The sequence below is a fragment of the Rhinoraja longicauda genome, unplaced genomic scaffold (assembly GCF_053455715.1).
Source record: "Rhinoraja longicauda isolate Sanriku21f unplaced genomic scaffold, sRhiLon1.1 Scf000217, whole genome shotgun sequence".
NCBI classification, from domain to species: Eukaryota; Metazoa; Chordata; class Chondrichthyes; order Rajiformes; family Arhynchobatidae; genus Rhinoraja; species Rhinoraja longicauda.
Genome location: NW_027601435.1, coordinates 40,264 through 109,436, shown reverse-complemented (window position 1 = coordinate 109,436; position 69,173 = coordinate 40,264). Strand labels below are relative to the sequence as shown.

General features: G+C 49.4%; 1 protein-coding gene and 1 long non-coding RNA gene across 2 annotated transcripts; both read right to left on the bottom strand.

Moving 5' to 3' along the window:
* Nucleotides 1-16,074: 16,074 nt before the first annotated feature.
* Nucleotides 16,075-24,152, bottom strand: LOC144590578 (uncharacterized). The gene is made up of 3 exons (XR_013546451.1): nucleotides 24,120-24,152; nucleotides 18,830-18,862; nucleotides 16,075-16,568 (listed from the first exon to the last, which is right to left on the bottom strand). It is a non-coding gene; the product is annotated as an uncharacterized LOC144590578 (long non-coding RNA).
* A 3,123-nt stretch (nucleotides 24,153-27,275) lies between these two features.
* On the bottom strand, nucleotides 27,276-58,245 carry LOC144590579 (ribonuclease T2-A-like). Its single transcript, XM_078395098.1, has 7 exons — nucleotides 58,175-58,245; nucleotides 53,593-53,659; nucleotides 39,681-39,739; nucleotides 38,588-38,642; nucleotides 32,068-32,126; nucleotides 29,260-29,346; nucleotides 27,276-27,360 (listed from the first exon to the last, which is right to left on the bottom strand). The coding sequence occupies exons 1-7, from the start codon at nucleotides 58,225-58,227 to the stop codon at nucleotides 27,276-27,278; spliced, it is 465 nt and encodes a 154-aa protein (XP_078251224.1). The 5' UTR covers nucleotides 58,228-58,245.
* Between the last annotated feature and the right edge of the window lie 10,928 nt (nucleotides 58,246-69,173).

The window sequence follows — 69,173 nt, the reverse complement described above, 5'->3', positions numbered from 1 at the left end:
ACACCCGTCTACACTGATCCCACATTCACCCACTTCACTCTCCCCACATTCACACCAACACCCCCCCAGCACACGCACACCCTGAGGGCAATTCAAAACAGCCAATAAACCCACCCACCATCACAACTCAAATTGCAGCAGGATCTTGATCAGTTGGCCATGTGGGCTGAGAAATACTTGATGGAATTTAACACTGAGAAATGTGAGGTGTTGCATTTTGGAAAGTCAAACATGGGCAAGACCTACACAGTGAATGTTAAGGCTCTGGGGAGTGTTGGAAAGCAGACAATCTAGGAGTGCAGATACATAGTTTGTTGAAAGTGACATCACAGGCAGATCGGGCGGTCAAAACGGCTTTTTGGCACATTGGCTTTCATCATTCAGAGTATTGAGTATAAAAGTTGGAAGGTCATGATTTAGTTGTATCAGACGTTGGTGAGGCAGCATTGAGAGGGTTGTGTCCAGTTCTGGGCACCATGACATAGGAAAGATGTCAAGATGGAAAGGGTGCACAGAAGATTTATGAGGATTTTGCCAGGACTCGAGGGCCTGAGCTACAGGGAGAAGTTGAGCAGGCTGGGACTCTATTCCTTGCAGCGCAGGAGGATGAGGGGTGATCATATAGACGTGTACAAAATCATGAGAAGAAACGATAGGGTAGTCGCACAAAGTCTCTTGCCCAGAGTAGGGGAATCACAAACCAGAGAATATAAGTTTAAGGAGAGGGGAAAAGATTTAATAGGAAACTGAGCAGTAACGTTTTCACAGAGAGGGTGGTGGGTGTATGGAACGAGCTGCCGGAGTTGAGGCAGGTACTAGATTCAGGATTCAAGATTCAAGATCCAATTTATTGTCACATGTACAGTGAAATTTGAGTTACCATACAGTCATCTATCTATATACAAAAACTCTTGTTTGTTTGTTTATTTGTGACTGAACTTCAGCCAAAACTGTACTAGATAGCACAACATTTTTAGGCCCACCTATCAGACTGATTAGACCAAGCGGACCAACTGGGCCCAAACTCCTCCCGCATTCGCGCAGCGCCCGATCACCTCTTCCCCCCCCCTCCTTTCCCCCCACCTCTCCTCTCCCCCCTCTCCTTTCCCCCTCTCCTCTGCCCCCCTCTACTCCCCCCTCCTCTCCCACCCTCTCCTCTCCCCTCTCCTCTCCCCCCTCTCTCTCCCGCCCTCTCTCCTCTCCCCTCTCCTCTCCCCCTCTCCTCTCCCCCCCTCTCTCTCCCACCCTCTCTCCCTCTCTCTCCCACCCTCTCTCCTCTCCCCCTCTCCTCTCCCCCTCTCCTCTCCCCTCTCCTCTCCCCCCTCTCTCTCCCGCCCTCTCTCCTCTCCCCTCTCCTCTCCCCCTCTCTCTCCCACCCTCTCTCCTCTCCCCCTCTCCTCTCCCCCTCTCCTCTCCCCTCTCCTCTCCCCCCTCTTCTCCCCCCTCTCCTCTCTTCTCTCCCCCCCTGCTCTCCCCCTCCTCTCCTTGACCCCCACTCCTCCCTCACACCCCTCTCCTCCCTCCCCCTCTCCTCTCTCCCCCCTCTCCTCTCTCCCCCTCTCCTCTCTCCCCCCTCTCCTCTCTCCCCCCCTCTCCTTTCCTCCCTCCCCCCTCCTCCCAAGGAGACAGATTTAAACTTTAAAATGTGAATAACTTAAAAAAATATAACACCTATTTCGATGAAACGTCTTCCAATAAGACCACCGGACGATGGTAAGGTGGGCTTAAAATTGTCGTGCTAACGTGTACCGTTTTGGCTGTAGTCGCGGAACAAACAAACAAGAGTTTTTGTATAAAGATTTTATTTGCTGCTGAGCTGTTAAAGATAACCCCCACTTAAAAGCTCCCCAAAACCCCCCCTACATTAACTGAAATTGAGTTAAGGTTGTTTTAAAGAACCCCAGTCACACACTCCTTCCCCCCTCCATCAACTTTATCCCCCCTCCCCTCACCTGATCAATACCTATCTCTTTTTAATATCATGCCAAGACGTAGGACTTAAAGGGAACGTTTTCGACGGCGCGGGTTGTATTGCATAGAGCGCAGGAGGATGACAGCTGGTGTACAAAATCAGGAGAGAAATAGATAAGTTAGATGGGCAGAGTATTTTTTTGTGTATTTTTTTGAGTAATGGTATCAAGAACAAGGGAGCAGTTGGTAATTGTGCAAAAAGACAAATGATTACGAACCGTACGGACAATGTTTGTACACAGAGGGTGGTCGGTATATTGGGCGACTGTCAGAGTGGTTAGTTCAGGTCGGGACTATAACCACATTGGCAAAGAACATTTGGGCAGGTACATGGATAAGAACGGTTCAGAAGGATATGTGTCGCCCACACTGCTCCCTTAGTACTGCCCCTCCCACAGTGCGGCGCTCCCTTAGTACTGCCCCTCCCACAGTGCGGCACTCCCTTAGTACTGCCCCTCCCACAGTGTGGCGCTCCTAGTACTGCCCCTCCCACAGTGTGGCGCTCCTAGTACTGCCCCTCCCACAGTGTGGTGCTCCTAGTACTGCCCCTCCCACAGTGTGGCGCTCCCTTAGTACTGCCCCTCCCACAGTGTGGCGCTCCCTTAGTACTGCCCCTCCCACAGTGTGGTGCTCCTAGTACTGCCCCTCCCACAGTGTGGCGCTCCCTTAGTACTGCCCCTCCCACAGTGTGGCGCTCCCTTAGTACTGCCCCTCCCACAGTACGGCGCTCCCTTAGTACTGCCCCTCCCACAGTGTGGCGCTCCTAGTACTTCCCCTCCCACAGTGTGGCGCTCCCTTAGTACTGCCCCTCCCACAATGTGGTGCTCCCTTAGTACTGCCCCTCCCACAGTGTGGTGCTCCTAGTACTGCCCCTCCCACAGTACGGCGCTCCCTTAGTACTGCCCCTCCCACAGTGTGGCGCTCCCTTAGTACTGCCCCTCCCACAGTACGGCGCTCCCTTAGTACTGCCCCTCCCACAGTGCGGCGCTCCTAGTACTGCCCCTCCCACAGTGTGGCACTCCCTTAGTACTGCCCCTCCCACAGTGTGGCGCTCCCTTAGTACTGCCCCTCCCACAGTGCGGCGCTCCATCAGTACTGCCCCTCCCACAGTACAGCTCAACATTAATCTCCCATCCGCTATGTCCCCAAGCTGGCTACCACCCAAGTCTTTCTCACCCAAGATGGTACCTCACATTTCCCTTACTCCAAGCTGGCAGCGTCCCAATCCCTAATTCCCCTAAGATGGCTTCCATCCAGTCCCAATAGTCCCCAAAGCTGACATCCTGACATCCCTTACCCCCATAAACTGGCTACCTCCCATTCCCTTTTTACCCACCCTGGCTACATTCCATTCCCCCAACTCAATAGTCAATAGTCAATAGTGGTTTATTTGTTACATACACATAAATGTGTAGTAAAATGAAACATTACCCGCAGTTGAACAATAAGACCAATAAGATTAATCAATAAAAATGCAATAACACATACAATCACAACTAACACCAAACAAAAAGAAACATCCATCACAGTGAGTCTCCTCCAGTCCCTCCTCACTGTGATGGAAGGCCAGAATGTCTTTTCTCTTCCCTGCCGTCTTCTCCCGAGGTCAGGCTGTTGGAGTTGCCACGTCGGGGCGGTCGGGGCTCCCGATATTGAAGCCCCCGCCGGACGGTGAAAGGTCCGCGGGGGGCCGACCCAAGCCCCGCGATTCGGGGCGGGCGAACACGTTGCCTCTGCCGCTGCCGGAGCTCCCGATGTCGGCCCCCACCCAGGGGCCTGCGGGCTACCGACGTCCACGCGGCCCTCGCCGGAGCCTCCGGAGACGAGTCGCAGCCGCTCCCGCAGCATCCGCAGGCAGCCAGCGCCGCAGGTGGTGAGTCCGGGCCGTGGGCTCTGCGAACCAGAGACCCAGGTGGTCCCAGGTGCATGGCCGGTGGTAGGCTGCAACGGGAACGGAGACACGGCACAGAACAAAGGTCACGTCTCCGTTCTGGAGAGAGAATGTTACAGTTACAGTTCCCCCTAGCTGGCTACCTCCCATCCCTTACTCGCCCAATCTGGCTAACTCCCATTACTTTTTTTTTCCCAACCTGGCTGCCTCCCATTCCGCTTACACCCCGAAGCTGGCTGTTTCCCATCCCTTACTCCCCCAAGCTGTCTTCTTCTCATTCCCAATACACCCCCAACATCCCATCACCCTTACTCGCCCAAGCTGGCATCCTCTCACCCCTCCCCCCCCCCCCCCCTCAATCTGTCCACGTCCCAAACGTTACACCCCAAGCTGGCTGCCTCCCATCTATTACTCGCCTAAGTTGGTGACTTCACATTCCGCTTCCTCCCCTAAGCTGTCTACCACCCAACCCATTCATCCCCAAGCTGGTAGCTCCCATTTCCCTAACTCCCCCAAGCTGGCAACCTCCCATACGTCACTTCTCCCATACGTCACTCCCTACCTCCACCACTTACTAACCTAAGCTGTTTTCCTCCCTTTCCACTCAATATCCCAAGCTGTCTATATCCCATCCCTTACTCCCATGAGCGGCCTGCCGGCCATCCCTTACTCCCCCAAGCTGACCACCTCCCATCCCTTACTCCCCCAATCTGGCCACGTCCAATCCCTTACTCCCGCTAGGTTGCTACCACCCATCCTTACCCCCCCCCCCCTAAACTGGCTACCTCTAATCCCCTACTCCCCCAAACTGGTTAACTCCCATTCACCGGACTCCCACAAGCGGGGTTCCTCCTATCCCTTACCCCCACAAGCGGGCTTCCTCCCATCCCTAACTTCTCCAAGCGGTCTTCCTCCCATTCCCAATACTCCCACAAATTCCCAATCCACTTACTCGCCCAAGCAGGCATCCTCACATCCCTTACCCCTCTAAGCTGGCAACCTCCCATTCGTTATTCCCCCAAGCTGGCTACCACCCAACCCTTTCTCCCCAAGCTGGCAGTCTCCCAATCCCTAATTCGCCTAAGCTGGCTTCATTTCAGCCACAGTACTCTCCCAACCTGGCATGCTCACATCCCTTACCCCCGTAAGCTGGCTATCTCCCATCCCTTACTCCCCCAAGCTGGCTACCTCCCATTCCCTTGTTTCCCAACCTGACAACCTCCAATTCACGGCGCTCCCCGAAGCTGGCTTCCTCCCGTTGGGCCCATTCCCACACCCCCCATTCTCTCCTCCCCCAACCCTAATCTTACTCTCCCCACACTCCCCCTTTCCCCACGACCTCCCCTTTTCCCAGTACCCCTATTCCCCCCACCACCAAGCCCTCTCCGGACGACCCCTGTTGTCCCCCTCCCCAGTCCCCATTCTCAGACCCCGCCACCATTCTCTCTCCCCCAGACACACTCTTACTCTCCCCCACCCCCCCTTTCCCCAGCACACCCCTTTCCCCTACTCTCTCTTGCCCCCAGCACCAACAGGTCCGGGGGGGGGGGGGGGGGGGGGGGAGCGCATCAGTGAAAGGTCCGGGGGGGGGGGGGGGCGGGGAGCGCATTAGTGAATGGTCCGGGGGGGGGGGGGGGGGGGCGGGGAGCGCATCAGTGAAAGGTCCGGGGGGGGGGGGGGGGGCGGGGAGCGCATTAGTGAAAGGTCCGGGGGGGGGGGGGGCGGGGAGCGCATTAGTGAATGGTCCGGGGGGGGGGGGGACAGCGGGGTGATGGTCTCCCGGGTGTGGGAGAGAGGAGAGAAGCAAGGGGAGAGAGGAGAGGGGAGCCCATACGCACAGACGCACAGCAGCGTCACGCTGAAAGCCTTCAATAAATCAGTAGGAGGGGGGTTGCACGAACTCTTGTCACATGGGCATTATGACGTCACACGCTGAAGGCAATGGAAAAAACGGCTGATTTATTTATTTTTTTACTAAAACCTCTGTAACTTAAAAAATACACGTCCGAATGAAACAAAAACATCATTTTCCAGCAGCGTTCAGCGTGGTGATTAAGGCGGTGCAAAAATTGTGGCGCTACGGTTTACCGTTTTGCCGCAATCAGCCGGAGTTTCGTGTGCAGTTTTGGTGTAATTTCAGGAAGGCAATCCTAGTATGGAGTGAGGGCAGGGAAGTGACAGAAGGAATATAGTTTGCAAAGTGTGGAGTCACGGAATACAGGCATTGACTATTTTCTAAATGGGGTGAGAATCCAGGAATCAGAGATACAAAGGGATTTGGGAGTGCTGGTGCAGGACTCCCAAAAAGTAAATCTGCAGGTCGAATCGGTGATAAAGAAAGCAAACTCAATGCTCGTATTTATTTCGAGGGCTTGTATACAAAAACAGCGAAGTAATGTTCAGGATCTATAAGGCGCTGGTAAGGTGGCAGATAGAATATATTCAGCAATTTTGGGCACCATGTCTGAGCTGTCTCCAAATGCCAAATTCGCCTAAACTGGCTTACTTCCAGTCCCAAAACTTCCTCCAGCTGGCATCCTCACATTCCCGTACTCCCCAATCTGGCTACCTCCCATTTCCTTGTTTCCTAACCTGGCGACTCCCATCCGCGAACTCCCCGAAGCTGGCTTCCCCCCATCCCTTACTTCCCCAAGCCGGATTCCAACCATTCCCCTTCAACCCTCAACATCCCATTCCCCTTACTCTCCCCAGCTGGCTTCCTCCCATCCCAAGCTCTCCCAAGCTGGATAAGTCCTAACCATTACTCCCCCATGCATGCTACCTCCCATTCTCCATACTCCCCCATGCATGCTACCTCCCATTCTCCATACTCCCACAAGCTGGCTATCTCCCATTCTCCATACTCCCACAAGCTGGCTATCTCCCATTCTCCATACTCCCACAAGCTGGCTACCTCCCATTCTCCATACTCCCACAAGCTGCCTATCTCCCATTCCCCATACTCCCACAAGCTAGCTATCTCCCATTCTCCATACTCCCACAAGCTGGCTATCTCCCATTCTCCATACTCCCACAAGCTGGCTATCTCCCATTCTCCATACTCCCACAAGCTGGCTATCTCCCATTCTCCATACTCCCACAAGCTGGCTACCTCCCATTCTCCATACTCCCACAAGCTGGCTATCTCCCATTCTCCATACTCCCACAAGCTGGCTATCTCCCATTCTCCATACTCCCACAAGCTGGCTATCTCCCATTCTCGTTACTCCCACAAGCTGGCTATCTCCCATTCTCGTTACTCCCACAAGCTGGCTACCTACCAAGGGCATTGGTGAGACCACACCTGGAGTATTGTGTACAGTTTTGGTCTCCTAATCTGAGGAAAGACATTCTTGCCATAGAGGGAGTACAGAGGTTCACCAGATTGATTCCTGGGATGGCAGGACTTTCATATGAAGAAAGACTGGATAGACTCGGCTTGTACTCGCTGGAATTTAGAAGATTGAGGGGGGATCTTATAGAAACTTACAAAATTCTTAAGGGGTTGGACAGGCTAGATGCAGGAAGATTGTTCCCCATGTTGGGGAAGTCCAGAACAAGAGGTCACAGTTTAAGTATAAGGGGGAAGTCTTTTAGGACCGAGATGGGAAAGTTTTTTTTCACACACAGAGTGGTGAATCTGTGGAATTCTCTGCCACAGAAGGTAGTTCATTGGCTATATTTAAGAGGGGGTTAGATGTGGCCCTTGTGGCTAAAGGGATCAGGGGGTATGGAGAGAAGGCAGGTACGGGATATTGAGTTGGATGATCAGCCATGATCATATTGAATGGCGGTGCAGGCTCGAAGGGCCGAATGGCCTACTCCTGCACCTATTTTCTATGTTTCTATGTTTCTAACCCTTACTACCCCAAGCGGGATTCTTCCCATCCCCTAACGCCATTATGCGGGCTCACTCCCATTCCACTTACTCCCCGAATCTGGCTTCCTCCCATTCCCAATACTCTCCCAAGCTGGATTCCTAACATTCCCCTTAATCCAGCAAGCTGTCCAGTTCCCATCCCTTACACACACTAGCCGGCCATGACCCATCCCTTACCCCCCTAAGCTGGCTAACCCACATCCCCTAACTCCCCCAGGATGGCTACCTCCCATTTCATTTTTTCCCCAACATGGCTACCTCCAATTCTCCGAACTCCCCCAAGCTGGCTTCCTCCCATTTGTTACTCCCCCAAGCTGGGCTACCTCCAACCGCTTACTCCCCAAAGCGGACTACCTCCCATCCCTTACTCTCCCAAGCTGGCTACCTGCCGTCCCTTACTCCCCAAAGCTGGCTTTCTCCCATCCACGAACTCCCCCAGATGGTTATCTCCCATTCCTCATAATCCTCCAAGCTGGCTACCTCTCAACCCGTAATTCTCCCAAAGCTAGCTTCGTCCCATTCCTAATACACCCCCAACCTGGCTGCCTCCCATTCTTCTTCCTCTTACTCCACCCAACCTTTTCACCCGCAAGCTGGTACCTCCCATTCCCCTTACTCCAAGCTGGCTGCGTTCCAATCCCTAATTCCCCTAACCTGGCTTCCTTCCAGTCCCAATACTTCCCCAAGCTGACATCCTCACATCCCTTACCCCAGTAAGCTGGCTGCCTCCCATCTGTTACTTCCCCAAGCTGGCTACCTCCCATTCCCTTTATTTCCCAACCTGGCTACATTCCATTCCCTGAACTCCCCCAAGCTGGATAACTCCTATCCCTTACTTGCCGAATCTGGCTTCCTCCAATTCCTTTTTATCCCAAACTGGCTGCCTCCCATTCCGTTTACACCCCGAAGCTGGCTGCTTCCCATCCCTTACTCCCCCAAGCTGTCGTCCTCCCATTCCAAATACACCCCCAGCTTCCCACCACCCTTACTCCCCCTAGCTGGCATCCTCACACCCCTTAACCCCCTTAAGCTGGCTACCTCCCATCTGTTACTCCCCCAAGACGGCTACCTCACATTCCCCTTATTCCCCCAAGCTGTCTACCACCCAACCCATTCATCCCCAAGCCGGTAGCTCCCATGATCCAAACTCCCACAAGCTGGCAACCTCCCATACGTCACTCCCCCAAGCTGGCTACCTCCACCCCTTACTCCCCAAAGCTTGCCCCCTCCCTTTCATTGCAATATCCCAAGCTGTCTATAATCTCATCCCTTACTCCCACTAGCGGGCTACCTGCCATCCCTTACTCCCCCAAGCTAGCTTCCTCCCATCGCATACTGCCCCAAACTGTCGACTTTCGCTTCACATCCTTCTAATCTGGCTAACTCCCATTCCCCGAACTTGCCCTATGCCCCAATCTGGCTATGTCCAATCCCTATTCCTGCTAGCTGGTTACCACCCATCTTTTACCCCCCCCCCCCCCTCCCTAAGCTGGCTACCTCTCCACAAAGATGACTACCTCCCATTCCCTTTTTTCCAACTTGGCTACCTCCCATTCACCGGACTCCCACCAGCTGGCTTCCTCCCATCCCTTACTCCCCCAAGCCGGCCACTTCCCATCCCTAATTCCTTTAAGCGGTCTTCTTCCCATTCCTAATACTCCCCCAACTTCCCAACCCACTTACTCCCTCCCCCAAGCTGACATCCTCAGATCCCTTACCCCTCTAAGCTGGTAACCTCCCATCCATTATTCCCCCACTCAAGCTGGCTTCCTCCCACCGCATACTGCCCCAAACTGACGACTTTCGCTCCACATCCTTCCAACATGGCTAACTCCCATTCCCCTAACATCCCCAAGCTGACTACCTCCCACTCCTTCCTCCCCCAATCTGGCTGCGTCCAATCCCTTACTCCCGCTAGCTGGCTGCCAACCATCCCTTACCCTCCCCCTAAACCAGCTACCTCTCATCCCCTACTCCCCCAAACTGGCTATCTCCCGTTCTCTTTTTTCGTGCAAGGCTACCTCCCATTCACCGGTCTCCCATAAGCTGGCTTCCTCCCATCCCTTACTCCCACAAGCTGGCCACTTCCCATCCCTATCTTCTCCAAGCGGAATTCCTGCCATTCCCAATACTCCCCCAACTCCCCAAACCACTTACCCCCCAAGCTGGCATCCTCATAACCCTTACCCCTCTAAGCTGGTTACCTCCCATTCTCTTGTTTACCAAGCTGACAACCTCCCATTCCCTGAACTCCCCGAAGCTGGCTTCCTCCCAACCCTTACTTCCCCAAGCCTGATTCCACCCATTCCCTGTGTCCCCCAAGCTGATTACCTCCCAACACTTACTCTCCGAAGTTGGTGACCTCCCATCACTTACTCCCCCAAGCGGGCTTCTTCCCATTTCCCTCAATATCGCAAGTTGGCTATATCCCATCCCTTACTCCTACTAGCTGGCTATCTGTCATCCCTTACTCCCCCAAGCTGTCTTTCTCCCATCCCCTATCTCCCCCAAGATGGCTACCTCCCAACCCGGAATTCCCCCAAATCTGGCTTCCTCCCAATACTCCCCCAATATGGCTGACTACCATTCCACTTACTCCCCCAAGCTGGCTGGCCACAAACTGGCGACATTCGCTCCACTTATCCTTCCAACCTGGCTACCACCCATTCCCTTTACTATACCCCAAGATGACTACCTCCAATCCCTTACCCCCCAACCTGGCTACGTTGAATTCCCTACTCCCCCAAGCTGGCTACCTCCCATTCCCTTTTTTCCCAATCTGGCTTCCTCCCATTCCCTTTTTTCCCAACCTGGCTTCCTCCCATCCCTTACTCCCCCAAGCTGGCCACTTCCCATCCCTTACTCCCCCAAGCTGGCCACTTCCCATCTCTTACTCCCCCAAGCTGTTTTCCTCCCATTCCCAATACACACACAACTTCCCACCCCACTTACTCCCCCCAAGCTGACATCCTCACATCCCTTACCCCCCTCCCCCAAGCTAGCCGACCTCCCAGCCATTAATCGCCCAAGCTGGCTACAACCAACCCCTTTCTCCCCCAAGCTGGAACCTCCCTTTCCCCTTACTCCCCCAAGATGGCTGTCTCCCAAAGCCTAATTCGCTTAAGCTGGCTTCCTTCCAGTCCCAATACTCCCCAAGCTTACATCCTCATATCCTTTCCCCCCCGTAAGCTGGCTACATCCCATCCCTTGCATCCCCAAGCTGGCAACCTCCCATTCCCTTGTCTCCCAACCTGGCGACATCCCATTCCACGTACTCCCCGAAGCTGGCTTCCTCCCATCCTTTACTTCGCAAGCCGGATTCCAGCCATTCCCCATACTCCTCCATCGGACTACCTCCCAAGCAATACTCTCCCATCACACTTCGCAACCTGGCTTCCCTCCATTACCCCCCCCCCCCCCCCCCGGCTGGCAACACCCCATTCATTCCCCTTACTCTCCCCAGCTGGCTTACTCCCATCCCCTACTGCCCCAAGCTGGCTACGTCCTAACCATTACTCCCCCGTGCATGCTATCTCCCATTCCCCTTACTCCCACAAGCTGGCTACCTGCCAACCATTACTACCCCAAGCGGGCTTCCTCCCATCCCTTACTACAACTAGGTGGTTACCACCCATCCCTTCCCTAAGCAGGCCAACCTACATCCCGTAACTCCGCCAAGCTGGTTACCTCCCATTCCCTTTAGTTCCCAACATGGCTACCTACAATTCCCCGAACTTCCCCAAGCAGGCTACCTCCCATCGCTTACTCTCCCAAGTTGGCTACCTACCTTTCTCATGTTTCCCAACCTGGTGACCTCACATTGACCCAACTCCCACCCCTTACTTCCCCAAGCCGGATTCCACCCATTCCCCGTACTCCCTCAAGCTGGTGACCTCCCATCCCTTACTCAACCAAGCTGGTGACCTCCCATCCCTTACTCAACCAAGCTGGTGACCTCCCATCCCTTACTCCCCCAAACTGGCTTCCTCCCATCACACTTGGCAACCTGGCTTCCCTCCATACCCCTTCCTCCCCCATCTGGCACATCCCATTCCCCTTAGTCTACCAAGCAGGATTTCTCCTATCCATTACTGCACCAAGCTGCCTTAGTCCTAACCATTACTCCTCCATGCTAGTTAGCTCCCATTCCCCATTACTCCCACAATCTGGCTACCTCCCCTTCCTCCCACAAGCTGTCTACCTCCCAACACTTACTCCGGCAAGTGGACGTGCACCATCCCCCTAACCTACTCATGCTGGCTAACTCCCATTCCCCTTACTCCCCCAAGCTGGCTTTGTCCCATTCCCCTTACTCCCCCAAGCTGGCTTTGTCCCATTCCCCTTACTCCCCCAAGCTGGCTTCCTCCCATTCCCAATACTCACCCAAGCTGTGATGTCACTTTCAACAAACTATGTATCTGCACTCCTAGATTGTCTGCTTTCCAACACTCCCCAGAGCCTTAACATTCACTGTGTAGGTCTTGCCCATGTTTGACTTTCCAAAATGCAACACCTCACATTTCTCAGTGTTAAATTCCATCAAGTATTTCTCAGCCCACATGGCCAACTGATCAAGATCCTGCTGCAATTTGAGTTGTGATGGTGGGTGGGTTTATTGGCTGTTTTGAATTGCCCTCAGGGTGTGCGTGTGCTGGGGGGGTGTTGGTGTGAATGTGGGGAGAGTGAAGTGGGTGAATGTGGGATCAGTGTAGACGGGTGTGTGGGTGGTCACTGCACGGCTGGAGGCACTGCCACTGTGCTGTATGACTGAGAGCATCTCTCCCTCCCACCACCAACATCACAGAATCCAGTCCATTCCCCACTCCGTATCAGTCAGCTACTGCCTTGCTGTGGTTCTCAGCTCTCCCTCAGTGGCAGGCACACCATGGAATCAGAGCCTCCACCTTACCATCCACGGTAATGATACAGCCCTGCAATCTCTCGAACCCCGCTCGACCACCCTCTGATACAGAGGTATCCACTTGGCATGCAGTCTGCTGCTCTTCCTTGGGTGCTTGCTGTTGGGATCAGCCAGCCACTGAGCCGCTATCATGGCTTTGCCCACGTTGATGGAGTCTCCACCCTTCATCCCCTCATTTATCGAATATTGTGCCGAACCTGATGCCAAATTAAACCAATCCCCCCTGCATGCACATAATCCATATCCCTCCATCCCCTGCATATCCATGAGCCTGTCTAAAGCCTTTTAAATCCCACTATCATATCTGCCTCTACCATCACTCCCAACAGCACATTCCAGGCACTCCCCACTTTATGTTGTAAAAACTAAATTTTCCCCTTATATTCAACCTCCCAAAATGCAATTCCGCATATTTGCCCGGGTAAACACTGCCTGCCATTTCTCCGCTCACATCTGTAACTAAGTTATATATACATTTGAGTCTTTTTTTCACTGTCCCTGAGCACCAATTTGTGCATCATCTGCACATTTACTGGCCAACTAATTTTCATCGCTATCATTAATATATATACTGTTAAAATAGGTGCCAGCACTAATCCCTGTGGAACTCCACTGGTTATGGGCCTCCAGTCAGAACAACATCCTTTCGCCACAGCCCTGTGTCTTCCCTGGGTGAGCCAGTCTGAATCAAACTATCACTGGTCATCTATTCTATATATTGTACGTGTTTATAGTATGATGTTCATAATGCATAGGAGCAGAATGAGGCTATTCAGCCCATCGAGTCTACTCTGCCATTCTCCAGCCATAGACCCTGGCTGATCTATCTTTTCCTCTCAACCCCATTCTCCTGCCTTCTCCCCATAACCTTTGTCGGAGCCATGTGTATTTGCTAGCTGTCTTAGCATACTATATTCTTTTGTATCCTATTTTTGGGGCTTACATACATGTGCATATGTGCATATATGGACTGGGAGGAGCCAGGGGAGGGGCCAGAATTATAATTGGGAAGACAGCGATGTTATGCGATAGACACGATTGGAGCTGTGGTGGGATACAATTCTTACCAAGTCAATGACTAGAGATATACTAATCTGTTTGTATAACTACTTCAATAAACGACTAATTAAACTGAAACGTCATGAAGATCTCTGTCGTTGTTTGCGTCAAGAATGTTCACTCCACTCCTTTCGTAAAAGTGGTAAGCTTAAGGACTTTATTGGGAAGGACTAAGTTGCTGCTACAACCTTTGACGCCCGGACTAATCAAGAATCTTGATTAGGTTGAAGGAGCCGAGAGAGGGAAGAAGGTCCAGAAGAGGCTCATGAGAGTTATCCGGGGGGTGATTGGGTTAACCCGTGATGTGTGTTTGAAAGCTGTTTGTCAGAGGGTGGTGAACCTGTGGAATTCTTTGCTGGCTGTGGAGGCCAAGTTATTGGGTATTAGAGAAGAGAGTCTAAAACTAAAGGGCATACGTTGACGCAGAGAGGGAAAAGATTTAAAAGGGATACAAGAGGCAACTGCTTCCCCATACAGAGGGCTGTGTACATATGGAGCTGTCAGATGCGATGGTAGAAGCAGCTACAATTATGACATTTGAAAGCCACTGAGAGCTACATAGAAGGGGTGTTTGAAGGGATAGACACAGAGTGCTGGAGTAACTCAGCATCTGCAGTTCCTTGATAGACACAAAAAGTTGGAGTAACTCAGCGGGACAGGCAGCATCTCTGTAGAGAAGGAATGGGTGACGTTTCAGGTCGAGTCCCTTCTTCAGACTGGTTAGGGATAATGGAAACGAGAGATATAGATAGCGATGTGGAGAGATACAGAAGAATGAATGAATGATTGAATGAAACAATGAATGCAAAAAAGATATGCAGTTCCTTGTTTCAATCAAGGGTTGAGGGGATATGGGCCTGGTACAGGCAAGCTGTGGCTGGATAGTATGCAAAATAAAATATTTCATTGCATCTCGGTACACGTGACAGCAATAACAGAACTAAACTAAACCAATTGTCTCGATCAGGCTGCCATGAGGAACTTTATCAGGATGCATCTCTGCTTGGCTTGGGAACAACTCCATGCAAGACCACGAATTGTGGACGCAACCCAGACCATCACACAAACCAACCTCCCTTGTATTGACTCTATTTATATCTCATGCTGCCTCGGCAAGGCCAGCAGCATAATCAAGGACATCACACCTTAGCCACTACCTCTTCTTTCCTCAGGCAAAAGGTATTAAATGTGAAAACGCACACCTGCAGATTCAGGGACAGTTTCTTCACAGCTGTTATCTGGAAAGTGAACTATCCTATCACAGCCAGAGAGCAGTTCTGAACTATTATCTATCTCTTTGGTAACCCTCAGATTTCACTGACACTAATGTCCATGAAGCCGGAATTAAGAACAGAGTTAGGCCATTTGGCCCATCGAGTCGACTCTGCCATTTATTCATGACCGATCTATCTTTCCCTCACAACCCATTCTTCAGCCTTCTCTCTGTAACCTTTGACCCCCTTACTAATCAAGAACCAGTCAACCTCTGCTTTGAAAATACCCAATGACAGCCTGCACAGCCGTCTATGGCGATGAATTCCACAGATTCACCACCCTCTGGCGAAAGATATTTCACCTCATCTCCATTCTTAAGGTATGTCCTTTCATTCTGAGGCTGTGCCCTCTGGTCCCAGACTCTCCAACTAGTGGAAACATTCTCTCCACATGCACTCTATGTAAGCCATGTCTTCTGGTCACTGCAAACCTCCCATGGTCTCTGCATTGTCCTCCACTACCTTCACCCCCCCCCCCCCCCCACCCCACCCCACCTCACCCCAACCACACACACTGAACTACAAACAATTAACCCCTTCAAAACCTTTACACATTTCTGGATTTCTTTATGAGGAAAGCCCTTTCAGTCCTTCCAGTCTGTGCAATCGTATTGGCCCACAAAGTTTACCTGTGGCCCAGGATGGGCTACCAGAGTGACCGATCACCCCGTGGGGCAGGGGATGTGGGAGGAGTGCCAGGGGAACCCACGGACACAGGAAGAGCATATAAACTGCACACGGATTAGAGCTGGCAGACAGCAGCACTAACTGCTGCTCCACTGTACCCTCTACTTGGTTTTCTTTCTTCCAGCCTGTTTCATCTGCTTTGCAGACTCATTTACTGAAGGCACCCAACGGTCCTGAATCATTGTGGGTTTCCCTTCACCCTGCCAATCCAGCTCTGAGCCTGACCATTCAGTTTGGCTGCCCTGCCCCAGTAATCCAAGTCCTTCCTCTTGCATCAGTTGTGGGTCACACATTCACCTGCACCCCCTCCTGTCTCCATCCATGGCACCAGGAGAGGTCCAGACATACATAACCAATACAAGACAAGTTTTGAAATGATTTTTTATTGCTTAAAAGCCACAAAGCAAAGCATAGCTCGCATTTGCTGAACCCCTGGAGTTTCAATCTGTCTATCACACCACTTCTTTGCCTGTTTGTGTGGTGTCCTTCCTTTGCTTGTACATATGTTTCCTCTAGGTCTCTCCCCATAATAATTTTGAGAACATTGAAAGGTGCATGTCCATGTAGTGACGATGTGTGATGTGAGCACAGGTCACAGCTGAGTCTCCAATAAAGAATATTACCTTCAGGTGATAACTGCAGTGAGAATTTAGCAGCTCGACAGGACTAACACATGAACACCTCCAACTTTCTCTCTTTCCCTCTTTCAACCTGCCTCTTTTTCCTGTTTATCCATCCACCAGAGTGTCTCTGGCAGTCTCTGTTCTTCCATCCCTTTCCATCCCCTGTCCCGCTGAGCATTTGCAGAATCGTAGCGTGCTGTGCAGTTGATTGGCTGTGAGCTCTGTACGGTTACTTGAGATACAAACGTGCTTCAGTAATAATCTGCGGGCAAAAGAAAGTGGTGAAAACCTTTCTGGGAAAGGAGCTGGAGTGAGGGTGACCAACAGTCGGTGAAGGGTCACCCCTCACTCACTCACTGTGGAAACCCCTCATTAACTCAGAAACTATCACCCCAACCCACTAGCAGGCCCTTGTCCTTGTCAACCCAAACCCTACTACCTCCCCCCCCTCCCCCCTCCCCCCCATTCACTGAAGACCACCGCCCCATCCACCCATTCATCCTCTGGGGCTCTGTCACTCCAGGTCTGTCCCTGCCAGAATAGATGGGAAAACCATGCTGCTAGGGGAAGTGAGCAGGTTAGGCAGCATCTGTGGAGGGAAGGCACAGTGGACGGGACTAAACTTGAAAGGCAGATGGGCGGGATTCAATGCGGGACTGAGGCAGGTGACAGGCTGGAAGTCCATATGGGTGGTGATGAAATAAAGTTGGAGGACAGAATAGGCAGGATATATAAATTGGCTGCACGCATATAGCCTCACTGGGCAAACCATCCGTAATGTAATCTCAGGCTAGTGCCGTGACATTCTCCTTAATCAATAAAACAACTCACTCACCTCTTTTACCCTCTATCTCTCCTATACCATGCATACAGAGTCATACAGTGTGGAAACAGGCCCTTCGGCCCAACTTGCCCAAACCGACCAACATGTCCCATCTGCACTCGTCCCATCTGTCTGCTTTGGCCCATATCGCTCCAAACATATCCTATCCATGAATCTGTCTAAATGCTTATTAAACGTTGCGATAGTACCTGCATCAACTACCTCCTCCGGCAGCTCGTTCCATACACCTGTCACCCTTTTTTGTGAATATAATACCCGTCAAATTCCTATTAAATCTTTTCCCCCTCACCTTAAACCTATGTCCTCTGGTTGTCGATTCCCCTATTATGGGCAAGAGACTGTGCATCTACCCAAACTATTCCTCTCATGAGTTTCTACACCTCTATAAGATCACCCCTCATCGTCCTGCGCTCCAAGCTATAGTCATAGCCTATAGCTCAGGCCCTCGCGTCCTGGCAACATCCTCGTAAATCTTCTCTGCACTCTTTCCAGCTTGAGAACATCTTTCCTGTAACCTGGTGCCCAAAACTGAACACAGTACTATAAATACTCCTCGATCCAGCTGCTCTACAACTCTCCCCAGATCCCTACCGTTCACCGTTTCACAACCATCTTTTAAAATAAGGCTGTAACGTAGCAAAATGTGGAAAAGATGATGGGGTCTGAATGCTATCTGAATGCACTGCATGTCATTAAACTGGAAATAATCTAGAAATAATTTACCAGAATTTTTCATGGCTTGATGGCCTGAGTTAGAGAGAGTGATGTGTTTTGGGTGTTTAAAATCATGAGGAGAGTGAATAGAGTCTTTTATCCAGGATAGACAATCAAAAGTCAGAGGTCCTAGATTTAAGGAGAAAGGGGCAAGATGTAATAGGAACCTGAAGACCACTTTTTTCACTCAGAGGATGTTGGGTCATGGAATTAGGTGCCAGTGGAGATCATTCTTGCAGGAACTATAACAGCATTTAAAAGACTCTTGAACAGGCACATGGATACGAAAGGCGTTGAGGGATATGGGCCAAACACAGGCAAATGGAACTTGCTTATATGAGGCATTTTGGTCGGTGTGGACAGGTTAGGCCGAAGCAGCTGTATCCATGCTGTAAGAGATAGATTGTAGGAAATGTTTCCCAATGGTACATGTGTCTAGGGACAGAGGGTGTTGGTCTAAGGAGGATCCGAGGAAGACCTTTATCCATTCAGAGGGTGATTGGAATCTGGAATGATCTCCTTGAGGGGATGGGGAGGCAGAAATTTTCAGTGTTGAAGAAACATTTGCATGAGCTCCTGAATTACCAAGTGAGTAGGGTGCGGACCAAGTGGTTGGAGTTGGATACCTGATGGTCAGCATGGACACGATGGACTGAGGGTTCTGTGTTGCATGATGTGGCCATAACCCTTGCATTTCTCTTTGCCACTCTTTCTTCTCTTCTCTATTTCCCTCTCCTTCCTCCCGGTCTACCTATCTGCCTCCCTCACACTCTCCCCCCAAACTATCTCTCCCCTGTACCCCTCTCACCTCACTCTGCCTTCCAGTTCTCTGTTTCACTTCTCTCACTCACTTCCTGTTCCACCCATTGTCCTGTCACCAACATCACTTCTCCCCACTAGCGCTTAGTTGTGGACTCCTTCTCGGGATCGAGTGTTCGCTTTTATACTCAGGACTTGATACTCACTCGCTGTCCAGATGATTCTTTCCGGATTATTATCTGTGAACAGAGAGCGGAAAGATAAGGTTACCAGGTGCGGACGGACCTAAGTTAGGACATCAGGAGCAGAAATAAGGAGAGATTATCAACTATTGAACCGTGGAGAGGGAGAGCCAGGCACAGGGTGGGAACAAGTCCCACATCCCTCCCCCTCTGGAATTCCAGATTGGATTTGAGAATCGGTGAATGACAGGAGTCCACTCGGCCCATCAGGCTTGTTCCAGCTTGATGGTGGAGCTCCTTGCTGAGTCTCACTCCCCATTCCTCCCCACAGTCCAGACTTTCTCCAGTTCCCTTTGCCCATTGCTGTGAATCTACTGAGCTCCATTCAGGCAGCACATCCCAGATCACTGGAGTTCCTCGCCTGAAACTTCTCTGCTGTTGTCAATCCCCTTCCCCCCCCCCCCCCGTATCTTCTGCTCTCCCTCTCTCCTGCCATCCTCCATCTATTCAATCTCTGAGAGGGCTTTCAGGGGCTTGATGAAGTCCTACCCTCAAGGCAGTGTGAAACTGGGCCAGAGGGGGTTAAAGATTGGGTAGCAGCATGGACCGGCGGCTGAGAGTGGGGGATAATTGTATTTCAGACTGTAGGCAATGGAAATATCAAATTCATATCAAATCCAGTAAAAATTTGTGTTTCAATGAGATCACCTCTCATTCTTGGAACTAGAGTTTAGACCAAGTTTGTTCGTTCTCTCTACAGAGGAGCAGCCAGACCCCATCCCAACCCACCATTCAACCTGCTGAAGCAATGCGGCTCACCTTCCATTGAGGGTAATCTTTCCTCAGGCAGGTACAGCAGATCTGTACATATTCCAGGTGCTGTCTCACCAGTGCCCCATATAATTGGAGCAATCCTCTTAAAATAAAGCCCAACACACAACAAATAGCTCACTACCCTACATGTGAACTTTCAGTGGTTGGTGTGCAAGAACCCCATACTTGGACCTCTCCCAACACCAACACCTTTCAATTTCCCACCATTTAAAATTCTCCAACTTTCTCCACATTATTTTCCATCCGCCATGTTCTGCCCGATGTCTCTGCATAATCCTGGCTTGGTATCGTCAGCTACCTTGGATACATCATGCAGTGAGCTGGTGCAGGATCCTGACCCCAAACAGGCACCATCCCTCTGCCTCCACTGATGCTGAGTTCCTCCAGCAGTTTGTGTTTTGCTTGGACATATCCAACCTGATCTTCTAATACAATTCAGGGATATCAATTGTGAGCAGCTGGACCCAGCATTAATCCAGCATCATTCCTGGTCACAGCCACCCAGCCCAAAAAATGACCCATTTTATCCTACTCCATCTTCTCTCAGTTGACCAAGTCCTGGCTCGTATATTATCCTCATGGCCGAGCATGTAAATTTTGTTTAATAACCTCCTATACTCCACTTTATTAAAGGCCTCTGAGTCCAAATACATATCAACTGGGTCCTCTTTTTCATTCCTGCCTGTTGCAACTTCGAAAGACTTTAAGGTTTCAGGTTGGGACACTTCTTTGGACTGATTTTGGGGGTGGGGGTGGGTGGGGTGGGAAGGAAGTTGGATGAGAGGAGGGGCAGGACAAAGCCTATGAGTCACGGGTGGATTCAGACGAATGTTTTTTGATCAGCGAATGGTCGAACAAAGTCCAGAGGGTGAGTTGAAAATTGTGAAGCTAGAGGAAGGAATGTAGTTGGAAGGAAATGGGTGAGAGAGAAATGGTTATGAGTCCAGGTGTAGCACAGGGAAGAGAGATGGACTGGGGGGAAGGAAGGGGGGAAGAAGGTGGGGGAGTTTGGTAAGTTACCAAAATTGGAGAATTAAATGTCCATATTATTAGGTTGTAAGTGACCCGTGGAATTTGAGGCACTGTTCCTCTAGTTTGTGTCTGGCCTCACTCTGGCAATGGAGGAAGCACAGGACAGAAAAGTCAGTGTTGGAATGGGAAGGGGGGTTAATGTGGTTAGTAACTGGGAAATCCAATCATCTTTGGTGGGTCGAGCTCAAGTGTCCGGCAAAAGAGTCGCTGAATCTATGCTTTGTGTCACCGATATAATGAAGGCCACATCCGGAACACCTGGAACATCTGGAAGGTTAGATCACATGTGATCTAAGGAGAGATAGCTGGATGGATAGAAAATTGGCTTCATGGAAGGAAGCAGAAGCTGATGGTGGAAGGTTTCTTTTCGGACTCGAGGCCTGTGACTGGTGGTGTGCCTCAGGGTTTGGTGGTGGGCCCATTGCTGTTTGTCATCTATATCATTGATTTGGATGAGAATGTACATGATTAGCAAGTTTGCAGATAACACAAAAGTGGGTGGTATTGTAGATAGTTAAGATGGAGCTTAACTACAGCGCCTTCGAGAGCGAGTTGGCAAGCTCGCACCTGTGCCGACGTCCCGACATGGTACATTCCGCCTTTTCATGCCATCGGCCCTCCGGGACTGCACCCATGTGTTCCTGCGCCGTGACGCCCACCGGACGCCGCTCCAGAGGCCTTATGAGGGCCCGTACCGGGTGCTGGAGCACGGACAGACAACCTTTGTCTTGGACATGGGGGGCCGGCCGGAGGCCATGTCAATTGACCGCTTGAAGCCGGCCCACTTGGACATCGACCAACGGGTTGCCCAGCCTCGGTCACGAGGTTGCCCCTCTTTGCGGGTCCCACCACCTGTCCCTCCAACTGTGCCTCCGCCGGCCCCTCTGTTGGCCGATTTCCGTACGCGGTCCGGTCGGGTAGTGCGACCACCAGTGCGTTTCGTGCCTCCGGTTCTAGGGGGGGGGGGTCCTGTGGCGGCTCCCAAGGGTCTGGCCATACCACTACCGACCCTTCGGCACGGGAATGGACCGGTTCAGGGGGGCGGCCCTTTGCTACGGTTATAAAGGACGAGGTTTTGGGCGCGATTTCACTCTGGCAGACTTGACCGGTCTAGCAAACGTAATAAAATCAAACCTCCCGAAATACCCGGCTCCTTGCCTTTATTTCGGGCCTTTCTCGACGCGCCACAGTTGTCAATAATTGCAGCAGGATCTTGATCGGTTGGCCAGGAGGGCTGAGGAATGGTTGATGGAATTCAATACAGAGAAATGTGAGGTGTTGCATTTTGGGAAGACTAAAATGGGCAGGATCTACACAGTCAACGGTAAGTCTCTGGGGAGAGTTGTAGAGAAGGAAGATCTAGGAGTGCAGGTACATAATTTGTTGAAAGTGGCAACACAAGTAGATAAGGTGGTCAAAAAGGTTTTTGGCACACTGGCCTTCATCTGTCAGAGTATTAAGTATAGAAGTTTGGAAGTCCTGTTGCATTTATATCAGACATTGATTAGGTATTAGGCAAGATGGTGTCAAGCTGGAAAGGGTGCAGAGAAGATTTACAAGAATCTTGCCAGGATTCAAGGGCCTGAGATTTATGAGTCGTAATTATATGGAGGTTGAGCAAGCTAGGACTCTATTCATTGGAGCGCAGGAGAATGAGGGGTGATCTTATAGAGGTGTACAAAATCATGAGAGGAATAGATTGGGTAGACATACTGAGCCTCTTGCCCAGTGTAGGGGAATCAAGAACCAGAGGACATAGTTTTAAGGTGAGGGGGGGGAAATTTAATAGGAACCTAGGGGTAACTTTCACACAGGTTGTGGATGTATGGAATGAGCTGCCGGAGGTAGTAGAGGCAGGTAGTATCACAATGTTTAAGAAACATTTGGACAGGTGCATGGATAGGACAGGTTTAGAGAGATATGGGCCAAACATAGGCAGGTGGGGCCAGTGTAGATGGGACATGTTGGTTGGTGTGGGCAAGTTGGGCCGAAGGGCGAGTTTCCGCACGGTATGATTCTCCTCCTGTCGCCCTCAGTTCTCTCTCCAACGCCATTCTTTCGAAGTACATTAATGACTTGGATGAAGGGATTAAAAGTACCATTAGCAAATTTGCAGATGATACAAAGCTGGGTGGCAGTGTGAACTGTGAGGAAGATGCTATGAGGATGCAGGGTGATTTGGACAGGTTGTGTGAGTGGGCGGATGCATGGCAGATGCAGTTTAAGGTGGATAAATGTGAGGTTATCCACTTTGATGGAAAGAACAGGAAGGCAGATTATTGTCTGAATGGTGTCAAGTTAGGAAATGGGGAAGTACAAAGAGATCTGGGTGTCCTTGGTCATCAGTCACTTAAAGTTAGCATGCAGGTACAGCAGGCAGTGAAGAAAGCTAATGGCATGTTGGCCTTTATGACAAGAGGAGTTGAGTATAGGAGCAAAGAGGTCCTTCTGCAGTTGTACAGGGCCCTAGTGAGACCACACCTGGAGTACTGTGTGGAATTTTGGTCTCCAAATTTGAGGAAGGACATTTTTGCTATTGAGGGCGTGCAGCAAAGATTCACTAGGTAAATTCCGAAACGGTGGGACTATCGTATGTTGAAAGACTGGAGCGACTAGGCCTGTATACGCTGGAATTTAGGATGAGAGGCGGTCTTATTGAAACATATATTATTAAAGGATTAGACACATTAGAGGCAGAAAACATGTTCCCAATGTTGGGGGAGTCCAGAACCAGGGGCCACAGTTTAAGAACAAGGGGTAAGCCATTTAGAACGGATATGAGGAAATACTTTTTCATTCAGAGAGTTGTAAATCAGTGGAATTCTCTGCCTCGGAAGGCAGTGGAGGACAATTCTCTTGCTGCTTTCAAGATAGCGGAGTCAGGGGGTATGAGGAGAAGGCAGGAACGGGGTACTGATTGTGAATGATCAGCCATGATCACATTGAATGGCAGTGCTGGCTCAAAGGGCCGAATGGCCTACTCCTGCACCTATTGTCTATTGTCTAAATCTGTTGTAATTTTAAGGGGTTGCAGCTCAGGGTGAACTTGTTGTGGTACATTTGGACCAGAGTGATTTTGTCCTGAGGAGAGATTAAGCAGACTGGGCCTGTCCTCTCGAGTGGAAAATAATGAGTAATAACCTCGTGATGATTTGCATATCCATTATAGGCTTTGGGAGGGGATTTATTGTAATGTTGGTTCCTCTAGTTGAGAAGTGTAGAAGTAGGGGGTTGTTGGGATTGCAAGTTGGGACAGGCTGTTGAGCACTGAGATAAGAAAAAAATCCCCATCCTCATAGGTGGCGATTCTGTAGATTTCATCACACAGGGGTGTGGGAGCTCAGCCACTGAGGGCATTCACAACAGAGATTACTAGATTTCTGGATATCAAGGGGAACATGGATTATGGGCTGGTTGTGAGCTTTTTTCATCAGGACCTGATACTTACGCAATCTTTCACAATTGATAGCTTTCTGAAGCATTTTTCGGCTTTCTGTGAACAAAGGAAAGTGGAGGTTACCAGGAGTGGACTGACCAGCTATGATCCTTCAGACAGAAAAGACGATGACAAACTAATGAAACGCGGAGAGGGAAGTGCTCCGAGCACATTACATCAGCACGTATTACTGGATGACGGATTGGCTGGAAATCTAAATAAAATAGAAAACAATAAATAACCTCAGCAAGTCAGGTAACGTTTATGGGGAAAGAAACAGATTTAACATTTCAGGTTCAACATCCCACTACAGTATCGGCAAAGGAAAGCACAAAAGGTAATTGAAGTTGCAGAAACATCCTGAAAAGGTCAGGAAAAAGGAGGCTTGGATCAGGTCCAGGTGGCTGGGACAAAGCGTATCCCTGGAGAATGTAGCGGACTGGAGGGCATATTTATAGTAATGGAATCACACAGCACAGAAACAGGCCCATAGGCACAACCTGCCCATGCTGACCAATATGCCCCATCTATATTAGACAGTAGATAATAGGTGCAGGAGTAGGCCATTCGGCCCTTCGAGCCAGCACCGCCATTCAATGTGATCATGGCTGATCATTCTCAATCGGTACCCCGTTCCTGCCTTCTCCCCACACCCCCAGACTCCGCTATCCTTAAGAGCTCTATCTAGCTCTCTCTTGAATGCATTCAGAGAATTGGCTTCCACTGCCTTCTGAGGCAGAGAATTCCACAGATTTACAACTCTCTGACTGAAAAAGTTTTTCCTCATCTCCATTCTAAATGGCCTACCCCTTATTCTTAAACTGGCCTCTGGTTCTGGACTACCCCAACATTGGGAACATGTTTCCTGCCTCTAAGGTGTCCAACCCCTTAATAATCTTATATGTTTCGATAAGATCCCCTCTCATCCTTCTGAATTCCGGTGTATACAAGCCTAGCCACTCCAGTCTTTCAACATATGATAGTCCCACCATTCCGGGAATTAACCTAGCAAACCTACGCTGCATGCCCTCAATAACAAGAATATCCTTCCTCAAATTTGGAGACCAAAACTGCACACAGTACTCCAGGTGCGGTCTCACTTGGGCCCTGTACAACTGCAGAAGGACCTCTTTGCTCCTATACTCAACTCCTCTTGTTATGAAGGCCAACATTCCATTGGCTTTCTTCACTGCCTGCTGTACCTGCATGCTTCCTTTCAGTGAATGATGCACTAGGACACCCAGATCTTGTTGTACGTCCCCTTTTCCTAACTTGACACCATTCGGATAATAATCTGCCTTCCTATTCTTGCCACCAAAGTGGATAACCTCACACATATCCACATTAAACTGCATCTGCCATGCATCCGCCCACTCACACAACCTGTCCAAGTCACCTTGCAACCTCATAACATCTTCCTCACAGTTCACACTACCACCCAGCTTTGTATCATCTGCAAATTTGCTAATGGTACTTTTAATCCCTTCATCCAAGTCATTAATGTATATATTAAATAGCTGCGGTCCCAGCACCGAGCCTTGCGGTACCCCACTAGTCACTGCCTGCTATTCTGAAAGGGACCCATTTATCCCCACTCCTTGCTTTCTGTCTGCCAACCAATTTTCCATCCATGTCAGTACCCTACCCCCAAAACCATGTGCTCTAATTTTGCCCACTAATCTCCTATGTGGGACCTTGTCGAACGCTTTCTGAAAGTCACCACATCCACCGGTTCTCCCCTGTCAATTTTCCTAGTTACATCCTCAAAAAATTCCAGAAGATTAGTCAAGCATGATTTCCCCTTCGTAAATCCATGCTGACTCGGAACGATCCTGTTACTGCTATTCAAATGCTCCGCAATTTCATCTTTTATAATTGACTCCAGCATCTTCCCCACCACTGATGTCAGACTAACTGGTTTATAATTTCCTGTTTTCTCTCTCCCTCCTTTCTTAAAAGTGGGATAACATTAGCTACCCTCCAATCCACAGGAACTTATCCTGAATCTATAGAACATTGGAAAAGGATCACCAATGCGTCCACAATTTCAAGAGCCACCTCCTTAAGTATCCTGGGATGCAGACCATCAGGCTCAGGGGATTTATCAGCTTTCAGTCCCATCAGTCTACCCAACACCATTTTCTACCTAATGTTCCTTCAGTTCCTCCGTCACCCTAGGATCTCTGGCCACTAGAACATCTAGGAGATTGTTTGATTGTTATACTAGTCCCACCTACTTGCACTTGGCCCATATCCCTCCTTCATTATCCATGTACCCATCCATATACCCAACATTCCATTTACCCACCACCCTCTGTGTGAAAAAGTTGCCCCTTAGGTTCCTATTAAATCTTTCCCCTATCACCCTAATCCTATGGCTTCTGATTCTTGATTTCCCTACTCTGGGTAAAAGACCTTATCTATTCCACTCATGATCTTATACTCACTCCTCTGTAAGTTCATTCCTCATCCTCCTGCATTCCAGGCAATAAAGTCCTAGACAGCCCAATCACTCCCTGTAGCTCAGGCCCTCAAGTCCTGGCACGGCACGGTAGCGCAGCGGTAGAGTTGCTGCTTTACAGCGAATGCAGCGCCGGAGACTCAGGTTCGATCCTGACTACGGGTGCTGTACTGTAAGGAGTTTGTACGTTCTCCCCGTGACCTGCGTGGGTTTTCTCCGAGATCTTCGGTTTCCTCCCACACTCCAAAGACGTACAGGTATGTAGGTTAATTGGCTGGGTAAATGTAAAAATTGTCCCTAGTGGGTGTAGGATAGTGTTAATGTACGGGGATCGCTGGGCGGCACGGACTTGGAGGCCGAAAAGGCCTGTTTCCGGCTGTATATATATGATATGATATATGATATGATAACATCCTTGTAAATGATGTTCGTAAAGGAAAACTAAAGGGCAAAAAAGAAGGCCTGGCAGACCTCTGGCAGATAAGATGCAAGAGACTCCAATGAGTTTTTGTAACATTTTATGCGTGGGTGGGGGTGGGACACACGACATGGGGGGGAGGAGATATGACACGGGGGGGGGGGGGGGGGGGGGGGGGGGGGGAGATATGACACGGGGGGGGGGGGGGAGATATGACACGGGGGGGGGGTGGAATACGGAAGAGACGGCGCCGAGGACTCCTGTACATTGGTAACATTAGGTCCCTGTCTCACAACACAAACACCTTGCAACAAAGAACCATTAATTGAGCATTACATACCTTTGGTATTACGTTTGCACAACTTTCCACACGTCTGCAACAAAAACAAAGAAGTTTTGTTTCCGCTGCACATCAACATTCATCGCTCATAAGTAAATACAAATTCTTGTATCCCTTCCTCCCCCTCACCAACATACCGTCCCCACATTCCTCACCCTCTCTGCTTAATCCCCATTAACCCATGTGCTCCCTCTCAGTATTCCCACCTCTCCACACACTCTCCCTCTCTGGCACACAATCACATTGGAGAGTAGCAACGATTTGTGAACAAAAACTGATCTGTGTTCCTGTTGCATTGTACAGCTCTCTGCCCATCTACAAGAGTTCACAACCCAATGGTATGAACATTGAATTCACCAATATCAAGTAATACCCCCATGCCCTCTCTCGTTTCCGTTCCCCCCTCCTACACCCGGTGCAGCCCATTTATTTCACTATCTCCCATCTGCCCCTTCACACCCCACCATTTTCCTTCCTCAGTGTGCTCATCTCCCATCTCCAGATCCCTCATTTCTCTTTTATTCCCCCCTCTTCCCCCCCCCCACACAATACTGCACACAATACTCCAAATGTGCCCTGACCATAGTTTATAAAGCTGCAACATGATCACCTGATTCTCAAACCCACATCTGACTGATGAAGGTAAGCAAGCTGTCTGCCTTCTTTACCTCCCTATCCATGTTGTGCTTCCACTTTCAGTAAACTATAGACTTGCTCCTCAAGATTCCTCTGCAGATAATGCTACGGAGGGTTTAATTTATAAGGACCAGACTCGAGCAGAGGGCAAAGCTTTAAAGTGAGAGTGGCAAAGTTTAAAGGAGAGTGGTGGGTGCCTGGAACACACTGCTGAGGGTAGTGGTTGCGGCAGATACAATAGTGACATTTGAGGCCTTTAAATAAGTACATGGATATGCAGGGAATGGAGGGATGTGGATCATGTGCAGGTGGAGGAGATTAGTTTATCTTGGCATCATGAACAGCACTGACATTGTGGGCCAAAGGGCCTGTTCCTGTGCTGCATTGTACTGATAGGCCTGGAACAATGCAGGGTGTAACACAGGGAACTTCGATCATGTGGATGATCACAGTCTTTTCCCAAGGGCGGGAGAGTGTCAAACTAGATTTTCGATGAGAGGGGAAAGATTTAAAAGGGATCTGAGGGTGGTGGGAGTATGAAATGAGCTGCCAGAAGAGGTAGGAGGAGCGAGTACAATAACAATATTTCAAAGTTATACGGACAGGTACATGGATTGGAAAGGTTTAGAGGAGTATGGGCCAAACGCAACCTAATGGGTGTGGCTCGAGGTGAACACTTTGGTTAGCATGGAATAGGTGCTGAAGGCCCTGTTTCCATGCTGCATAGCTCTCTGTCTATATGATCTATATTCTGCCTCTCCCTCTACCCATCCATCTCTTTCTCCCTGCCTGTATAGCTCTCCATCTCTTCACATCTGTCCTCCTCTCCTCTTTTCACACATCTATCTGTAACTATCTATCTATCTTCCTGTGTCTGCCTCTGTTTCACACATCTGTTTGTTTTGTCAGGCATCTGTGCATCTCCCCCTTCTCTCTCTCCCTCGCTGCATCCTTTATCTCCCACTCTCTCTCTGCCACTCACACACTGTTGCTCTCTCCTTCAACTCTCCATCTTTTCCATCCCATCTCTTTGTGCTCTGTCCTCAATCTCCTCTCCTTCTCATTGTCCCCCCTCTGTCACTCTTACTCTCTCCATCACTTCTCCCTCAGACTCTCTCTCTGTCCGTCCTCCTCCTCTCCCTCCTTCCATCTCTCTCTCTCTCCATCTCCCTGCCTCTGTCTATCTTCTTCCATATATTTGTCTCTCTGCCACCCTTCCTCATTTTGTCTCTCTCTCCTCCCGTGGATGGTGGTGGTGGGGCTGTATGTCAGTGAGATACACACATCAGGTCCTCACCTGTAGTAGTTCAGACCTTTCTCAAAGTACTCACGCACTGTTAATGTCTGAGTAGCAGGCTTACCATGTGCCTCCCACTGTTGGGACCTGTGGAAAGAGATTAGGAACAGCAATGTTTCAATATGAAGAGTTTTCAAGAGTGCAGAGCTGAAAGATGGATTGAAGGAGAAACAGAAACTGTCTTTGAATGATATTGGTGGTGAGACCACACTTGGACTATTGTGCAAAGTTCCAGTCACCCAACTACAGGAATTATTCCAACTAAATATATAGGAATAATTTCAACTATGGGAACCCCGTCATTAAGTTGGAAAGGGTACAGAAGAGATTGATGAGGATGTAACAGGGACAGGAGGGATTGAATGATATGGAGGGACTGGACAGGCTGGGGCTGTTTTCACTGGAGCGAAGAAGGCAATAAAGTGACTGCTTTCCCAGGGTTGGGGTGTCTAAAACATGAGGGCATAGGTTTAAGGTGAAAGGGGAAAGATTTAAAGGGGACCTAAGGGGCAATCTTTTCCACACAGACGGTGCTACATTTACGGAATAAGCTGACAGAGGTCATGTAGAGATGGATTTAAAAGACATTTGGACAGGCATATGGATAGAAATGTTTAGAGGAAGTTAAAAACAAGTTGGTGGAGGAACTTAGCAGACCAGACAGTATCTGCAGGGAGAAAATGGACTGATGACTTTTCAGATCAGGACCTTTCTCCAGTCTGAAGACCAGGAACCAAAACATTATTTGTCCAGTTGGAAGGGGAGGGGTAGGGGTAGGGGTGGGGGTGGGGAGAGTGGGTGATGTCCATGGTGGGGGTGGGGGTGGGGAGAGTGGGTGATGAAGGAGAATGTCCATGGGAGGGGAGCGATGATGGGGGAGAATGTCCATAGGAGGGGTAGGGGCAGGGAGGGTGGGTGATGAGGGAGAGTGTCCGTGGGTGGGGAGGGGGTGGAGAGAGTGAGTGTTGGGGAGAGTGTCAGTGGGAGGGGAGGGGTGATGGGGGAGAATGTCCACAGGAGGGGTGGGGTTGGGGAGAGTGGGTGATGAGGCACAGTGTCCATGGATGGGGAGAGTGGGTGATGGGGGAGAGTGTCAGTGGGAGGGGTGTAGAGTGGGTGATGAGAGTGTCCGTGGGAGGGGTGTAGAGAGTGGGTGGTGTGAGTGTCCGTTGAAGGGTGGGAAGGGGGTGGGGAGAGTGGGTGATGGGGCAGAGTGTCCATAGGAGGGGTGGGGATGGGGAGAGTGGGTGATGGGGGAGAGTGGGTGATGGGGGAGAGTGGTGGGGAGAGTGGGTGATGGGGCAGAATGGGTGATGGGGCAGAATGGTGGGGAGAGTGTCCGTGGGAGGGGATCCAGTGGGTTGGAGATTTGACTCATATGAAGGTACAGCACAGCAGTCAGTTATTTGGCTTACTGAGTCTGCACTGACCACCAAGCACCCATTTTATGATCAATTGCCCCATAGATTCTCCCCCTTAATTTATAGCAGCCAATTAACGTAGCCCTCACACATCTTTTGAATGTGGGAAGAATCCAGAGCACCCTTGGGAAGCCCACAGAATAACAGGGAGAATGTACAAACACAGGCAGAGGCAGATATCAGGATTGAACCAGGGGTTACTGGAGCCGTGTGGTGGTAGCTTTACTAGTTGTACCACTGTGCCACCTAAACCATTGAACAGACAAACTTTGGTGTTCAAACCCAAGGATTGCAGGTGTGCAGTACACAAGGTTGCCAGCACAGGTGTGCACAATATTTCCCTTCATTTGTCAGGCACTAAATAAGAACAGTGTTACAACTTTATCTATTGGTCAGGCCACACCTGGAGAACTGTATAATTCTGATCTAGGATTAGGCACCTGAATTATGAGGAACGACTGGATAGACAGCGTTAGCTTTCCCGGGAGTTGAGGAGGCTGAAGGGGACCCGGTGGACATGCACAAAGGTATGAGAGTAAGAGACAGAGCAGATAGTAGGAAACTAGATGGCTCACTTTTAGGAGAAGTGGGAAAAGATTTAGAGATCTGAAAATAACTTTTTCAAGAGAGGGTAGTTGGAATCTGAAACACACTGCTCGAGGCAGTGGAAGCAGTGACTCTCACAACATTTAGAAGTTAGAAGAGGATTGATGAGGGCAGTGTGGCCTGCTAAATTCAGCAAGGCCTTTGACAAGGTATCGCATTGTAAGCTCGGCTGGAAGGTTAGATCACATGGGATCCACGGCAAACTAGCCAATTGGTGAGAAAATTGGTTTGATGGCAAGAGCCAGAGGGTATAGTAAAGAGTTGTTATTCAGATTGGAGATCAGAAACCAGTGGTGTGCCACAGGGATCGATGCTGGGTCACTATTGTGGAATGACCGAATGGCCTAATTCTGCTCCAATCACTTATGACCTTGTCATGGCCCAGCTAATGTCCACATAGACAACGATCTTTAACCTCAATCAATCCTCTTGGTCACCTCTTTAAAAAACTGTCTGCTTTGTGAGATATGATTTCCTATGATTATCCCTGATCAGTCTTTATCTATCAACTGCTGGTAAATGATGTCCCTCAGAATCACCTGCAGTTACGTACCCACTACTGATGCAGGCTCACTCACCAGTGGTGCCCTGGCTTGTCCTTGGTGCCCTTAAATAACTGTACATTAGCCACCCTCCAGTCTACTGGAACTTCACCTGTGCCTAAAGATGATGGTAATATCTGTGCAAGGGCTCCACAATTTCTACCCTAGCTTTTCACAAGGTGCAAGTATACATTTGGTCAACCCCTGGGGATTTATCCACCTTAGGTACAAACCATTACCAAAGTTTTTTATAGACAGACAGATCTGGCCAATATTTGTCCAAAATACGCCGTAAAGTCTGAAAATAAACAAATTAACAGTTTGTGTCAGGACAAGAGTGAAATAAAAACTGAAAATACAAGAAAGAGAACATCACATACCCTACACAGCGATAGCAGCTGGATTGCAATCAAGTTGGTCAGCGATATGAAAACAGATACAGGTATCTGGGAATAGGGTGGGATCTAATCCAGGGATTTGGGGGTTTGTAAATAAACAGATACTCAGGAATTACAGGTTGGAATCCAAGTGAGGATTTCCACATAATCTAACAGAAACCCAAAAGTTATGTGTAGACTTGAATATTGAGTCGTAGATTTATAGTTATAGAGTCATAGAGTGGTACAGTGTGGAAACAAGCTCTTCGGCCCAACTCGCCCATACCGGCCAACAGTGGCCCAGCTACCCTAGTCCCACTTGCTTGGTCCATAATACACCAAAGCTGTCCTATCCATGTACTTGTCCAACTGTTTCTTAAACGATGGGATAGTCCCAGCCTCAACTACCTCCTCTGGCAGCCTGTTCCATACACCCACCACCCTCTGTGTGAAAAAGTTACCAATCGGATTCCGATTTAATCTTTGCCCCTTCACCTTGAACCTATGTCCTCTGGTCCTTGATTCCCCTACTCTGGGTAAAGGACTCTGTGCATCTACCCGATCTCTTCCTCTCATGATTTTATACACCTCTATAAGATCTCCCCTCATCCTCCTACGCTCCATGAAATAGAGACCCAGCCTAGTCAACCTCTCCCTATAGCTCACACCCTCTAGTCGTGGCAACATCCTTGTAAATCTTTTCTAAACCCTTTCAAGCTTGACAATATCTTTCCTATAACATGGTGACCAGAACTGAACACGTCTTATAAAACTGTAACATGACCTTCCAACTTCTATACTCAATACTCTGACTGATGAAGGCCAAAGTGCCAAAAGCCTTTTTGATTACCTTATCTACCTGCGACGTGACCTTCAAGGAACCATGCACTTGTACTCCTAGATCCCTCTGCTCTGCAACACTACACAGAGGCCTACCATTTTACTGTGTAGGTTCTACCCTTGTTCGACGTCCCAAAATACAACACCTCACACTTCTCTGCATTAAATTCCATCACAACTCCTCCGCCCACCTTGCCAATCGATCCAGATCCTGCTGCAATTGTTCACAACCATCTTCACTATCTGCAAAACCACTAACTTTGGTGTCATCAGCAAATTTGATAATCTTGCCCTGTATGTTCTCATCCATTGATGTAGATGGGAAACAGTAATGGGCCCAGCACCAAACCCTGAGGCACACCACTAGTCACAGGCCTCCATTCTGAGAAGCCACCTTCCACCATCACCCTCTGCCTCCTTCCATGGAGCCAATTAGCTATCCTTTCAGCTATCTCTCCTTGGATCCCATGAGATCTAATCTTCCAGAGCAGCCTACCATGTGGAACCTTGTCGAACACCGTACTGAAGTCCATTAACACAACTTCTACAGCTCTGCCCTCATCAACATTTTTGCTCACGTCTTCAAAAAAATCAATCAGAATTCTGAGACATGACCTCCCCACGTACAAAACCATGCTGACTATTCCTAATTAGCCCTTGCCCATCCAAATGCCTGTATATTCTATCCCTCAGAATACTCTCCAGTAACTTCCAACTACAGATGTTAAGCTCACCGGCCTATAGTTCCCAGCATTTTCCCTGCAGCCTTTCTTGAAAAGAGGCACAACATTTGCCACCCTCCAATCTGGCACCTCTCCTGTATTTAAGGATGACTCATAAATTTCAACCAGGGCTCCCGCAATTTCCTCTCTAGTTTCCCGGAATGTCGTCGGATATATCTGATCAGGCCCCGGAGATTTGTCTACCTTCATACACGACAGTACCTTCAGTACTTCCTTGACGGTAACAATGACTCTCATGACACTTCCAGTGAATGCTCCAATTTCCTCTGCCCTACTGTCTTTCTCCACGGTAAATACAAAGGAGAAATACTCATTTGAGGACCTTGCCCATCTCCTGTGGCTCCACACAGAGGTGACAGTTTTTATTCCTGAGATGTCCCACTCTCTCTCTAGTTACCCTTTCTCCCTTAATTATTTATAAAATCTTTTGGAATTGTTCTTGAGGCTACCCGCCAGAGCTATCTCCTGGCCTCTTTTTTGCCCTTCTGTTCTCCTTTTTTTAGTTGCTCCTTAGTTCCCAAAACTCCTCCAGGGGTGCACTTGATCCCAGCTGCCTATACCTGTCCCATGTATCCTTCTTGTTTTTGACTAACATCTCAATTTCCCTCATCAGCCAAGCTGCCTTCTTTGCCTGCTATGCCTTTCACTCTAACGGGGACGTACACATCCTGAGCTCTCTTTAGTACACTTTTAAAAACATCCCACTTGGCCGATGTTCCTTTCCCCATCAAATAACCTGCTCCAGTCAACTTGAAGGTTCTCTCATACCCTCAAAGTTGGCCTTACCCCAGTTGAGCAAGTTAGGAAGAGGGGATGTTCAACGAGATCTGGGTGTCCTAGTGCATCAGTCACTGAAAGGCAGCATGCAGGTACAGCAGGCAGTGAAGAAAACCAATGGAATGTTGGCCTTCGTAACAAGAGGAGTTGAGTATAGGAGCAAAGAGGTCCTTCTACAGTTGTACCGGGCCCTGGTGAGACTGCACCTGGAGTACTGTGTGCAGTTTTGGTCTCCAAATTTGAGGAAGGATACTCTTGCTATTGAGGGCGTGCAGCGTAGGTTCACTAGGTTAATTCCCGGAATGGCGGGACTGTCGTATGTTGAAAGGCTGGAGCAATTAGACTTGTATACACTGGAATTTAGATGGATGAGGGGGGATCTTATTGAAACGTATAAGATAATTAGGGGATTGGACACATTAGAGGCAGGAAACATGTTCCCAATGTTGGGGGAGTCCAGAACAAGGGGCCACAGTTTAAGAATAAGGGGTAGGCCATTTAGAACGGAGATGAGGAAGAACTTTTTCAGTCAGAGAGTGGTGAAGGTATGGAATTCTCTGCCTCAGAGGGCAGTGGAGGCCAGTTCGTTGGATGCTTTCAAGAGAGAGCTGGATAGAGCTTTTAAGGATAGCGGAGTGAGGGGGTATGGGGAGAAGGCAGGAACGGGGTACTGATTGAGAGTGATCAGCCATGATCACATTGAATGGCGGTGCTGGCTCGAAGGGCTGAATGGCCTACTCCTGCACCTATTGTCTATTGTCTATTGTCTAACACATGGTCCCTCTCCATCCCGGTCCATAGCTTTCTTAAACCTCATCTGAACCCTTCATGCTATGATTTTCCCAGTCTATATTAGGAAAGTTAAAATCCCCTACTACAACAACCTTATTTGACCTGCAGCTGTCTGCAATCTCCTGGCACATTTGCTCTTCTAATTCCCGTTGACTATTTGGGCATTTGTAGTACACCCCTTTCCTGATCATCCCTTTCTTGTTCCTCAGCTCCACCTACATAGCTTCACTAGACGAACTGTCCGTAATGTTACCTCTGAACTTAACCTCTGAACCTAGCCGTGCCATCCTCCTTAATAAACAATGCAACTCCCCCTCTGCTTTTTTCCTCACCCATGTCTCTCCTGAAGCTCCTGTACCCCGGATCATTGAGCTGCCAGTCCTGCCCCTCCCTTATCCAGGTTTCAGTCATGGCTATAACGTCCCAGTCGTGCGAACCTAACCACGTCCTAAGCTCATATGCCTTACCCATCAAGCCCTTGCATTAAAATACATGCAGTTTAAACCATCAATCCTTCCTCGCTCTCCGGGTTTTTCCCTCTTCTGTCCATCAACCTTTCCTACACCACCCTCCATTCTAACCTCTCCTGTGCCTCTGTCCTGCACGAGATCCCACCCCACTGCCAATCTAGTTTAAACCCTCCCATGTAGCATTAGCAAACCTTCCCGCTAGGATGTTGTTCCCCTCCAGTTTAGGTGCAACCCGTCCCTTTTATTCAGGTCACCCCTGCCCCGGAAAAGATCCCAAAGATCCTGAAATCCGAATCCCTGCCCCCTGCACCAACTCTTCACGGAGTTGGACAAAAACAATTCACCAGGATGTTGGCTGAAAAGGAGGTTGATAAAGGATAATAAGATCATGAGGGGCATTGACAGCATAGATAGTTGGAGTCCTTTCCCCAGGGTAGGAATGTCCAGATACATGGGTAGGAAAGGAATAGAGAGATGAGATCCCAATGTGGTCAAATGGGGTCATGCAGATGAGGATCATGGTCAGCATAGACAAGGTTACCTGAAGGAAACGTTTCTGTGCTGCATTACTCTACAACTCTATAAGCATCGAATTGAGCTCTTTGGCATACTGGGTTCATGCAATTTACCCAACTACACTAATCCCATTTGCCCACATTAAGACAGTATCCCTCTCTGCCAAGTCCTATTTAAGCATTTGTCTCAAAGCTTTTTAAACATAGGATTCAGATTAACATTTAGTGCGGAAACAGGCCCTTTGGCCCAAGTCCTCGCCAACCAGCGACCCTTGCACTATCCTACACACACTAGAGATGGGGTTTTTAACATTTACCAAGCTTACAACCCAAGAGTATGAACATGGAATCCTCCAATTTTAGGTGACCTCTAACAACCCCCCCTCCCCCCCCACCCCCCCCTTACCTGGCTCACACCTATTTCTCCCTTCCCCCTCCTCTTACATCTCTTCCTATGGCTTCACAATTTGTAATCCCCCTCCTCTCTTCCAGCTTTCTTTTCCCCCACCCCTTACAATCAGTCTGAAGAAGTATCCTGACTTGAAACGTCTCCAATCCACATTCCTCAGAGATGTTGCCAGACCCACTGAGTTACTCCAGCACTTTGTTTCTTTGTTTAACACAGACCAGACTTAGACCCAACCAGTGACCCAACCAACACAATCACTGACTTGTCAGACCCTGGTCATCCTTCTCCCTGTTCCCTTCCAGCAGAAGGTACAGAAGCTTGAAAGCGTGCAACACTAGACTCCAGAACAGCTTCTTCCCCTCTGTTATCAAGCTTCTGAACGGTCCTTCCATTAACTAGGGGACTAAACCAATTCACCTCTACTGCATTGCAGACATTGGACTTTGTTTCTGGAACTAATGCACTACAAAGCTGAGAAACATATTCTTAGTTACTCCAGCACTCTGTATCTTCCCTTTTGTTCTATCTATTGCACTCGAGTTTGGCTTGATTGTATTTATGTATAGTATTTTCTGATCTGATTGGAAAGCATGCAAAAGAAAGCTTTTCACTGTATCTCGGAACATGTGACAACAATAAACTTAAGCCGAACCTAGACCTAATATTGTGTAGGAAAGAACTGCAGATGCTGGTTTAAATCGACGGTAGACACAAAATGCTGGAGTAACTCAGTGGGACAGGCAGCATCTCTGGAGAAAAGGAATGGATAACATTTCGGATAAGACTTCTTCAGACTGAAGGGTCTCGATCTGAAATGTCATCCAGTCCTTCTCTCCAGAGATGCCTCCTGTCCCGCTACACCTAATATTCACAGGTGAAATACTACAAGATTGGAAGGCTTGAGTTATTAGGTGACATTAGATCAGCTGTGGACACAAGAAACTGCAGGCACCGGAATCTTTAGCAAAAACAATGCTGGAGTAAGATGCTGGATTCAGGCAGCATCTGCAGAGGGAATAGACAGGAAACCTTTTGGGTTGGGAACCTTCTTCAGATTGATCAGACTGAACAGACAGGGACTGTTTTCCCTGGAGTGAAGGAGGCCGAGGGGTGATCTTATGGAGGTTTATGAAATCATGGGAAGCATAGAGAAGGCGCATGGTCACAGCCTATACTCCAGCAGAGGGGAGTCTAAAACTAGAGGGCGCAGCTTTAATGTGAGAGGGGAGAGACTTATTCCCACATAGGGTGCTGGGTATAAGGAAGAAGCTGCCACAGAAATTGGTAGAGATGGGTAGAATTATAACGTTTAAAAGACACTTGTACAGGTTTATGCATAGGAAGGGTTTAGAGGGATATGAGCCAAACAGGCAAAGCACACTAGCTTTGGTAGACATCTTGATTGGCATGGGTAAGCTGACAGGTCTCTTTGCATGCTGCATGATTCTAATATCAGATATCTGTGGGGGAGTAACATGCTTGGATCTATGGCAGGAGTTCAGATAGTTTATGTGTGGAAATAACAGATACCAGAGTTACAGAGTGGGAAGTCATTCATTGTCTGTAGGAAGTAATTTACATGTTGAATAACAGATACTAGGAGTGGGTTACAAACTGAAGGTTTTCAATGGGTTTGTGTGTTAATGTACACAATCTCAAATACTGCAGCTGAGGCCAATGTAAAATGCCCAGAGAACAGACCTGAGAACACTTCCTGCTGCTGTGTGATTTGAAAAGCCCACCCACCCTCTAGAGAAATTGACCAAAGGCCTGTGTGCCAGCGTGTCACCCCAGACCCAAAACCCACGATGGTCTTGAACCGTAAGTACTACTGACCTTTATTTTGTTGTAGTTATACGGATCCCTATTCACATTGCGACCCTGGGGGGGCCTGGAAGATAAATGGATGGGATGAGTTACTACCTCCAAGCTGAAGAGTTCCTGCACTTTGCTGACAACTTCTTCACAGGGACAACACTTCCTGTTCTGTCTCAGTGCCAGAGACCAGGGGCTCCGTGGTAACTCCAGCGTTGCAGAATCGGTGCTCCCACACTGCAGCTTGGAGCAATGACAGCAAATATACCCCGTCCCGGGTTTGCCGGGTGTGAAGTGTAATAGTGAGGAGGTGTGGGAATTGTGGGAAGAACTGAACTGCTCTCTGTCTTATGAGCACTTCGTACCGTGGAAATAGAACTTTATTTTAGTGAAGTGTCTCATAGGTTGAACATGTCTGACCTTGTACTTTTGATCTTTAATGTTAAGGCTGATAAGGGAAAGAAGAGAATTCTGGATCACAATAGTTAACCATGTTAACAAATATACGTGACCCACTCCACATTTCTTGCTATTAAATATGATATTAAAAGGTCGCATGCTCTGAGTCAGCAGAGCAGTCTCTGGCTTGACACGTTATTGTGAACAAAGAAGTTAATTGTCACTCACGTCTTGAATATATTATTCCAACAGAGGTCTGGCTTTGTCTCTGCAGACCTTTAGTGACATCACAACAGATTCTTGGTCCCTTTATTTAAAGAGAGGTATAGCTGCCATGGAAGCAGTTGGGTGAATGGTGAAAGGTTGAGTCCTGGGATGGGGTGCTGTATGAGAGATTGAGCAGGTTGGGCCGAAGCTCACTGGAGATTTTGGAATGAGAGGTGATCTTCATGAATTGTCTAAATTGTGAGGGGGACTGACAGGGTTGTGTCAGATTCAGGGGCGGCCATTTGAGGTGGAGCTGAAGACCTTTGCTCAGAATGCAGCCGTGCAGCTGCAGAACCAGCTGTTGTTCTGGTGCTGGTGTCCAGTTCCTGGGCTCAGTGGAGACCACAGACCAGCACCACAGCCCGACACTACCACTGGAGACCCCCCTGTCAGCTCTCCTTGACAACTCCCATCTCTCACTAGAACCCATCTGAGTAACGAGACTTACCACCAGCCATGGATGGTCCACCATTCAAATTCACATCCTTTGCCGGTCCAGTGATTCACCTGGAGAAAGAACAAAGAAAACCCATCACTGAAACAAAATGGATGAAAAAGGTTAAAAAAAAGATAGATCATTGGGGTCATTGTCAGGCAGAGAGTGGGCAGGCAATGGGAGGGTTTGGCAAAAGGACAGAGGGGTGAGTGAACAAAGGGAGGGGTGGAAGAGACAGGTGGATGGGTCAAAGTGACTGTGGGATTGGTTGCTTCTCTCCAGGTGGATGTTTCTCTGCTTCTCAGGATATGAGTGAGAGGGTGCAGAGGAAAGTGGGACCCAGAACAAGTGGTACACATTGGTACCAATGTGGAGAAGGCAGCAATGGAAGTCTGTCAATGTTGCCAGAGGTGGACAGGTGGCAATCTCTGGGCTGCTGGCACGGCCAGGCTTCAGGGAGAACAGAATGTGAAGAGAAGGTGGTGATAGACTGGTAATATCCATGGTGCATGCAGGTACATTCAGATTCAGAGGCAGATGAAACCTGTATGAGATGGACGGGTCACAAGTTAATAGGATTGGGACAATGCCCAAGTCACGACAGTTGAATCAAGATCAGCAGGGTATGGGCATACCAGGCAATAACAGCAAAAATAAATAAGGTGAACAGAGGGTGTGAGTGTTGGATGATGACAGAGAAGGAATTGTTGGATAGGAGCAAATTGAGAGACACAATCTGGTGTCCACAATATACACAGAATGTGATGAGTAAGATTGGTGAGCTGCAGGTACAAAGAGCCATGTGTGATTATGATGTGCTGCTGATCACATGGCTCATTCTCGGCAGAACAGACCTCTTAATATTCAAAGATATGGTGGTCAGAAAAGGTAAGGATGGAAAACAGGAGATGGGAGGCAGAGGAAAATGGTATTATAGACTATCGATTAAACATTCCCTTCTCCAAACAAGACAGCATCAAAGCTTCACCGTCGCCTCTCGCCGATGGACGGATGCCAACTACTATAGACTGAAGAGAGGGGATGTCCTTAAGGCCATGCACAAACTCGCTTGGGCTGGAATTCACTTTGCAAAACTTCCTCTTCTTCCCGACGTCGTTCATGCCCACGTGCACAACCACTTCTGGCTGTTCACCCTTCCTCTTGAGGATGTTCTGAAGTCGGTCTGTGACATATTTAACCCTGGCACCAGGGAGGTAACAGACCATCCTGAAGTCCCGCCTGCCGCTACAGAATCTCCTGCCCACACTTCGGACAATGGAGTCACCCACTACTATGGCTCTGCCTGACGTCGGTCTCCCCAGTCGAGTCTCCTTGCCAGGATTGGAGCCACCGACCTGTTCACCGCTTGGACTGGAAGCGTCTTCTGCTCCGACAACTCCTAAGGGGGCATACCTGTTTTCATTCGGCACAGCCACCGGGGTCGCCTGCTCTCCACGTTTACTCCCTTTTCTCCCAGTCACCCACCTGCTCTCCTCCTGAATCACTGGCTTAACAACTTCACTTGTCCAGGAAACTCTCATTTTCCAGGATGGCCCTAAGGTCATCCAGCTGCTTCCCCAGTTCCCCAACACGTTCACTCAGGAGCTGCACCTGGACACAATTCCTGCAGGTGTAGTCTCCAGAAGCTCCATAGGCATCCTTGACCACCCATAACCTGCAGGAAATACACTGCACCAACCTGCCTGCCATTTCTTCAGTGGACAAAAAATCACAAGTTTCAAAGATCTGGGATACCAAAAAAAATTAGAGATTGCCAAATTTTATTTGGAGAAAAAAATAAATGGACAGAATACTTTTCAACTCTTGTTTCCTTACGCAAACATAGATAATGTGCTTTGTGTTAGTAAATCGCGATATGGACTGCTCTCCCCAGTCCTCATGTATCACAAGTGTTGATATTGTGGCAGCTGGCACTGTCACTGAAGAATGGGGAATGTTTTATGTACAGACGAGGAGTATTCCCACACCAGGGAAAAGTAAAGGAACTCAGGTGCTCCCTGGATCACCCAGGAGGGAGTGAAGGAAGGAGTGAGCATGAGGAAGGTGAGACTTCAATGGAAACCCACCTGAATGTGGTGAGTTGGGAGAGGCAGTGAGTACAAAAGGAGAGAGGCTTTTCAAGGGAAAGTGGAACAAAGAGCCTTCCAAAGGCCTGTAAATGGGATGAGCGGAGTGTGGAGATCAGGGTATAACGGAGTGATCTGCATCAAGGTAGAGGCACAGCTGGAACATGGCTGAGGGCATTGTATCACCCGTTATCAGGAAATGGGAGCTGCCAGAAGCGGAGTGATGCAGATCTGGGAGAGGGGGTGGGGGTAACTGATGAGGAGGAGGAGGTAACACTAACAAGTCACTTGCACCGGAAGGGATAATCCCAGGTTGTTAAAGGATGCAAGGGTCATGGAGCAGGTGGCTGTAATCTATGTTGCCACCACCTTCTGGGTGAAGAAATTGACCCTCAGGTTCCAATCAAATCTTGCCCCACTCACCTTTAACCTAAGTCTTCTTGTTCATGATTCCCCCGCGTTCGGTAAAATACCCTATCTATTCCCCTCAAGACCTTATACTCCTTTATAAGATCATTGCTCATCTTCCTGCACTCCAAAGAATAACGTTCTCGCCTACACAACCTCTCTCTGTAGCACAGGCTCACAAGTCCTGGCAACATCCTCTTCAGCTTCTCTGTGCTCTTTAAGCTTAATGACATCCTTCCTATTGCAGAGTGACCAAAACTGAACACAATACTCCAAATGCAGCCTGAAAGTCTTGTGCAACTGTAACACAATATTGCAACTTCTTTACTCAACACCCTGATTAATGAAGGTACCAAAAGCCTTTACTACCCATTCCTCAAACCTCCCTGAGAGGATGTTAGTCCTTTTCCAGTTTTGATGCACCCTGTCCCTCTTGTACAGGTCACACCTGCCCAGAAGTTATCCCAGTGATCTCATCAGCTAAAGGCCTGCCTTCTGCACCAGTTCTTCAGCCATGCGTTCATCTATTCTATTGTTACCATCGTTGGCATATGGCACTGAGAGGAATTTTGAGATTACACTCTGGAAGTTCTGCTTTGTAAACTTCTACCAAACTCTCTAAGTTCACCCTGTCGGATCTCACCTCTCGTTCTGCCTAGGTTGTCAGTACCATTGTGTACAACAATCTCAGCTGTTTTCCCTCCCCTTTCACAATGTCCCGGATCCAATCCAAGACATCTCTGTCCTTGACACGAGAGAGGCAACAAACCATCCTGGGATCTCGCTCTGAGCCAAGGGGAAGTCCATCTCTTCCCCACACCACAGCTCACTGAGATGTTTCCTTGCCCTGCTGTGCATCACAGCCAACTGTGGTGCCACACCTTGGCTACTGCTGCAACTTTCCTCTGAGAGACCTACTCTGTCTGCGAGGGGAATGACCACAGGGCACTCACTCCTGCACGACCTGCCTGCACTTACTGCTCCTCCTGGTCATCCACCTCCTTCCTTTCTCTACCTGCAGTGTGACTAATTGCTAAATTCAGTCAATAAAGTTCTCCGTAAATCAAATTCTCCACGGCACTACACAGTGGGAAGCTGCAGCTGGACACAGCCTCCTGCAGGTGTAGTCAGACACACCAGAAATGTTCCCAAACTCCCACAGGAAGAGCAGACCACTGGCCTAACCTCCATAACCTTTCCTCTTGTTCTACCCTTATTAGACCTTTGATGTATATGGTCTCACTTCCACCTGACATTGCTCTGCCCATCTTATTAGATCAATATCACCATGTAACCAATCACTCTTCAGACATAAATCCAGATACACACATTCTGTCCCAAATAAACCTCCTCACCATGGGTGGCACAATGGCGCAGTAGTACAGCTGCTGCCTCCCAATGCCAGAGACCCGGGTTTCATCCTGACTACGGGTGCTGTCTATATGGAGTTTGCACGTTCTTGCTGTGACTGCGTGTGTTTCCTCTGGATGCTCTGGTTTCCTCCCACATCCCAAAGACGTGTGGGTTTGTAGGTTAATTGTCCCTAGTGTGTAGGATAGAACTAGTGTACTGGTGATTGCTGTTCAGCACGGACTCAATGGGCCTGTTCCACTCTATATCTCTGAAACTAAAAACATGTACACGTTACTGAAGGAATCACAGATCAGAGGAGCAGGACATGACACAAGAGGGTCTGATGTCAGAAGGCAGCTGTTTTATGGATCGCTGACTGAGGGCAAACGATCAGGTGGTGACAGAACAAGTTTCAGAGATGCTCGTACAGTATTCTTGAAGCCTTTCAACATCGACACACTCCATTGGTGACAACAAACAGTGGATTGTCTTATTTGGCATACCTGCATAAAGTGTGTGCTCGGTCGTAAAGAGTTATCATGGAAACAGCCCCATTGATCGAACTCGTCCATGCTGACCAAGGTGCCTCACCTAAGCTAGTCCCATTTCCTTAGGTATGGCCCATCTATCTATATAATACTAAAACTCTGCGGTCCAACATTCCGTATGTATATACGGAAGATTCCGTATGTATATACGGAAGATTCCGAAGATTTCTGTCCATAACTTACAAACCCTGCTCCTCCCAGACGGTACACCAAAGCGCTACGATTTTTGTACCGCCGTATTCACCATTGACATGGGCAACTATTGTAAGTACTTTCGTTCAAATTGAAGCTACCTTTTTAAAGCTAGAGAGATATTAAAGTTTAAATTTTCATTTCTAACACTTTTCTTGAAGGGTCCAAACCCTACTCCTCCCAGACGGTACACCAAAGCGCTACGATTTTTGTACCGCCGTATTCACCATTAACATGGGCAACTATTGTAAGTACTTTCGTTCAAATTGAAGCTACCTTTTTAAAGCTAGAGAGATATTAAAGTATAAATTTTCATTTCTAACCCTTTTCTTGAAGGGGCTTCAGTGCGTGATGTCACAATGGCACCCGTGCACCAATGAGAGATCAGCTCGGTTTTAAATTTACATCTTCAGCTTGTGACGTCACAATGCTTGTGTGAGATTGTTGCAACATTGTTGCGAAAAGCAACTGCCAGTTTTTTAAAGTTGTGCAAGTCACTTAACATACACAGATCAGCATGGGGCCCCTATTCCCTCCCTCCCCCCCTTCCCCCCTCACCCCTTCCTCCCCACTCCTTCCCACCTCCATCCCCACTCCCTCCCCCCCTCCTCCCCAACTCCCTCCCCACCTCCCTCACCCCTCCTCCGCTAACTCCCCCCCCCTCCCTCCTTCCCTCCATCCTCCCCCCCTCCCTCCACCCTTCCATCCCTCTCCCCCTCCCCCCTCCTTCCACCCTCCCTCCCCCCCTTCTGGTTACAAAGGAAACCCTACGGGGACGGGCCCAACGGGGAAAGAGGGGTACTGGGAAAAGGGGAGGTCCCCCTCCCTCCCCTTCCCCCCTCCCCTCCCCCCTCCCCCTCCCCCCTAACCCTCTCCCTCCCCCTCCCCTCCCCCCCTCCCCTCCTCCCTCCACACCTCCTCCTCCCTCCCTCCCCTCCTCCCGGTTACAAAGGAAACCCTACGAGGACGGGCCCAACGGGGAAAGAGGGGTACTGGGAAAAGGGGAGGTCCCCCTCCCTCCCCCCTTCCCCATCCCATCCCCCCTCCCTCCCCTCTCCCTCCCCCCCGTTCCCCCTCCCCTTCCCCCCTCCCTCCACACCTCTCTCCTCCCTCCCTCCCCTTCCCTCCCTCCCATCCTCCCAATGCTTGTTTGAGATGGGTGCTACATTGTTTCGAAAAGCACCACTAACAGATCGCAGTGAGAAGCACTATGTGACCGTGAATGTTTCAAAACAAGCACTTAAAAAGCACTTATCTTTTTTTAAAGTATTTTTTTTTATTGCAAGTCACTTAACATACACAGATCAGCATTGGGCCCCTATGCTCGTGGGCCACCGGGGCAAGTGTTTCGAAAAAAGCACTGAGAGTGTGTCTGGGGGAGAGAGAGAATGGGGGGGGGGGGGGGTCTGAGAATGGGGACTGGGGAGGGGGACAACAGGGGTCATTGCGGAGGGGGCTTGGTGGTGGGGGAAAGAGGGGTACTGGGAAAAGGGGAGGTCCCACTTCCCCCCTCAACCCCTTCCTCCCCCCTCCTTCCCACCTCCATCCCCACTCCCTCCCCCCTCCCTCCCCCCTCAATCCCAACCTCCTTCACCACTCAGCCCCTAACTCCCCCCCTCCCTCCTTCCCTCCATCCCACCCTCCCCCACTCCCTCCCCCTCCCTCCACCATTCCATCCCTCTCCCCCTCCCCCCTCCTTCCACCCTCCCTCCCCTCCTCCCGGTTGCAATGGAAACCCTACGAGGACGGGCCCAATGGGGAAAGAGGGGTACTGGGAAAATGGGAGGTTCCCCTCCCTCCCCCCTCACTCCCCCCTCCCTCCCTTCTCCCTCCCCCCCTCCCTCCCCCTCCCCTTCCCCCCTCCCTCCCCTTCCCCCCTCCCCCCTCCCTCCCCCTCCCCCCTACCCCCTTCCCTCCCCTCTCCCTCCCCCCCTTCCCCCTCCCCTCCCCCCTCCCTCCCCCTCCCCTCCCCCCTCCACACCTCCCTACTCCCTCCCTCGAAAAGCAACTGACAGAAGCACTAAGTAGCCGCGAATGTTTCAAAACCAGCACTTAACCGCGAATGTTTTTTTAAAAAGCACTTAACCGCGAATGTTTCAAAACAAGCAATTAAAAAGCACTTTTTTTTTAAAAGTATTTTTTTTTATTCCAAGAGATGGGGGGGGTCTGAGAATGGGGACTGGGGAGGGGGACAACAGGGGTCGTTGCGGTGGGGGCTTGGTGGTGGGAGAAAGAGGGGTACTGGGAAAAGGGGAGGTCCCACTTCCCCCTCAACCTCTTCCTTCCCCCTCCTTCCCACCTCCATCCCCACTCTCTCCCCCCTCAATCCCAACCTCCATCACCACTCAGCCCCTAACTCACCCCTCCCTCCTTCCCTCCATCCGACCCTCCCCCACTCCCTCCCCCCCTCCCTCCACCCTTCCACCCCTCTCCCCCTCCTTCCACCCTCCCTCCCCCCCTCCCGGTTACAATGGAAACCCTACGGGGACGGGCCCAACGGGGAAAGAGGGGTACTGGGAAAAGGGGAGTTCCCCTCCCTCCCCTCCTCCCTCCCCTCCCCCCTACCCCTCTTCCCCCCTCCCCCTCCCCTCCCCCCCTCCCTCCCCCTCCCCTCCTCCCTCCACACCTCCCTCCACACCTCCCTCCTCCCTCCCTCCCCCCCTCCCGGTTACAATGGAAACCCTACGAGGACGGGCCCAACGGGGAAAGAGGAGTACTGGGAAAAGGGGAGGTCCCCCTCCCCCCCCCCTTCCCCCTCCCCTCCCCCATCCCCTCTCCCTCCCCCTCCCTCCCCCTCCCCCCTACCCCCCTCCCTCCCCTCCCCCCTCCCTCCCCTCCCCTCCTCCCTCCACACCTCCCTCCTCCCTCCCCCTTCCCGCCCTCCCCTCCTCCCGGTTACAATGGAAACCCTACGAGGACGGGCCCAACGGGGAAAGAGGGGTACTGGGAAAAGGGGAGGTCCCCCTCCCTCCCTCCCCCCTACCCACCTCCCTCCCCTCTCCCTCCCCCCCTACCCTCCTCCCTTCCCCCCTCCCCCCTCCCATCCTCCCAATGCTTGTGTGAGATGGGTGCCACATTGTTTCGAAAAGCACCACTAACAGATCGCAGTGAGAAGCACTATGTGACCGCGAATGTTTCAAAACGAGCACTTAAAAAGCACTTATCTTTTTTTAAAGTATTTTTTTTAATTGCAAGTCACTTAACATACACAGATCAGCATTGGGCCCCTATGCTCGTGGGCCACCGGGGCAAGTGTTTCGAAAAAAGCACTGAGAGTGTGTCTGGGGGAGAGAGAGAATGGGGGGGGGTCTGAGAATGGGGACTGGGGATGGGGACAACAGGGGTCGTTGCGGAGGGGGCATGGTGGTGGAGGAAAGAGGGGTACTGGGAAAAGGGGAGGTCCCCTTCACCCCTCAACCCCTTCCTCCCCCTCCTTCCCATCTCCATCCCCACTCCCTCCCCCCTCCTCCCCCTCCCTCCCCATCCCTCTCCACCTCCCTCAACCCTCCCCCCTAACTCCCCCCCTCCCTCCTTCCCTCCATCCCTCCCTCCCCCACTCCCACCCCCCTCCCTCCACCCTTCCATCCCTCTCCCCTCCCCCTCCCCCCTCCTTCCACCCTTCCTCCCCCCCTCCCGGTTACAATGGAAACCCTACGGGGACGGGCCCAACGAGGAAAGAGGGGTACTGGGAAAAGGGGAGGTCCCCCTCCCTCCCCCCCTTCTCCCTCCACTCCACCCTCCCCTCCCCCCCTCCCTCCCCCTCCTCTGCTCCCTCCACACCTCCCTCCTCCCTCCCTCCCTCTTCCCTCCCTCCCATCCTCCCAGTTACAATGGAAACCCTACGAGGACGGGCCCAACGGGCCCACTCGGTCTAGTATACTACTAAAACTCAGATCTTGTGTTATATATATATATAACACTGATGTCGGCTGAATACGGCAATTCCGGCAAAACGTACCGCCTTAATCAGCATGCGGTTCGCTGCTGGAAAATGATATTTTTATTTAATTCGGACGCATATTTTTTAAGTTACAGAGGTTTAAAAGTGCTGCCCCCCCTGATTTATCGAAGTTTTGACAGAAGGGGGGCGCTGCGGTGCGGATTGTGATGTCACAATGCCCCTGTGAGATGGACTCGAGCTGACCCCCCTTCCCCCCCCCAGCGGTATTCAGCGTGTGACGTCACAATGCCCCTGTGCTACATTGTTGCGAAGAGCTGTCAAGTCAAGTCCATTTTATTTGTATAGCACATTTAAAAACAACCCACGTTGACCAAAGTGCTGTACATCTGATTAGGTACTAAGGAAAAAAATGAAACATACAGTACACGCAAACAGTTCACAGCGCCTCCTCAATGAGCCTCAAACGCTAGGGAGTAGAAATAGGTTTTGAGCATGGACTTAAAGGAGTCGATGGAGGGGGCAGTTCTGATGGGGAGAGGGATGCTCTTTCCACCCTCCCCCTCTCTCCCTCCCCCCTCCCCCCTTTCCCCCCTCCCCCCCTTTCCGCCCTCCCCTTCCACCCTCCCCTCCCCTCCCCCCTCCCTCCCCCTTCCCTCCCCCCACTCCCCTTCCCCCTTCCCCCTCCCCTCCTCCCTCCACACCTCCCTCCTCCCCCCCTCCCCCTTCCCTCCCTCCCCTTCTCCCGGTTACAATGTAAACCCTACGAGGACGGGCACAATGGGGAAAGAGGGGTACTGGGAAAAGGGGAGGTCCCCCTCCCTCCGCCCTTCCCCTCCCCCCTCCCTCCCCCTCCCCCTCTCTCCCTCCCCCTCCCCCTCTCTCCCTCCCCCCTTCCCCCCCTCCCCTTCCCCCCCTCCCCTCCCCTACCCCCTCCCTCCCCCTCCCCTCCTCCCTCCACACCTCTCTCTCTCCCCCTTCCCTCCCTCCCCTCCTCCCGGTTACAATGGAAACCCTACGAGGACGGGCCCAACGGGCACACTTGAGATGGGTGCTACAGTGAGAAGCACTATGTGACCGCGAATGTTTCAAAACAAGCACTTAAAAAGCACTTATCTCTTTTTAAAGTATATTTTTTTATTGCAAGTCACTTAACATACACAGATCAGCATTGGGCCCATATGCTCGTGGGCCACCGGGGCAAGTGTTTCGAAAAAAGCACTGAGAGTGTGTATGGGGAGAGAGAGAATGGGGGGGGGGTCTGTGAATGGGGACTGGGGACAACAGGGGTCGTTGCGGAGGGGGCTTGGTGGTGGGGGAAAGAGGGGTACTGGGAAAAGGGGAGGTCCCACTTCCCCCATCAACCCCTTCCTCCCCCCTCCTTCCCACCTCCATCCCCACTCCCTCCCCCCCTCCCTCCCCCCTCAATCCCAACCTCCATCACCACTCAGCCCCTAACTCCCTCCCTCCCTCCTTCCCTCCATCCCACCCTCCCCCACTCCCTCCCCCCTCCCTCCACCATTCCATCCCTCTCCCCCTCCCCCCTCCTTCCACCATCCCTCCACCCCTCCCGGTTACAATGGAAACCCTACAGGGACGGGCCCAACGGGGAAAGAGGGGTACTGGGAAAAGGGGAGATCCCCCTCCCTCCCCCCTTCCCCCTCCCTCCCCCCTCCCCCCTACCCCCCCTCCCCTCTCCCCCTCCCTCCCCCTACCCCTTCACTCCCCCCTTCCCCCCTCCCCTCCCTCCCCCCTCCTCCCTCCCTCCCCCTTCCCTCCCTCCCCTCCTCCCGGTTACAATGGAAACCCTACGAGGATGGGCCCAACGGGGAAAGAGGGGTACTGGGTAAAGGGGAGGTCCCCCTCCTCCCCCTTACCCTCCCCCTCCCTCCCCCTACCCCACTCCCTCCCTCCCCTCTCCCTCCCCCTACCCCCTCCCCTCCCCCCTCCTTCCCCATCTCCCTCCACACCTCCCTCCTCCCTCCACACCTCCCTCCTCCCTCCCTCACCCTTCCCTCCCTCCCGTCCTCCCGGTTACAATGGAAACCCTACGAGGACAGGCCCAACGGGGAAAGAGGGGAACTGGGAAAAGGGAGGTCCCCCTCCTTCCCCCCTTCCCCCCTCCCCTCCCCTCCCAAACAGTTCACAGTACCTCCTCAATTAGCCTCAAAAGCTAGGGAGTAGAAATAGGTTTTGAGCCTGGACTTAAAGGAGTCGATGGAGGAGGCAGTCCTGATGGGGAGAGGGATGCTCTTTCAACCCTCCCCCTCTCTCCCTCCCCCCTCCCCCCCTCCCCCCTTTCCGCCCTCCCCTTCCCCCCCTCCCTCCCCTCCTCCCTCCTCCCTCCCTCCCTCCCTCCCCTCCTCCCGGTTACAATGGAAACCCTACAAGGACGGGCACAACGGGGAAAGAGGGGTACTGGGAAAAGGGGAGGTCCTCCTCCCTCCCCCCCTTCCCTCTCCCCTTCCCCCCTCCCCCTTCCCCCTCCCCTCCCACCCCTTCCCCCTCCCCTCCCCCCCTCCATCCCCCTCCCCCCTCCCTCCCCGCCTCCCAGTTACAATGGAAACCTTACGGGGACGGGCCCAACGGGGAAAGAGGGGTACTGGGAAAAGGGGAGGTCCCCCTCCCTCCCCCTTCCCCCCTCCCCCTTCCCCCCTCCCCTCCCACCTCCCTCCCCCCTACCCTCCCCCTATCCCCCTCCCTCCCCCCATCCACCCTCCCGCCACCCCTCACCCTCCCCTCCTCCCTCCACACCTCCCTCCTCCCTCCCTCCCCCTTCCCTCCCTCCCCTCCTCCCGGTTACAATGGAAACCTTACGAGGACTGGCCCAACGGGGAAAGAGGGGTACTGGGAAAAGTGGAGGTACCCCTCCCTCCCCCCTTCCCCCTCCCCCCCTCCCTCCCCTCTCCCTCCCCCCTCCCCTCCCCCTCCCTCCCCCTCCCTCCCCCTCCCCTACCCCACTCCCTCCCCTCTCCCTCCCCCCCTTCTCCCCTCCTCCTCCCTCCCCCTCCCCTGCCCTCCTCCCTCCCTCCCCCTTCCCTCCCCCGCACTCCCCTCCCGGTTACAATGGAAACCCTACGAGGACGGGCCCAACGGGCACACTTGAGATGGGTGCTACAGTGAGAAGCACTATGTGACCGCGAATGTTTCAAAACAAGCACTTAAAAAGCACTTATCTCTTTTTAAAGTATTTTTTTTTATTGCAAGTTACTTAACATACACAGATCAGCATTGGGCCCATATGCTCGTGGGCCACCGGGGCAAGTGTTTCGAAAAAAGCACTGAGAGTGTGTATGGGGAGAGAGAGAATGGGGGGGGGGGGGGTCTGTGAATGGGGACTGGGGACAACAGGGGTCGTTGCGGAGGGGGCTTGGTGGTGGGGGAAAGAGGGGTACTGGGAAAAGGGGAGGTCCCACTTCCCCCCTCAACCCCTTCCTCCCCCCTCCTTCCCACCTCCATCCCCACTCCCTCCCCCCCTCCCTCCCCCCTCAATCCCAACCTCCATCACCACTCAGCCCCTAACTCCCCCCCTCCCTCCTTCCCTCCATCCCACCCTCCCCCACTCCCTCCCCCCTCCCTCCACCATTCCATCACTCTCCCCCTCCCCCCTCCTTCCACCATCCCTCCACCCCTCCCGGTTACAATGGAAACCCTACAGGGACGGGCCCAACGGGGAAAGAGGGGTACTGGGAAAAGGGGAGATCCCCCTCCCTCCCTCCCCCCTCACTCCCCCTTACCTCCCCCCTACCCCCCTCCCTCCCCTCTCCCTCCCTCCTCCCCCCTTCCCCCCTCCCCCCCTCCCCTCCCCCTCCCCTCCCCTCCTCCCTCCACACCTCCCTCCTCCCTCCCTCCCCCTCCCCTCCCTCCCCTCCTCCCGGTTACAATGGAAACCCTACGAGCACGGGCCCAATGGGGAAAGAGGGGTACTGGGAAAAGGGGAGGTCCCCCTCCCTCCCCCCTCACTCCCTTCTCCCTCCCCCCTCCCTCCCCCTCCCCTTCCCCCCTCCCTCCCCTTCCCCCCTCCCCTCCCTCCCCCTCCCCCTACCCCCTTCCCTCCCCTCTCCCTCCCTCCCTTCCCCCCTCCCCTCCCCCCCTCCCTCCCCCTCCCCTCCCCCCTCCACACCTCCCTACTCCCTCCCTCCCCCTTCCCTACCCCCACTCCCCTCCCGGTTACAATGGAAACCCTACGAGGACGGGCCCAACGGGCACACTTGTTCTAGTATCCCACTAAACCTTTCCTGTCCATGTGCCTGCCCAAATGTCTTTTAAATGCTGTTATTGTACGTGCCTCAATGATCTCCTCTGGCAGTTCATTTTCCATACCTACCACCCTTTGTGTGAAGAAATTCTTATTAATTCTTTCCCCTCTCACCTTAGGCCTATGCTCTCAGGTTCTTAATTCCACTATCCTGGGTAAAAAACTGTACATTCACCATATCCATTCCCTATGACTGATGAAAGCCAATACACTAAAACTCCTCTTTAATACCCAAACCACCCGTGATGCCACTTTCAGGGAACTACACTTTACACTAGCACTTTCACTGCTTAGTTTTTAGTTTAGTTTAGAGATACAACGTGGAAACAGGCCCCTCGGCCCACTGAGTGCGCAGATGAGCAATCCCCACACATTAACACTAATCTACACACACTAGGGACAAATTACAATTGTACCCCGCCAATTATCCAACAAACCTGTATGTCTTTGGGGTGTGGAAGGAAACCTAGAGAAAACCCACACAGGTCACGGGGAGAACTTACAAACACTGTACTGACAAGTACGTAGTCAGGATCGAACTTGGGTCTCTGGCGCTGTAAGGCAGCAACTCTACTACCGCACCACCGCCCGATCCCTCTGCTCTACAACACTCCACAGGCCCCTGCCATTCACTGCGAAGGTTCTACCTTGGTTTGACTTTACAAAATTTAACATCTTGCACTGATCTGCATAAAACTCCATTTGCCTCTCCTCGGCCCACTTGCCCAGCAGATCAAGACCCTGCTGTAATTTTTGATAACCCTCTTTGCAATCTGCGATACCACCTACTTTATTGTCATCTACAAACTTACTAATCAAGCCTTGTACACTCTCATCCAAATCAGTTGTAACCTGAGACAAGCCTCTTCATTGTCCACTATACCACCAATCTTCTCTCAACCTTATTGTTCCAAACGTGCGTTTCAAGGTAGATAAGGAAAGGTACAAGGATTAGAAATTAAGGATCTGAAGTGGGGAAGGATGATATGAATGTCATGAAACAGGACCTGGCAAAGGTTGACTGGGAGCAGGTACATCCATAACCCTACCAGTCATGCCATCCAGATTCTAATTATTAATATGGCAATATGATCTCTAAAGCAGCTTCTGTGATAATGACACTATTTGCATGCTCTCACAATCAAAGCACTCAGACTGGCACACAAATAATTCCATTTACCTTACAGACATTTTTCGGCCATTGAAGTGCCAGAATATTATCGGGAGGAACTTCCAAGTTAGATTTGCTATAAAACAAAAGTGTTTTCATTAACGGATCTGTGAACTGGCCACACAAGGAAGTGCTGATAGAGCAAATAGTAATTGGCGGTACAGCCCCCATTCACCTACTGCATATAAACCACCACAACACGCACTCACCTGGTAACTCCAGAGATGGGGGTAGAGATGTCAAAGGGAGGGAAAGAGTCAGAGTGGTCTAGGTGGGAGCAGAGTCAAAGTGGCAGCAGGGGTCATGAAATGTTTACATTCCATCTGAGTACACCAATCCAGTCATCTAGGTAGACAGAGCTCGGTTCAGTTTAGTTTATTGTCACATGTATCGAGGTACAGTGAAAAGCAGTGAAAAGTGACCAAAGGCAGCAGATCAAAACACCATCCACATTCCCCTCAGCCCCACACTTTCTGAACTTGGATGTTTCTCCTCACTTGCTTCCAATCCACTCACCACCCTCCCATTCATCTAGGCTTAATCAATGTAAATGCTGCATTCTCCAAGTTTATAATGTGAAGGTGTTTCTGGGGCTGCTTGGATTATGAATCCAAATCAGGTCTTACATTGTTCAATCCATGGTCTATAAAGAATATCAAGACAATAATGAATACTCTCCACATTCCTAGATGCGTGCACTTCCAATGACACTCGGAATGCTTGACTCATGTCTAGATGACCAAGGCGAATAACGCATTTAATGAGCACCCAGTCTATTCACACCCTCCACAGTGATACACCATGGCTGCAGTGTGTCCAGATTAAACTTCATCAGTCGTTTCTCTGCACATATTTTCAACCTATCTATATCCTGCTGAATCATTCGACAAGCCTCCTCACTATCCATAACTGCACCAATTAGGCAGCATCTCTGGAGAAAAGGAATAGATGATGTTTCAGGCTGAGTGAGAGTGTCAGTCCGAAGAAGGATTCCGACACGATACGTGACCTAGACGTTTCTCCGGAGATGCTGCCAGACCAGCTCAGTCTTTGCATATGCATGGGCGCAATCCCTTGTTAGGACAGGACGAGGCACTGGCACCTCAGGCTTGCCCCGGCCACTTGGCCTTAGTCTCAGTGGAAGTGCTGGCTGTCTCGGATTTTTTCCTGACAGCCCAGTCTTGACCACACAATGGTACTGGCAGACTCAGTTTTGTCCCAGTAACTCAGTCTTCCTCGGACTTGTGACAGGGGAACACAGCTAGCAGGGAGCCCTGCGCCTTGCCCCTTGCCTTTCCCTTTCCAACACTCTCTCTTTTCGCTAGAATGCCTAGGTTTATAGGGAACAGGCTGAAAAGGTTCTGGTGACCAAACCAATATAAGCTAATTGCCCCCCGCTGTTACCAATGATGCTGAGAATTGCCTCTCCTGGCCTGTCAGCCAATGAGAGGGATCAGAGCGGCATCTGAAGGAGGGGTCCCTCTCACATTGTGCACATCAACTTTGAATTCAATCTATCAAGTCTCTGTGGATCTCATGTACTTTAGCCTTTACATCAGCCTACCATGAAGGCCTGTGTTGAAAACTTTACTAAAATCCATTTATTCAACACCCATTGCCCTACGTTCAATTATCTTTGTCACCTCCTCAAAAAAATCAACCAATTTTTTAAGTTATCATCTCTGCCTCCCAAAGTCATGTTGACTATCCCTAAAAAGACTTATTATGGATAGATTAGGATTCTATCCCTAAAAATCTTCTCCACCAATTTTTCTACCACAGCCTCACCATCCTATGAATGACCTGTTTTGTCTCTATTTCCTGCCTCAAATGAAAGAATTGCAATGGGGTACCTGCAGAACTTTGGGATCTTGCATGTGGCTAAAGAGCATACAAAGATCTTTGTCAAGGCCCCAGCAGTCTCCACTCTTGTATTTTCAATGATCTGGGATAGATCCCATGAGGCCCTGGGGAGTTAACCACTATATTATTCTTCTAGAAAACAATACCTGTGCCACAGTGGCCCAAGGGCGACACAGTGACACAGCTGGTAGAGCTGCTGCCTCACAGTGCCTAGGACCAAAGTTTGATCCTGACCTTGGATGCTGACAGTGTTGAGTTTGCCTATTCTCCCTGTTCCTACATCCCAAAGACATGCGGGTTTGTAGGTTATTTGGCTTCCGTAAATTGCCCCTGATGTGTAGGAAGTCCATGAGAAAGCAGGATAGCATGGAATTAGTGTGTATTGGTGATCAATGGTCGGAATGGACATGGAGAGCCAACGAGCCTGTTTCCATGCTGTATCTCTGAACTAAAGCAGAGTAAACCTCCTCCTTCTTGATCACATGTCCCTAGAATATCAATATACCCCTCCCTGATCGCACTATTCTCTCCTTGGTGAATGCAGGTGCAAAGTACTCATTTAGTACCTCACCCATTTCCAGATCCAAGCATCAATTTATCCTTGACTGGTCCAATCCTCTATCTAGTTACCCACTTGTTTGTCAACAATGGGTAAAATATCTTGGGATTCTCCTTAATCCTACTTGCCATGGGAGTTTCATTTTCCTCCTATTGTCTATACATTTCTCAAAGGGCCCAATTTCAGCTTCCTCAAACTTCCTTTTTCTTTTTGACTAAACTTGCAGCATCTCTTGACATCCAAGGATCCTGAGCCTTGCTATTCTTGCCTTCCGTCCTCTCTCCCCAGCACGTGCCTAATACTGATGTCATTAGCCTCACCTCAATGTAGCACATTCCCCGAAGGTCCAGGCTTATCCTTGTCCGTAACTTACTGCAAATATATGGAGTTGTGTTTGCTGATCCCAATATGCTCATGCATTGAAACTCCAATCAGCTGGCCAGGCGCATTTCCCAATACAAGGTCTAGTATGGTCCCTTCCCTGGTTGGATCTAGATATTGTCAAGAAACCCTCCTAGATGCACCTACAAAAATTCTGCCTCATCTAAGCTTTTGGCACCACCGGAGACCGAGTCCATATTGGGAAAATTAAAGTCACCCACTACAACTCACCCTCTGCTTTTACATCTTTCCCATATATCTGTTCCAGGGGTTTACTTGGACACTATAACATGACACAGTTGCATCAGTCACTTCTCCAGCTGTGATTTTTGTTTGATATAAAGGGTGTCAGGGGAAAGTTCAGAGCAACTTGCAATGAAACTGGACAGGATTGGTGCGTAAGATTCAAAATGGTGGCGGTTGCAGTAAAAGAACGGTGCTGCTGGGGTCTTTCCTCCCACACCTTCGGCAGCACTCTGTGCTCAAGGTTGATTGCGGGGTGGCACCCTGGGGATCGAAGGCTGAGCAGTGGCCGTGTGAGGCGAGTGACGACATGTTTATGGGTGGATGTCCCCTTGTCAAAGTGTCGGTGGAGTGGGCCACTGGAGGCCCTGCAGCAGCCGGGGGCTCGAGTGGCTCAGGTGCCGCACTAAGAGGCCGAGTGCGTGGATCAGAACCAGCCTGCTGCAGCACGGAGTGGCGGAGTAGGGGTGGAGGACTTTGATAACATCGTCTGGCCAGATCGGCCGCTGCAACTCCAATGCAGTGCCGCCACTAGGACAACTGGCCTTTATGGCCAAGTTCGGACTCAACATTTTAAACAACCTTGGACTTCAATCTTACAAATAGCGCTGGAAATGTGGTGTGCCTTGTGTAATGCCTGTAACAGTGTAATCTACTATTCCGACACTCTTGTACTTAAGTATGTTTGTGTCTTTGTATAGTAAGATTCTTACTCAAGTGTACGTACCTAGTTACATGTGACAATAAAGTACCATTTAACCACTGGATCAGTAAACATTGAGGTGAGCTGCATTCTGAGTTGGAGACTTAAAGTTAAGAATTAAAGCTGTGCAAACCCATTAGGGCACAGAGGAATGGTCAGTGCATTGTATTTTGTAACATTTTATCTTGCATCATTTTAACTTTCTTGTAAAATTTAATCGCACATTTTATTACGTATTTTATGCCATAATAGTTTTTGATATTTACTTCCAATAAACATTTTAAAGACTAACATCTATAAGTTGAGTACTTTGAGAGTGTTGGCTGGTTTTACCGCCCAGACCGCACTGAGCCTGCACTCCCTGGAATTTAGAAGGATGTGGGGGGGACCTGATTGAAACATCGAATAGTGAAAGGATTGGATAGAGTAGATGTGGAGAGGATGTTTCCACTAGTGAGAGAGTCTAGGAACAGAGGTCGTAGCCTCAGAATAAAAGGACGTCAATTTAGGAAGCTGAGGAGGAATTTCTTTACTCAAAGGGTGGTGAATCCATGGAATTCTTTGCCATAGAAGGCTGTGGAGGCCAGGTCGATGAATATTTTTAAGGTGGAGGTAGATAGACTCTTGATTAGTACGAGTGACAGGCTTATGAGGATAAGGCAGGAGAATGGGGTTGAGAGGGAGCCATGATTGAATGGCAGTTGATCAGCCATGATTGAATGGCAGAGTGGACTTGATGGGCTGAATAGCCTCATTCAGCTATCACTCATGAACAGATGGGATTAATCCAGACACAATGGAAAGAAAAAGCTCCCCTTACCAGTAATCCTGACTGTACTCACCCAGAACAGCTGGCTGCCACCAGGAAGAGGAGCAGGAGGAATGGCAGACCCATGTCACGGCGGAGACAGTTGTAGGCTATTGTAGCTGTAATGCACAGTGGGATGCTCAGGCTTTATACATCCCCAGGCTGCAGGCTCATGAGATCAGATGGGGCTGTGGTCACACAGGCTTCCTATACGACATGTTCCAACCACAAGTTCTTGCAACTACCAGAGGTACACTCCCTGCTCTTACCACAGGCACCAGAGCCTGCAGCAGAATAGGACAATAATGATAAACAGTCAAAATGATCAACATGCCCTAGAATATCAATATACACCTCCGTGATTGCACTATTCTCTCCTTGATGAATACAGGTGCAAAGTACTCATTTAGTAACTCACCCATTTTCGGGGAATCCATGCATAAATTCTCTTATTTACCTTTGACTGTTCCAATCCCCTCCTTAGTTACCCACTTATTTGTCAACAATGAATAAAATATCTTGGGATTCTCCTTAATCCAACTTGCCATGGAAGTTTTGTTTTCTTCTTATTGTCTACATTTCTCAAGGGCCCAATTTCAGTTTCCTCATCCTTTCATATGCTTCTTTTTTTCTTTTTGACTAAACTTGTCATCGAAGGTTCGTGAGCCTTGCCATTCTTGCCTTTCATCCTGTCTCCCCAGCTCATGCCTAATACTGATGTCATTGGCATCTTCTCAACTTAGCACTCTCCTCCAAGGTCCAGATTTATCCTTATACGTAACTTTCAGAAAACATATGGAGTTGTGTTTACTGTTCCTGCATTGAAACTCCAATCAGCAGGCCAGGCTCATTTCCCAATACAGGGTCCAGTATGGTCCCTTCCCTGGTTGGATCTAGATATTGTCAAGAAACCCTCCTAGATGCACCTACAAAAATTCTGCCCAATCTAAGTTTGTGGCACCAAGGTGAGTTAAGTCCATATTGGAAAAATTAAAGTCACCCACTGCAACTCCTCTGTTGCTTTTACATTTTTCCCATATATCTGTTCCGGGAGTTTTCTTGGACACAATATTATTCTTCTAGAAAACAATACCTGTGCCACAGTGGCCCAAGGGCGACACAGTGACACAGCTGGTAGAGCTGCTGCCTCACAGTGCCCAGGACCAAAGTTTGATCCTGACCTTGGATGCTGCCAGTGTTGAGTTTGCCTATTCTCCCTTTTCCTACATCCCAAAGACATGCGGGTTTGTAGGTTATTTGGCTTCCGTAAATTGCCCCTGATGTGTAGGAAGTACATGAGAAAGCAGGATAGCATGGAATTAGTGTGTATGGGTGATCAATGGTCGGAATGGACATGGAGAGCCAACGAGCCTGTTTCCATGCTGTATCTCTGAACTAAAGCAGATTAAACCTCCTCCTTCTTGATCACATGTCCCTAGAATATCAATATCCCCTCCATGATCGCACTATTCTCTCCTTGCTGAATGCAGGTGCAAAGTACTCAGGAGGAATGGCAGACCCATGTCACGGCGGAGGCAGTTGTAGGCTATTGTAGCTGTAATGCACAGTGGGATGCTCAGGCTTTATACATCCCCAGGCTGCAGGCCTGAGATCATGAGATCAGACAGGCTTCCTATACGACATGTTCCAACCACAAGTTCTTGCAACTACCAGAGGTACACTCCCTGCTCTTACCACAGGCACCAGAGCCTGCAGCAGAATAGGACAATAATGATAAACAGTCAAAATGATCAACATGCCCTAGAATATCAATATACCCCTCCGTGATTGCACTATTCTCTCCTTGATGAATACAGGTGTGTAAGGGGTTTCTGCGCCGAGCTTTCGCCCGACCTAAGGTCCCCGTGCCTTGCTCTGATCCCTTGACCAGGCCGTGCACACTGGTTCCCCGTGAGTGGTTCGACCCACTCACCCCTTACGGTTCTAGACACTGGGCTTAGATGCAGGAGCTCTTATAGTGCAGAAAAAATTCAACCAGACCAGATTTCAAAACCAGGGTTGAAATGAAAAGGCTTTTATTCAGCACTTGGGACTATTGTCCATGAATATATTTATACAGTTCTATAAGACATATCTATAATACACATACCGAATACAAGAATACCTTTGATTTATTAATCACGAAACGCACAGTTCACAAGACATATACCCGAATACCCTTTTCGCTGAAAACTTAAAAACACACAGTTCCACGAGACATATATCCGAATACCTTCTTCGCTGAATTCTTGAAACACACAGTTCCACAAAACATATACACGAATACCCTTTTACTTATAATAATAATAATAATAATAATACATTTTATTTATATAGCGCTTTTCATATACTCAAAGACGCTTTACAGAGATTTTGAGAACATAGGGAAATTAATAAATAGATAAATAAGTAAATAAATAAATGAACAGAGAAAGGAGACAGTAGGTGAGGTGACCTTCAGTGGTTCTTATGAATTCTTAAACACAGTTCTGCAAGACACATACACGACTGTAAGATGGGGAACGTACGACGCATCGCAACCTTGACCAACCCATATTTTAATACACACCCAACGTTTATTCACAACCACCCTCCCCTCTACACTAAACTATGTCCAGGATATGTAGGATTTGGAGTGCATGCTCACCATGGGGCTATTACTGGGGTTACTGGCTGTTCGTTTTGCAGTATTTCTTCTCCAGTTGCGTGCCTGTTCCTCCCTCTTGCATCCGTTCTTCTTTCCGACTTTCTTCTTGACTTCAGTTGACTTCGAACCCGGTTTTCTCTGCGCTTCTTGACTGTGTCTGTCTTGACTGCTTGCGTTCCCTGCAGGTTTTCTTCTCGAGTTGACTTCACTTATTCACCCAAAAGTAGTGGCCAGTTATACTGTTTCTGACCCGTCCTATCTCCCGCCAGATCTTGGAATCTCTTTGTTCAAAAAGATATGTATGAGGTTTTCTTCTGATCTGCGCTTATGTTCGGGGATACCGGGGATGGCCAGACGGTGTTAATTGGGATTTCGTTGTGAGGTGATGGGTGTTAACTGGTTTCCCATCACCTACCAGGTAGTTTTCTATGGGCTATTGTGCCCCCTCACTGAGATGAACTGTTTAGGTCGGCTTGGGGCATTGTGAGTATGCTGATGTCAGCGCCCCAGTGTCTGGACTCCGACCTGGTTTCGTAGGTTTCTGCATGGCCAATACCCATCCTTTGTTCTGGCCGTAGCTTTGCAGAAACCTAGAGACTGGGTTGTAAGGTTTTTTACCTTTTGTGGCTGGTCACGAGGTCCTGCAGCCATTTTAGGACCCACAGATTGTGACATCCTTTGGTAAACTGACTGCAGCCTTTCTCCGCTATCAGCCCCAGTCTCCCGTTTAAAATGTCCAAACTGCAGCTCTTTGGTTTTGTGTTGATTTCAGAATGAGGGAAAACTTCTCAAATCTTACAGGTGCAAAGTACTCATTTAGTAACTCACCCATTTTCGGTGAATCCATGCATAAATTCTCTAATTTACCTTTGACTGTTCCAATCCCCTCCTTAGTTACCCACTTATTTGTCAACAATGAATAAAATATCTTGGGATTCTCCTTAATCCAACTTGCCATGGAAGTTTTGTTTTCTTCTTATTGTCTACATTTCTCAAGGGCCCAATTTCAGTTTCCTCATCCTTACATATGCTTCTTTTTTTCTTTTTGACTAAACTTGTCATCGAAGGTTCGTGAGCCTTGCCATTCTTGCCTTTCATCCTGTCTCCCCAGCTCATGCCTAATACTGATGTCATTGGCATCTTCTCAACTTAGCACTCTCCTCCAAGGTCCAGATTTATCCTTATCCGTAACTTTCAGAAAACATATGGAGTTGTGTTTACTGTTCCCAATATGCTCCTGCATTGAAACTCCAATCAGCTGGCCAGGCTCATTTCCCAATACAGGGTCCAGTATGGTCCCTTCCCTGGTTGGATCTAGATATTGTCAAGAAACCCTCCTAGATGCACCTACAAAAATTCTGCCCCATCTAAGTTTGTGGCACCAAGGGGAGTTAAGTCCATATTGGAAAAATTAAAGTCACCCACTGCAACTCCTCTGTTGCTTTTACATTTTTCCCATATATCTGTTCCGGGAGTTTTCTTGGACACAATATTATTCTTCTAGAAAACAATACCTGTGCCACAGTGGCCCAAGGGCGACACAGTGACACAGCTGGTAGAGCTGCTGCCTCACAGTGCCCAGGACCAAAGTTTGATCCTGACCTTGGATGCTGCCAGTGTTGAGTTTGCCTATTCTCCCTGTTCCTACATCCCAAAGACATGCGGGTTTGTAGGTTATTTGGCTTCCGTAAATTGCCCCTGATGTGTAGGAAGTACATGAGAAAGCAGGATAGCATGGAATTAGTGTGTATGGGCGATCAATGGTCGGAATGGACATGGAGAGCCAACGAGCCTGTTTCCATGCTGTATCTCTGAACTAAAGCAGAGTAAACCTCCTCCTTCTTGATCACATGTCCCTAGAATATCAATATACCCCTCCCTGATCGCACTATTCTCTCCTTGGTGAATGCAGGTGCAAAGTACTCAGGAGGAATGGCAGACCCATGTCACGGCGGAGACAGTTGTAGGCTATTGTAGCTGTAATGCACAGTGGGATGCTCAGGCTTTATACATCCCCAGGCTGCAGGCTCATGAGATCAGATGGGGCTGTGGTCACACAGGCTTCCTATACGACATGTTCCAACCACAAGTTCTTGCAACTACCAGAGGTACACTCCCTGCTCTTACCACAGGTACCAGAGCCTGCAGCAGAATAGGACAATAATGATAAACAGTCAAAATGATCAACATGCCCTAGAATATCAATATACCCCTCCGTGATTGCACTATTCTCTCCTTGGTGAATACAGGTGCAAAGTACTCATTTAGTAACTCACCCATTTTCGGTGAATCCATGCATAAATTCTCTTATTTACCTTTGACTGTTCCAATCCCCTCCTTAGTTACCCACTTATTTGTCAACAATGAATAAAATATCTTGGGATGCTCCTTAATCCAACTTGCCATGGAAGTTTTGTTTTCTTCTTATTGTCTACATTTCTCAAGGGCCCAATTTCAGTTTCCTCATCCTTACATATGCTTCTTTTTTTCTTTTTGACTAAACTTGTCATCGAAGGTTCGTGAGCCTTGCCATTCTTGCCTTTCATCCTGTCTCCCCAGCTCATGCCTAATACTGATGTCATTGGCATCTTCTCAACTTAGCACTCTCCTCCAAGGTCCAGATTTATCCTTATCCATAACTTTCAGAAAACATATGGAGTTGTGTTTACTGTTCCCAATATGCTCCTGCATTGAAACTCCAATCAGCTGGCCAGGCTCATTTCCCAATACAGGGTCTAGTATGGTCCCTTCCCTGGTTGGATCTAGATATTGTCAAGAAACCCTCCTAGATGCACCTACAAAAGTTCTGCCCCATCTAAGTTTGTGGCACCAAGGGGAGTTAAGTCCATATTGGAAAAATTAAAGTCACCCACTGCAACTCCTCTGTGGCTTTTACATTTTTCCCATTTTTCTGTTCCGGTAGTTTTCTTGGACACAATATTCTTCTTCTAGAAAACAATACCTGTGCCACAGTGGCCCAAGGGCGACACAGTGACACAGCTGGTAGAGCTGCTGCCTCACAGTGCCCAGGACCAAAGTTTGATCCTGACCTTGGATGCTGCCAGTGTTGAGTTTGCCTATTCTCCCTGTTCCTACATCCCAAAGACATGCGGGTTTGTAGGTTATTTGGCTTCCGTAAATTGCCCCTGATGTGTAGGAAGTACATGAGAAAGCAGGATAGCATGGAATTAGTGTGTATGGGTGATCAATGGTCGGAATGGACATGGAGAGCCAACGAGCCTGTTTCCATGCTGTATCTCTGAACTAAAGCAGAGTAAACCTCCTCCTTCTTGATCACATGTCCCTAGAATATCAATATACCCCTCCCTGATCGCACTATTCTCTCCTTGGTGAATGCAGGTGCAAAGTACTCAGGAGGAATGGCAGACCCATGTCACGGCGGAGACAGTTGTAGGCTATTGTAGCTGTAATGCACAGTGGGATGCTCAGGCTTTATACATCCCCAGGCTGCAGGCTCATGAGATCAGATGGGGCTGTGGTCACACAGGCTTCCTATACGACATGTTCCAACCACAAGTTCTTGCAACTACCAGAGGTACACTCCCTGCTCTTACCACAGGCACCAGAGCCTGCAGCAGAATAGGACAATAATGATAAACAGTCAAAATGATCAACATGCCCTAGAATATCAATATACCCCTCCGTGATTGCACTATTCTCTCCTTGATGAATACAGGTGCAAAGTACTCATTTAGTAACTCACCCATTTTCGGTGAATCCATGCATAAATTCTCTTATTTACCTTTGACTGTTCCAATCCCCTCCTTAGTTACCCACTTATTTGTCAACAATGAATAAAATATCTTGGGATTCTCCTTAATCCAACTTGCCATGGAAGTTTTGTTTTCTTCTCATTGTCTACATTTCTCAAGGGCCCATTTTCAGTTTCCTCATCCTTTCATATGCTTCTTTTTTTCTTTTTGACTAAACTTGTCATCGAAGGTTCGTGAGCCTTGCCATTCTTGCCTTTCATCCTGTGTCCCCAGCTCATGCCTAATACTGATGTCATTGGCATCTTCTCAACTTAGCACTCTCCACCAAGGTCCAGATTTATCCTTATCCGTAACTTTCAGAAAACATATGGAGTTGTGTTTACTGTTCCTGCATTGAAACTCCAATCAGCTGGCCAGGCTCATTTCCCAATACAGGGTCCAGTATGGTCCCTTCCCTGGTTGGATCTAGATATTGTCAAGAAACCCTCCTAGATGCACCTACATAAATTCTGCCCAATCTAAGTTTGTGGCACCAAGGTGAGTTAAGTCCATATTGGAAAAATTAAAGTCACCCACTGCAACTCCTCTGTTGCTTTTACATTTTTCCCATATATCTGTTCCGGGAGTTTTCTTGGACACAATATTATTCTTCTAGAAAACAATACCTGTGCCACAGTGGCCCAAGGGCGATACAGTGACACAGCTGGTAGAGCTGCTGCCCCACAGTGCCCAGGACCAAAGTTTGATCCTGACCTTGGATGCTGCCAGTGTTGAGTTTGCCTATTCTCCCTTTTCCTACATCCCAAAGACATGCGGTTTGTAGGTTATTTGGCTTCCGTAAATTGCCCCTGATGTGTAGGAAGTACATGAGAAAGCAGGATAGCATGGAATTAGTGTGTATGGGTGATCAATGGTCGGAATGGACATGGAGAGCCAACGAGCCTGTTTCCATGCTGTATCTCTGAACTAAAGCAGATTAAACCTCCTCCTTCTTGATCACATGTCCCTAGAATATCAATATCCCCTCCATGATCGCACTATTCTCTCCTTGCTGAATGCAGGTGCAAAGTACTCAGGAGGAATGGCAGACCCATGTCACGGCGGAGGCAGTTGTAGGCTATTGTAGCTGTAATGCACAGTGGGATGCTCAGGCTTTATACATCCCCAGGCTGCAGGCCTGAGATCATGAGATCAGACAGGCTTCCTATACGACATGTTCCAACCACAAGTTCTTGCAACTACCAGAGGTACACTCCCTGCTCTTACCACAGGCACCAGAGCCTGCAGCAGAATAGGACAATAATGATAAACAGTCAAAATGATCAACATGCCCTAGAATATCAATATACCCCTCCGTGATTGCACTATTCTCTCCTTGATGAATACAGGTGTGTAAGGGGTTTCTGCGCCGAGCTTTCGCCCGACCTAAGGTCCCCGTGCCTTGCTCTGATCCCTTGACCAGGCCGTGCACACTGGTTCCCCGTGAGTGGTTCGACCCACTCACCCCTTACGGTTCTAGACACTGGGCTTAGATGCAGGAGCTCTTATAGTGCAGAAAAAATTCAACCAGACCAGATTTCAAAACCAGGGTTGAAATGAAAAGGCTTTTATTCAGCACTTGGGACTATTGTCCATGAATATATTTATACAGTTCTATAAGATATATCTATAATACACATACCGAATACATGAATACCTTTGATTTATTAATCACGAAACGCACAGTTCACAAGACATATATCCGAATACCCTTTTCGCTGAAAACTTAAAAACACACAGTTCCACGAGACATATATCCGAATACCTTCTTCGCTGAATTCTTGAAACACACAGTTCCACAAAACATATACACGAATACCCTTTTACTTATGAATTCTTAAACACAGTTCTGCAAGACACATACACGACTGTAAGATGGGGAACGTACGACGCATCGCAACCTTGACCAACACATATTTTAATACACACCCAACGTTTATTCACAACCACCCTCCCCTCTACACTAAACTATGTCCAGGATATGTAGGATTTGGAGTGCATGTTCACCATGGGGCTATTACTGGGGTTACTGGCTGTTCGTTTTGCAGTATTTCTTCTCGAGTTGCGTGCCTGTTCCTCCCTCTTGCATCCGTTCTTCTTTCCGACTTTCTTCTTGACTTCAGTTGACTTCGAACCCGGTTTTCTCTGCGCTTCTTGACTGTGTCTGTCTTGCCTGCTTGCGTTCCCTGCAGGTTTTCTTCTCGAGTTGACTTCACTTATTCACCCAAAAGTAGTGGCCAGTTATACTGTTTCTGACCCGTCCTATCTCCCGCCAGATCTTGGAATCTCTTTGTTCAAAAAGATATGTATGAGGTTTTCTTCTGATCTGCGCTTATGTTCGGGGATACCGGGGATGGCCAGACGGTGTTAATTGGGATTTCGTTGTGAGGTGATGGGTGTTAACTGGTTTCCCATCACCTACCAGGTAGTTTTCTATGGGCTATTGTGCCCCCTCACTGAGATGAACTGTTTAGGTCGGCTTGGGGCATTGTGAGTATGCTGATGTCAGCGCCCCAGTGTCTGGACTCCGACCTGGTTTCGTAGGTTTCTGCATGGCCAATACCCATCCTTTGTTCTGTCCGTAGCTTTGCAGAAACCTAGAGACTGGGTTGTAAGGTTTTTTACCTTTTGTGGCTGGTCACGAGGTCCTGCAGCCATTTTAGGACCCACAGATTGTGACATCCTTTGGTAAACTGACTGCAGCCTTTCTCCGCTATCAGCCCCAGTCTCCCGTTTAAAATGTCCAAACTGCAGCTCTTTGGTTTTGTGTTGATTTCAGAATGAGGGAAAACTTCTCAAATCTTACAGGTGCAAAGTACTCATTTAGTAACTCACCCATTTTCGGTGAATCCATGCATAAATTCTCTTATTTACCTTTGACTGTTCCAATCCCCTCCTTAGTTACCCACTTATTTGTCAACAATGAATAAAATATCTTGGGATTCTCCTTAATCCAACTTGCCATGGAAGTTTTGTTTTCTTCTTATTGTCTACATTTCTCAAGGGCCCAATTTCAGTTTCCTCATCCTTACATATGCTTCTTTTTTTCTTTTTGACTAAACTTGTCATCGAAGGTTCGTGAGCCTTGCCATTCTTGCCTTTCATCCTGTCTCCCCAGCTCATGCCTAATACTGATGTCATTGGCATCTTCTCAACTTAGCACTCCCCTCCAAGGTCCAGATTTATCCTTATCCGTAACTTTCAGAAAACATATGGAGTTGTGTTTACTGTTCCCAATATGCTCCTGCATTGAAACTCCAATCAGCTGGCCAGGCTCATTTCCCAATACAGGGTCCAGTCTGGTCCCTTCCCTGGTTGGATCTAGATATTGTCAAGAAACCCTCCTAGATGCACCTACAAAAATTCTGCCCCATCTAAGTTTGTGGCACCAAGGGGAGTTAAGTCCATATTGGAAAAATTAAAGTCACCCACTGCAACTCCTCTGTTGCTTTTACATTTTTCCCATATATCTGTTCCGGGAGTTTTCTTGGACACAATATTATTCTTCTAGAAAACAATACCTGTGCCACAGTGGCCCAAGGGCGATACAGTGACACAGCTGGTAGAGCTGCTGCCTCACAGTGCCCAGGACTAAAGTTTGATCCTGACCTTGGATGCTGCCAGTGTTGAGTTTGCCTATTCTCCCTGTTCCTACATCCCAAAGACATGCGGGTTTGTAGGTTATTTGGCTTCCGTAAATTGCCCCTGATGTGTAGGAAGTACATGAGAAAGCAGGATAGCATGGAATTAGTGTGTATGGGTGATCAATGGTCGGAATGGACATGGAGAGCCAACGAGCCTGTTTCCATGCTGTATCTCTGAACTAAAGCAGAGTAAACCTCCTCCTTCTTGATCACATGTCCCTAGAATATCAATATACCCCTCCCTGATCGCACTATTCTCTCCTTGGTGAATGCAGGTGCAAAGTACTCAGGAGGAATGGCAGACCCATGTCACGGCGGAGACAGTTGTAGGCTATTGTAGCTATAATGCACAGTGGGATGCTCAGGCTTTATACATCCCCAGGCTGCAGGCTCATGAGATCAGATGGGGCTGTGGTCACACAGGCTTCCTATACGACATGTTCCAACCACAAGTTCTTGCAACTACCAGAGGTACACTCCCTGCTCTTACCACAGGCACCAGAGCCTGCAGCAGAATAGGACAATAATGATAAACAGTCAAAATGATCAACATGCCCTAGAATATCAATATACCCCTCCGTGATTGCACTATTCTCTCCTTGGTGAATACAGGTGCAAAGTACTCATTTAGTAACTCACCCATTTTCGGTGAATCCATGCATAAATTCTCTTATTTACCTTTGACTGTTCCAATCCCCTCCTTAGTTACCCACTTATTTGTCAACAATGAATAAAATATCTTGGGATTCTCCTTAATCCAACTTGCCATGGAAGTTTTGTTTTCTTCTTATTGTCTACATTTCTCAAGGGCCCAATTTCAGTTTCCTCATCCTTACATATGCTTCTTTTTTTCTTTTTGACTAAACTTGTCATCGAAGGTTCGTGAGCCTTGCCATTCTTGCCTTTCATCCTGTCTCCCCAGCTCATGCCTAATACTGATGTCATTGGCATCTTCTCAACTTAGCACTC

Coding starts and splice junctions, on each gene's coding strand:
- LOC144590579 (XM_078395098.1), bottom strand. CDS start 58,227: ATGGGTCTGCCATTCCTCCTGCTCCTCTTCCTGGTGGCAGCCAGCTGT. Junction 39,740..53,592: donor GGCCGAAAAATGTCTGTAAG/GTAAATGGAATT, acceptor TTCTTTCTCCAG/GTGAATCACTGGACCGGCAA. Junction 27,361..29,259: donor AAAGGTCTGAACTACTACAG/GTGAGGACCTGA, acceptor TTTTTGTTGCAG/ACGTGTGGAAAGTTGTGCAA.